At 48.3% G+C, this 57,491-nt stretch overlaps 1 protein-coding gene across 4 annotated transcripts; it reads right to left on the reverse strand.

Annotated features, from left to right (window-relative positions):
• Positions 1–11,398: 11,398 nt before the first annotated feature.
• SLC14A1 (solute carrier family 14 member 1 (Kidd blood group)) lies at positions 11,399–38,526 on the reverse strand. Of its 4 annotated transcripts, XM_089305197.1 has the most exons (11): positions 38,184–38,524; positions 37,943–38,074; positions 34,520–34,671; positions 31,322–31,478; positions 30,573–30,762; positions 27,845–27,973; positions 24,925–25,117; positions 21,791–21,938; positions 19,078–19,212; positions 13,115–13,164; positions 11,399–12,309 (listed from the first exon to the last, which is right to left on the reverse strand). In XM_089305197.1, the coding sequence occupies exons 4-11, from the start codon at positions 31,455–31,457 to the stop codon at positions 12,136–12,138; spliced, it is 1,155 nt and encodes a 384-aa protein (XP_089161323.1). In that variant the 5' UTR covers positions 31,458–31,478; positions 34,520–34,671; positions 37,943–38,074; positions 38,184–38,524; the 3' UTR covers positions 11,399–12,135. The 4 variants fall into 4 exon arrangements, with proteins under 4 accessions (XP_089161323.1, XP_089161324.1, XP_017199630.1 ...); XM_089305198.1 differs by lacking the exon at positions 34,520–34,671 and having other exon boundaries at positions 38,184–38,526; XM_017344141.4 differs by lacking the exon at positions 37,943–38,074.
• Between the last annotated feature and the right edge of the window lie 18,965 nt (positions 38,527–57,491).

Here is a 57,491-nt window from a genome sequence, read left to right on the forward strand (position 1 = left end):
GGGACTTGAACTGGCCCTCCAAGATGGGATGCCAGCATTGCAGATCTGAAGCCAAGAGCCAGGAGCTTCTTCTGGGTTTCCAAGTGCAGGAGCCCAAGCACTTGGGCCATCTTCCACTGCTTTCCCAGGTGATAGGCAGAGAGCTGGATTGGAAGAGGAGCAGTCAGGACTCGAACCAGCACCCATATGGGATGCTGGTGCCACAGGCAAAGGTTTAGTCCACTGTGCCACAGCACCAGCCCCTTGTTGAACTCTTTATTTAGTAGAGCATTAAGACTTTGACTATCAAGTAAGTTAAAAATATGTTATTGTAAAAATTAAAAAATAAAGGAAAGGGGAGGGAGGGAAGTATCATTATATTAGAATTTATTAACTACATGAAATCGGTTCTCTTTATATTAACCAATATAGGTAAATAAAAAATGAAAGTCAAATGACAGAAAAAGAGAGGGGAAAGGGAGCAGGAGTTGACGGCTCAGAGGGCAGCTCATCCTGCTTGTCGGGAGGAGGGAGTAAGCCAGCAGACTGTCTCGGGGTCTCGGGGCTCGCTGTCCTGGCTGTGTGCAGGGTCACCTGTCAGCCAGCAAGGTTTCCCTGCTGGCTGAGGTCTCTCATTCAGGGTTCACCTTGGCCATACCTGGGGAGTACTGGGGAGGATTTTGCTGCTGGGGCTACCCTGCCTTGAGGTCTACTCCCTCCTGGCACCAGCTCTGGGGCCTGGGTTTGCCTTAGGACTCACAATTGTAAGCTCTTGCGGTTCAGCCCAAACTTTCTGTGGCCGTATAGCCCCACAAAACCCTCCCTTAGTCTGTCTGAGGATGCTCTACTGGCAGATAAATCATGATGCTGGGACCTGCGCCCTGGTCTTGCTGCTATTTTTTTTTTAAGATTTATTTTATTTAAAGGCAGAGTGACAAAGGGCAGAGAGAGAGAGAGAGAGAGAGAGAGAGAGAGAGAGAGATCTTCATTGGCTGGTTTACTCCCCAAGTGGCCACAATGGCCAGGGCTGGGCCAGGCTGTAACCAGGAGCCAGGAACTCCACCTGGGTCTCTGATGTGGGTAGCAGGAGCTCAGGCACTTGGGCCATCTTTTGCTGCTTTCCTGGGTGCATCAGCAGGAGCTGGATCAGAAGCTGAGCAGCCTGAATTTGAAGCAGTGCTCTGGTATGGAATGCCGGTGTCACACATGGCAGCTTAACTCACCACACCACAGCGCTGGCCCCATGCCTTGCCGTCTCTCTCTTAGCTCATCCCCTAAATTGCTTAGCTTTCTTGGCCTTTGTTGTAGATCCAGAGACCAGGGTAGACTTACTTCCTATCAGGTCCTCCCCTAACATTTGTGGGGCTGGGACAAGAGTACATAAAATGAACACCTTGGTCCACGTCTCTGTCTCTTCCATTTAGTGTCCAATTTCTTTCTATCCTGGGATATCTACTTGAATTTCAAACTCAAGCAGGGCACAATCTGATTGGCTGTGTCTGGATCAGGTAGCTTTCCCCTGGGCCAATCCCTGTGGCGGGGGGATTGGAGTACTGTCACTGATGACTAGGTCTGAGTCAATTTACTCCACTGTCTGAGAGTATGATAGTGAGGCTTCCCGAGGGACCCCAGGGATGGACAAGGGGACAGGGACAGGGGAGTGCTATTACCGGAAGAAGATGGGGAGCAAGCTGGGAAGATGAAATGAACAAATGGCTGGGTAGAGAAGGTAGGCTGCTTTTTTTTTTTTTTTAAGATTTATTTATTTAAGAGGTAGAGTTACAGATAGAGAGGGAGAGACATAGAGAAAGGTCTTCCATCTACTGGTTCACTCTCCAAATGGCCTTGATGGCTGGAGTTGGACTGATCCAAAGCCAGGAGCCAGGAACTTCTTCTGGGTCTCCCATGTAGGTACCTTGGACCATCCTCCACTGTTTTCCCAGGCCATTAGCAGGGAGCTGGATTGGAAGAATAGCAGCCAGGACACAGACTGGTGCCCCTATGGGATGCTAGCACCGCAGGCAGGGGCTTAGCCCACCACATCAGAGCACAGGCCCTAGACTGGGATTTTGACTTTATACAAAGAGGGACCAGCGCTGTGGCGCAGCAGGTTAAGCCGCTGCCTGTGATGCCAGCATCCCATATGGGTGCTGGTTCCTGTCCTGGCTGCGCTGCTTCTGATCCAGCTCCCTGCGGTATTCCTGGGAAAGCAGGGAGGACGGCCCAAGCCCCTGGGCCCTGCACCCACGAGGGAGACCCTGATGAAGCTCCTGGCTTCCGTCTGGTGCATTACTGGCCATTGTGGTCATCTGGGGCATGAACCAACAGATGGAAGACCTTTCTCTCTCTCTCCTGCTCTCTCACTCTAACTCTGCCTTTCAAGTAAACAAATAAATCTTTTTGAAAAAAAAAAAAAAGACTATTCAAAGAGAAAGTAGCCACATTGTAAACGGCATGGAGGGGAAAACGTCTTCTCAACCCACAGGACTCCTGACCCCATAGCCATCCTGCTGGCTCTGGTGCACACCCGATCTGACTCTTTGATCCTTGCCTGCTGGCTTCTCTCTTCCTTGTACTGTGTTAGCCTGGGGCATGCCTGTGAATGGTACTTGTCCTTGGTGTCCTCTTGTGTGTCCGTCTCCCACTCCTCATTCCTCTCCTTTGTGACACTGCCCTGCCTCTGGATGACTGCATTCCTTGGGTTTTCCCATCAAACCTCATCCTGTTAGAATCCATTTCCTATGGTGTTTTTCTATGGCTATCAGGTGGGAAGAGAGCAGAGAGAGACACATTCAGTGGGCTTATGATATTTGAGACTGTCATGTGTTGATTTTCTTGTAACATGGCACCCTTTTTCTGAAAACTCAAGGGAATGCAGAGAAAGCTTGGTTCTCCAGGTGGGCTGCTGCGAAATGCATCTTAGGGAAAACAGTTTTGGTTCCTCTTGGGCCGCGCCGTGCAGGTGTCAATCTGACCCCTTGTGGGTGTGGCTGCACTGATTCTGGTGACATGGCACACGCACCCCTGTGTACATAATGCTGATTTTGCAAATCCTCAGACCCCATCTTGTAATCTCAAAATTCATGGTGCTTTGCATTAAACGACAAGAAACACTGGGCATATAATCTATTGGTAATGGATTGTTTGATCCAATAGATATCAGGGTGACATCTGAAGTCTCTAACAACTGGTCTGGCAAGGGTACTGCCCAGTGAGAACTATTACGAAACTCTCAGCTGTGCTGAGTATTAACCCTTTACTTGTTGGATTGCAGAGAAATTCCTTGAGATCTGAGAGAGAGAGCGAGCGAGCGAGTGAGCGAGTGAGCGAGCGCAGAGTGATGGGGCTTGGGGCAGTGGCTGCTCACCACAACACATGCAAGGATTTCAAAATAACTGGAGTGACCTTCCTTACATGGGTCAGCAGCATGTCAGTCCCAGATGTGAGATGCAGGGCAGAGTCACCTGGAGTCCTGATGGGTCCAAGTTTGGAAGATCCCAGAATGAGGTGCAGTGCTGGGCAATTTGGGATGCTGAGTAAGGGTCTTCTCAGGCTGCCATGAGCTTTGTAGCCGGGAGCCTTGAGGGGCCTGTGACAAGGCTGCCGGGACAGGGATGCCCATGAGAAATGAGAAGGTCACAAGGCCGAGCAAGTGGGGACAGGGGTGGCAGCTGAAGGAGGTGCCCGGGTGGAGGAGCGAGAAGCCCAGCTTCCCTCACTTGAGGAAGGGCCTGGAGAACCATAACCTCCGCCTCCTTCTTCATCATTTCTGCCTCTGTGTGGAGGTGAGAAAGGTATTTCTGGGTCATGTGAACAAGTGAAAGAGGAGAATCGCACAGCAGCTCATGAGGAGTGGTGAGGTGTGCCGTTGCCTTGGCTGTGAGGCGAGGTGGGAGTGAGGCGGGGAATAATAGTTACTGTGGGCTGACTTGGTCTTTGTGAGCTTCGGATATTTAAAGAAATTGATTCTCTGCCAAAGCCACTTCCCTGTGCCTCCCCCACCCCCTCTCTCTGCAGAAAATGGCACCTTGGTAAGAGCCTCATTTCTGTGGACCCTGGCAGTGCTTCCGAAGGGCAGTATCTGGGGGATGCAGGAGGAACCCAATGAGCTTCCAAAGCCAAGTGCTGGTGAGCCTGGGAGGGAATGTGGCCGCGTGAGGCAGCACCTTCTCCAGACACCACCTCAGTCACTGCAGTGTCCAGGGATCTCTGGACGTTCTAAGTCGCGGTCGTTTCATGTAGTAGAGCCCACCAGAGACATCTTAGTCCTCTAAGATTCACGAGACCCAGGATGGGATAGGAACAACTCTTTTGCATAATTCTGATAAACGCCCCTGGTTGAGAAGCATTTTAGAGCATTTATGAGAGGTACCTGAGGCTAGAACCTACAAAATGGAGCCATCAGAAGAAATCCAGATCTCAAATGTGTAGCCAGAGTAGTGGTCAACAAATCTGAGTGCTTTTAGGAGAGGATGTGTGTAACTTAGGCTTCGCTGCAGTCCCCACTATTCCCTATTGCCTTCTTCTTGGGAGCTTCCCTTTTTTTCATTGCTTATGACTGATGAGCACTTCTCCATCCATATGATGTGTATGAGGATCCTGCACATGAGGATGCTGGGAGGCAGCCCACTGGTGCCCATTGTGCTGCCCGCTGTGTTGCTCTGGGGCCCCTCTTTAGGTACTGCCTGCAGAATAGGTTTTTATATATACATGAAATCAGCCTCTTCCTTCTGTATCTGTGTTATGATTATTTTAAAAAGTGACATCCTTGTGGTCCACAGGTTGCAACATTCCCGGAAAGATGTAATCTGACATTTATAGTCTTTGAGCTGATGCATTTGAGAGAGAAGCTGCGGAAGCAGTGAGCTCTGCCTCCACAGGTAGCAGAGGAAAGTCTGCCCATGTGTTCTTCCCAAGGGAGGAATGGATTCTCCAACACTAGAGTTCCAGTAGCTGGTGCTAGCTGAGTTGCCCCGGAGACTTTGTAAACTGCTAAGAACCCAGGGCTGGGGCCCTGTCTAGCTCAGTGCTATCCAACAGAAATACAATGTGAGTCACAAATGCAGGTCATATATGTAATTTTACATGTTCTAGTGCCCACATTGAAAACAAACAAAAAACTAATTTTAATAATATGTACAAAGCATTGTTGTTTCAATACTTATTCAATAAAAAATTATTGAAATATTTAACATTTTTCTCTTTGGTCCTCATTGTTTGAAATCCAGTGTGTACTTTAGACGTAGAGTGTGTGTGTATTTGGCTTAGTTTCATTCCAGTGCTGCACGTGGCTCCTTGCTACCATGTTTGATAGGGTCTCCGTGAGAGGCCAGTATGAGGCTCTCAGCTTGAAGAAAGGCCTCCTTGTTGGGCTGGCAGGTTCTGTGGCTGCTGCTGTGTGTTTTGTTGTTCCAAGATGCACTTGCACTTGGGCCATTGACTCATGTCCTAGCTGCCATTTGTTTCCCATGGTCCAAGGGGCTTAATGTTACCCAAGTTTCCTGGCACAGTGCCAGCTCTTCTCTGCGCTTCATTTCTTCCCTTTCAAGTCTTTGCATGTCATTGCAACATAATTCAAAGCTTCCATGGGCTGGGAGCCAACAGACCCAACCCAAACAGGAAACTGGCTTTCTCATTGTTTATTTAGAAGCACGAACCAGAAAATGTTGAACACTTGTTTTCAGTGCTTCAATGAGCTGGAACTGAATAGAAACTCAACTGTTTCCAGTGGGGCCTTCCAACACGGAATGATTTAGAGGCTTGAACCGTTAGATCAAGAGAACTAATTAGAACGTGAATTGACCCTAAGCTTTGCTTGTCTGACCGTGATCATGTCTCATCGTCTACTTAGAATCTTGTGAGTCAAGGGCTACACAAACAACCTTGCATGAGGTTGGGGTATCCTACATAATCTGGGAAGATCCCAGCAAGTATTACACAGAGCATCTGGATGTAAAAGGCTTTGATCTAGATCTCTGTCCCAAATCCCTCTGTGAGTCCCATGACAGGAGTCTCGCCCATCACTGTAGCACTCCCCAGGGTGAGCACACAGGGACTGTATATTATATGGCAGTTTTACACACCACAGTGGCAGATGTGTTGGCTGCCTGTCCTCTGCTTTTCCTCCAGTATGGCAGAGTTTACCTGTTGTAATAGAAGCTGACAATATCAGATACATGCTTTTCTAGACTTGGTTGCAGCCAGGAATGGTCATGTGATGATGTGATGTGACAGAGTTCCTTTTTTTTTTTTTTTTTTTTTTTTGCAAATCTCCAGTAGTTCATTTCTGTTAAGATTTTTTCATGTATTTATTTGAGGGAGAGGGGGAAGAGAGAACATCTGCTGTTACACTCCCTAAATGCTCACAACAGCTGGGGCTGGACCAGGCTGATTTAGGAAGTGGGAACTCAGTCTGGGTCGTCACCCGCATGGGTGGCAGGGACCCAAGTACTTGAGCCATCATCTGCTGTCTGCTAACTTGCCAATTAGCAGGAAGCTGAAATTCAACATGGAGCCAGGACTTGAATCTAGGCATTGCAGTATGAGATGTGGGTATTTTAAGCAGTGTCTTAGCTGCTGTGACAAAGACCTGCCCCCCTTCTCCACCCCTCCCCATATGACTCGCTCTATCAGAAAGACTTAAGTGAAAGTATTTTGTGGGAGCTTTTGGGAAAGATTTCTCTTCTTCTTCTTCTTCTTCTTCTTCTTCTTCTTCTTCTTCTTCTTCTTCTTCTTCTTCTTCTTCTTCTTTTGACAGGCAGAGTTAGAGAGAGAGAGAGAGAGAGAGGGGTGTTCCTTCCATTGGTTCACCCCCCAGATGGTTGCTATGGCCGGCACGCTGCGCTGATCCAAAGCCAGGAGCCAGGTGCTTCCTCCTGGTCTCTCATGTGGGTGCAGGGCCCAAGAACTTGGGCCATCCTCCAGTGCCCTTCTGGGCCACAGCAGAGAGCTGGACTGGAAGAGGAGCAACCGGACTAGAACCCAGTGCCCATATGGGATGCCAGCACCGCAGGCGGAAGATTAGCCAAGTGAGCCACGGCGCCGGCCCCAAGATTTCCCTTCTTGATACAGAGAGACATGAGAGGCTGACTTCTTGCAACTCTGGTTGCCGCTCTCGTTCTTGATGCGGTTATGACATTTGCATCCAAGGAGGCCATTCTGGGACCACGAGGCAACAAACCAACAAACCAGGGATGAAGACAGACCCTTCTGGGGTGCTGAGAATGACGACGAGAATGAAAGATGATTGCACCCTTGATAGCATCGTTGGGCAGTGGACCAAACCTGGAACTTCCTGGGATTCCTATTGGTTAAATAAAGTTTAGTCAGGTATTCTCTTACCTGTAGACGAAAGCATCCTCCTGGTACAGATTCCTGGTGTTTAGTAACATATTCTTGTCTTTACTTTCTAGAAGGAAAAAGTCACTGAATACTCTTCCTGCAACCTTGTTGCCTGGCGATTTCTTACCCATATTGTTACATTTATTCAGCTACTTCTCAGTTCACCTCAAAAAATTCTCATGAAGGGAGAGACCGCGACTATCTGTTTCACTCTTTTGGTCGAATTTAATGTTGTATAACATTTAAACATTCAATAAATACCCATCACTTCATGAATGGGAGCTAAGAGGTGGAGTTCTCAGAATTTGGTTATTACGTAGAGGAGAGAGAATGAACAAGCCAGTTTTTGGCTTGTTTATTTGGGTAGAGAATGTTTCCTTTCCCTATGAACTGATATGAGAGAGACATAGACAGAGACAGGCAGAGAGAGAGAGGATAAGTGTTGAATATGAGTTTTGTCTTGGATATGTGGAGCTGGAGGAGGTGCTTTTGGACCAGCCCCTTTAGGCATTGAGGATCGGTTCTGGATTGAGGTACAAGAAGGATGGGTTGACAAGGAAGAGTGTATGTAGCAAAAGAAGTGACTTCAGTACTCAGGATGATGTGGGTCCACCACCCACTCTGCCCACGCTAGAAGTCAGGAAGTCATCCTGGACACCTCCCTTTTCTTCATCCCCCCATCCATCCTCTTGCCTCTCTTACCCATGAACATCCCTCCATCCTCCTTGTGGGAGGACCATTAGGGCTCAAGCCACCACCATGGCTTCCCCACATGGATGCAGTGGTCTCCTAATTGGCTTCCTCAGTCCACGTGTTGCTCCATTTGCTCACCATGCTACAGTCATGCAGATCTTCCTCAGTCCTTGAAAACACCAATCTTCTGCCTGGCTGAAGCCTTTATTCACAAGGTTTCCACTTCTAAGAAAACTCTGTTCACATTTTCCAGTTTCCTCCACCATCTCACCTCTTGCCTACGCTTTTGCTCTCTGCTCAACCACCACTTCCTCAGGGAAGCTCCCCTCGCTCCCCTCTAGCCCACTCAGCCTTGTGGCCTCAGAAGTTTAACTTTGTTGGAGCACCATGGGGAGTGATTTGGCTTTTGGTAGCATAAATAGGCAAATAAAACTTTAGAAGACATATATGTAAACAGCAGATGTATTAATTAAAATGAGAACTGTAACTACCAAGAATTAGAAGCTCATGAGTGTGGATAAGTTGTTGTTGTTTTTGTTGTTGTTTTTGTTGTTTTATCCTAAAAGGCAAATGTGCACAGGGAGCCAAATAGCTTGTGAGTGGAGGATCAGGATCAAAGAGCATATAAGACTAGGATCACATGGTTCAAATTACCAAACTGTGAGGCCCCAGTGCACCTGTGTCCATCACAGGGCTCTCCCTTGACACCTGCTCCTGTCCTTTCCATTCCAGTGATGAAGACTCCATGCCTGTTTGCCTCCATCCTCTGAACTCCAGTGGTTGGCTGACCTACCTGATGGACGCAATGGGCTTTCAGTGTGCTAGCATCTCCCTGGTTAACCCCAAATATGGTCTGATCAAGCTTGGGAGGGGTCTTCCCTTCTAGGTGACTTTGTATTTGCTGTGATCTCTTGTGTCTATCTTATAGTTCAAGAGCGTGAAGGCAGACTATACTTATATTTCTTCCTGTAAAAGTCTATTAATTACTGTATCCATTTATTAAGCCTTAGGTTCCTTCAGGATCTGTATTGATGATTATTTTAGCAAATGGAGCTGTAAGCCTTTCCAGTGGTCTGGGGGAGGAGCTCGGATGGAACTTGTTAGATGAGGGGGAAGGCTGAAAACAGTCCTGTGCATAAAGTCTCATCCTTTACGTGCTTGTCACAAACACCTTCTGTAGAAAGCCCCGGTCCCCTGGGAACCTGCACTTTCATCTGGACACGTTCCCTGCTAATCAGATATCACGGTAGCATGCAAATGGCCCTTGCCCTTGCAACTCATGGTAGATACTGTCCAGAGTCCATAGCATAAGAGCCTTAAAACCCATTGTCCTCCCTCAGGCAAAAGAGGATGCTTAGGGACCAGGTCTAGTAGATTTATTATCTTGAAGTGATAGACAGGAGAGGTTGTTATGACAGAAGGCACTTCCATTGGTGGTGGTGGTGGGGTACTCCATTGTATCTTCTCTTTGGGCTACTTTGGAACTCATCCTTGACATTTGAAGTAAATATCCAGTTTTATTGTGTGTTCTTTCAAATATCCTAACCATGGTAACCATGGTAAGAGGTAGAAGACTAGTGCTTCTAGTGGCCTTGGCAAGCAAGGCTGCGGCTTCACCCTCGGGGGATCACACTCTGAGAAGTGGCTTGTCCTAGACAGTCAACCCCTGAGGCGTGCCATGGCCCAGGATTGGTCCCAGAGGGGGTGCCCAGGACCTGTGTGACAAGGCATGGAATTAGCTCTGAGCAGAGGGAGCCCACGGTGTGAGGAGTGTGCCCCCAACACCTGTAATTGGCCTCTGTGTTTCTTCTCATCCCTGTCTTGGGAGAACAGTGGTGAGTTGAGAGGCTTCCCAAGGGCATGGGGTGGTTCAACCTGAAATTGAACAGGGATCGCTTAACAACACACATGGTGCTATTTCCGAGTGTGATAAAGGAATAAGGAACAGAAGCAATACATATATATGTAATGTGATTGTTCATATACATTATAGCTATAAAAGGCCCATTATACAAAACTGAGCTTCGAATATAATTTATTCATCTACTTACCTAGACATTTGTTATACAGACAATAGGATAAAAGACAAATGCTCCTTGAGAATCCTTAGTTAACTTTAGGATAACACTTAGTAACAAAAATAGCCTGAGAGAATTAATATCATTTAAATTAGACAATGTCCAAGGCTTTAAAATGTCCCTATTAACAATTGTGCATGAGCAGATGGGGAGAAGGTGCTGTCTCCGTCACACCAGAGCTCTTCTCTGAAGATCAACGTGGGTCCACGTTAGAGGACTGTGCTTCGCTGAGTCTTGGCCCAGATGCTTCTGCTCCTGAGGCTTGCTCTTTAGTTCCCCCAGCTCTTACTTCACAAACTCCCGAACAAGGAAGATTTCAGTTCAAACCCTGAAAATTTAGTTTTTCTGCAGGAATATCAATACATCTATGACAGTTTCAAACTCATGATTTCAAAAGATTTTGATCACAGGTTTTTAAAAATGTTTAAAAAATTATTTTATTATTTATTTGAAAAGGAGAGAGAAAGAGATCTCCCATTTGCTGGTTTCCTCCCTAAAGTCCCACAATAGCTAAGTCTCCCATGTGGGTGGCAGGCACCCAAGCACTGAGTCATTACTGCTTCCTCCCAGGCTGTGCCTTAGCAGGAAGGGGAGTCAGAAGCAGAGGCAGGACTCAAACCCTGCCCTGCACTAGCCCAAGTATCCCCGGGGGCATCTGCACAGCTGCACCAAATGCCTGGCCCTGCCCTCAGGGTTTCTTAGTTGGACCGGTGTTTGCTTGTCTGTTTGCCTGAGAAAAACAAGAAGTGACTTCCCTAAAATACTCACAGTTTACCACCCCACTGCTGTTTATCCCTTCAGAAAACTGTATATTGTGCATGGGGCGCTGCAGACCCGAAGAGGAAAAACCCTTGAGGATTCCAAAGTTTCACATTTCCAACCTGCAGAACACTGAACGGGTATGTACTGAAGTTTCACTGCCTTCATTAGCATGTTTGCTCGTAGAACATTTAGAGAACTTAGAACTCTATTAAATTAAAAAGAAAAGCAGGAGACTTCCTTAACTTTATCTATTTCTTTTAGGTGGTTCAAATACCATAGGTTTCTGAGAGAGAATATTGTAAGTATGCAGGAAATATTTTTTTTAACATCACAAATTCAACAATTTCTAAAAATAACACCTGTACACAATCTGACCTTAACCTCCAGTCATCCTTAAGTGAGTTAGAAATGTGACTTTTAAGGGCTCTTAGATGTTGATGATACTATGCCTTTGTGGCATTCGCAGAATCAACTAAGGGATTAGAGTAGAAATAGGTATGCTGAGTATTTTATAAACATGTCTAGGCATTGATTACACCAGGAACTTTTCCAACTCACTGAAAACATATATTTTCTCACAAGAAAAATTATAAACTCTACCTTTAAAAGTCCTTTGCCATCTCTGAGAAAAGTGACAGTTACAGAATAATGTTGATGGATAAAATCCCTTCCCTACTCCTGCAGCTCTGTGGGCCTGAAAAAAACCAATTATCTCCCTTAGAGAATGCCACACACACACACACACACACACACTCACATGGTGGAGCAGGGAGGCCACACTGCTGACGACCTGGGGAGCCAGCGCCCGGCCAGGCTGCACCTGCTGTGGTGACCACAGCTTTAATGTGTAACATGCATTGATTTGAAAAGAACAGCCTGTTTCTGTGAGAATTCCAGGCTTCATTGTTTTCACAGATCTTCATCTGTAATACTGTTAACATCTTCCAGCCAATAAAACACCGAGACATCAACAAATATAGATAATTAGCTCCTGGTTTACTTCCTCTTCCTGTTGGAGCGTTTTGACTTTATAAATACTTTACAGGCTTAGTGCCAACCCCTACAGGGGTTTCAACTTCTATATGAGAGCACATTAGCTGGATGTGGCTCTAATGTGCTTGAAGATATTCCTGGAGTCCAAATGAAAAATAGGAAATGAGCTTAAGAACACATCACCCATCGGTTAGTATCAACAACAACAGTTTGTTGGGACCTGGGGATGAAATGGAGAAGCAGGCAGGTGGAAATGACTCAGGACCATGGCTGTGGGTGGCGGTCGCTCTCACAGAGGGCTGTCCACCATCCTTTTCTTGGTTTGTCGGTAAAAGATGCGGTTTTCCTCCGAGTAAGTGACTTTACTGAGGGGCATCTTGTAGATGTTGGGGTTTTTGGTGGTCAGCAGGAGGAACAGTAGTGTGCTCAGGCAGAAGGGCCAGGTGCAGGCCGGCAGTCCAACCTGCGGAAGAGGAGACAAGCCGCAGAGTTCTTTGAGAGCCCATCTGAAAGCGAACTACACAAGCACTACCCTTTGCCCCATGCTCCTTCAACCTGGGCGGATGCGTCGCTGAGGACACGCCCCTGGATCTTGCTGATGTCCAGAGTGTACGACCTCAGAGCATTTAGCAGTGGGAATGTTTTGATCCATTCTCTAGGGTGGTCCATTGTGTTATGTCTCTATCCCGTATGTCTTTCCCTCCCTCTTCTACAGTCAGACTTCATGGACCAGAGGTCTACACTTAGCACAAGCAGATGCCATTGAGCAAACTGGTAATGACCCCTGACCCCTCATCACGTCCGCAAGGTCTTCTCTGGTGTGTCCAGCCTTCGTGACCTCTCTGACTACGACTTCCACCCAGTCTAGGCCTTGGGCATACTTGCTTTACTTATTTCCATTCTGTCTTCCAAATAGGCTGCAAGGTCCTGATTTCTCATTTACTGCATGGTCCTGTTTTTGTTGGTCTGTTTAAGTAAAAGACATTCTAATGTCAGGTTCTTGACACTCAAGAGTTAAGACTATGGACTTAATAACAGGTTTTCAAGCTATTGATAAAGTGTTGCTATTTTTTAAACCAGGAAACCTGCCATTTGCAACAAAGCCTGCTGCTTGGACTTCAGACTAAAGCTTGCTGGGAAGCCGGAGGGTGAGAGAGGACAGAAAACTCTGCAGAAGGGCGGGGCGTGGTTATCACCATGGATCCTGCCCTGCCCTGTGAACTTCTAGAGGGTTTTCCACTCAGCTGCTGAGATGAAAGCAAACTCACCCTGGCCATTAGGTTTGTCAGGCTTCCTCCGAGGTAGGCGGTGAACAGGGCTACAAAAGAAGAGAAAAGCACAATGGCTCATAGATATACTTTTAACCGCAGGAAAGACCGCCTTCCAATATTAATCGCTGGGAATGTACACTTCCACATTCCACCAGTGAGCCCAGCACCCTGGCTCGAAGTATGAGCTTTCAATCAGCAGCTCTGGGTTCAAGTTCTGGCTCCTACCCTTAGTAGCTCAGTGAGTTCTGTTCTAAGCCTCCATTTCCTCACCTGTGCATGAGGGTGATAAGAGTCTCTCTCTCCTGGGCTTGATGTAAACATCAAAGGGAATAAATAATGCTGGTGATTAGCACACAGTGAGTGCTTCATGAAAGTAAGATTTTGTGGTTACTGTTCTGTTGTTATTATTTGCTAATAGTTAAGAGAAAGGATTTTCTGGCAAATAAACGTCCCCCTGTTGCTTTGCCCAAGCGTAACTAAATCAAAACACAACTTACAAATGTTTCTTGGGTTCGCATGTTTTCTATACGCTCTCATTGCATCTAGGAATCCCATGTTAGTGGTTAGAATTCATAGTTGCCAAAAAAAAAAAAAAAAAATCATGCTCCATAAAAATAAGAAGACAATAATACCAAGTGCAGCAGAAAACAATGCAAACTTGGGACTCCTCTCCATAATGACTTTTTTTTCCACAAAAATACAAGGCTATTTCCCAACATTTGTGGACAATGGAATTAAAAGGCAACTTCATTTTGGTGCCAAAACATTTTGAAATCCGTGCATAGCTTTTTCATTATATGCACTTTCCACAAACTTTTTGAAGTATCATGTACCATTGAGGTTGGCATACCAGTCAATACATAAATATCCTACTTTGTATTTACTTTGGGTGAGTGGAGGAAGTGTGAACAGGTAGTTTTAGTGTATGTGTGATTTTTGACATAAAACACCAGGCACACAGGTCTCAAACAGCAGGTCATCAATCCCTGGTTCTGGGTGACGAGGAGACTCAGGGGCTCCGTCGGGGATGCCCTGAGATGTCATGGGGGCAGCCTGGAGAAGGATCTGCATATATTGACTGCATGGCCACCTGGGCCACCAGACCCCCTGCCAGACATCCTCACTATCCATCTAGACTTCACGTCTGGCGAAAGATCCTATCCGCTCTCTTGGAGGTTGGGGTGTGTCAGAGAATGGTGGGCAGCCTTCTGTGCGCCTCACTTACTGGACACCTGTGCTTTTACCAATATCATGTCTTTTTACCTGGAGTTTCTGATTCAGTAGGATACGGAATTCAGTGATAGCTGAATTGTTTCATACTCGAGGGAAGAGCCTGTCTTTGGAAATAAACAATGCTGGTTTCAAATCCCAGCTCTGCCATTGTATGTGTTGTCTGAAAATCATGACTATCTCAGAATCTAGTTCCATCATCTACAGAAAAACAGTACGGAGAATGTGCTTCACAGGGAGGGGATGGAATTGCAAACGAGATCCTGTATTTCCACAAACAGCAGCTGTAAACATGTCCCTTTCACCACGGGATTGAGACACTGTTCTGAACAGAAGAGTGCCTGTGGTGTGGGTTAGAAGGTTTCCACCCTAGGCCGGCACTGTGGCTCACTTGGCTAATCCTCCACCTGCGGCGCCAGCACACCTGGTTCTAGTCCCTGTTGGGGCACCGGATTCTGTCCCGGTTGCTCCTCTTCCAGTCCAGCTCTCTGCTGTGGCCCGGGAGTGCAGTGGAGGATGGCCCAGGTCCTTGGGCCCTGCACCCGCATGGGAGACCAGGAGAAGCACCTGGCTCCTGGAGATCGGCGGCTGCAGCACACCGGCCGTAGTGGCCATTTGGGGCGGGGGGGGGGGGGTGGTGGTGGTGGTGGTGAACCAACGGAAAGGAAGACCTTTCTCTCTGTCTCTCTCTCACTGTCTATAACTCTACTTGTCAAAATAAATAAGGCAAAAAAAAAAAAAGCAGGTTTCCACCCTTGGTTTAGCCAATCTCATTCATTCATTCCACAACTACTCAATGGCTCTCTGTTAAGCACCGGGGACACTGTCCCTGCTCTCTTGAGTACTCGCTCTGTCACAAGTTCTCCCCTGAAAATAGGAGTGCTTATTTTCATTTCTCTCCTTGTAACACTTGTTGTTCTTCTAAGGCTTCTGTCTCATACTGTTCTGCTGTCTGCAGTGATCTCCCATTCTTGGTTACTTTTTTTGTCCTGAATAATAAGTCAGACTTCAGGTGCCCATCAGTTAAGATTCAGAGTTGGGCTGGGAGAGCCTGCATTAGACAGGAAGTTCTGTATACCTTGGTCAGTTGTGTTCTGGCTAACTGAAGGAGAGGAGAGGCAAGACTGGATTTCAGCTCTTCATGGATAACGTCTCTTCCAATAGACTGCCATGTGTGAGTCCATTGGAAAGAAGTACAGGTGTGGGCATTATGGTATAATAGGTAAGCCACTGCTTGGGGCACCCATACCCCATACCACAGTACCTGGGTTTCAGTCCCAGCTTTGTTTCTGACCCAACTTCCTGCTAATGTGCACCATGGCGTGCAGCAGATGATGGCTCAAATACTTGGGCCCCTGCCACCCATGTGGGAGATGATGGAATTCTGGGCTCCTGGTTTTGATCTGGCAGAGCCTTGACTACTGGGGGCATTCGGGGAATGAACAAGCAGATGGAAGACTGATCTCTCTCTTTCTCTTGCTGTGCCTTTCACATAAATAAGAAAAAAAAAAAAGCTGTAAAAGAAAGAAATAAAGGAAATAGATACAAAATGTGTTTACAGTTCCACTGATCACATCACAGAGTTGAGAAATCCCATGACCAGGCAGTTAGGCAGTTCTGATTGGAGGCGGGGAAGGCAGCAGTGCCAGGTACTATCAGAATGTCCTAGGTTGTCTTCCTGATAAAGACGTTTGGATCGAACACAAGAGCAGCACTGTACTACATGTCCGTTATTTATTTACCTTGGCTGACAAGGCTGGTCTTTTGTCTGGCAGTATCAAGATGGTGAGGGCAAGCTGAAGCATTTCACTTGTGAGATTGGCTTTACCAGAGGGGCTGGAGGAAATTCATGTGCAGAGATGAAAAAAATCCGATAGGACCGACCAAGAGTGGACAAATGGGCACTTGGTAGCCATGGAAACTTACAGGCCCTATGGAACGGTGACTTGAGCACCTATTGAAATTAAAATTGCCGTTCTCTTTGAAGTACTAATTCAGCTTCTAGAAATGAATCTTCCATAAATAGTTGTAATAAATACACATGGATATTTTGTACCCAAAATGTTGATGATATAGCACTGCTTGAAATGACTCCAAGTAACAGGGTGCCTGTCCTGGGAAGCCTCTGCGTAGGGGCTTGCCTGCAAAGCAGAGGCTCTGTGCCCTGGGCCGTGGTGCCCCCTTCTCCTGACTCCTCAGATGCAACACAGAGAAGCCAGCTCAACCCTGGGCTCCCGCTCCCCGCTCAGACACTCTTCACCCAGTTAGCAACCCTAGGGCAACGCAAGCTCCCAGGACAGGGAAAGGCAACATCCAAGGACAGCAAACACCATAGAATAAGGATCACAGATTGAACAACTCACAAAGAATGAAGCTAATCGATGAACCAGCCAGGATGAGCTCAGTAGACAACATGATCAGCCACACATGGCCTGGGTGACCAACTACACTGCAGGTTCTTGTGAAGGGGTAGAGAGAGAAAATACCATGTCCGGTGATAAAAAAGTGAATATGGAAACATGTAGTCAAATACTAGAAATCCCAGGAGGAGGGTGAGCAAGGAGTGGAGGGAAAAGATTTGAAAAATTAAAAACTGATAACATCCCAGCAGTAAATTGAATCCCTGAAGGCTCACACTGAAAGGACCTGAGTATGTGGCAGCTTAGAAGTGGGAAGAGAGCCTCCACATCTAGAGAGACAATGGTGAAAAAAAATATATGAGGGATCTCCCAAAAATTTATGGAAAATGTACATTATGAAAAAGCTATGCATGGATTAGAATTTTTTGCACCAACGTAAACCTTTTTAGCATTTAATTTTTTTCACTTCTTTATTTTTATTTGAGAAGTAGAGAGAGACCTACTAGTAGATGGAGACCTCCCATCCCCTGGTTCACTCCCCAAATTCCCTTTATGACTGGGGTGAGGCCAGGTGACAGCAGTAAACAGGAACACAGTCTAGGTCTCCCAGGTGAGTGGCAGGGACCCAGCCACTTGATCCACCCTACATGAAGGTTTGAAACCCCAAACCAAGCTTAGAAGAGAACTTGGAAGATTGGAGGATAAAAGATTCTAACTCATTGAGCTCAGGTGGCCACAGAATCTGCCCTCTCTTTCTCTTTGCTTTGAGTAAAAAGCTTTGACAGGACTGTTAGGAGAAATAGTAGGGTTTCTGTAAAGACCAAATGATGTTTAAATAGTGATCCCACGGCAGTCTGAGTTTTGTGAATCTTACAGCATTGGAAAACTCAAAGTGAACAAGGAAACCCTTGGTCCCAAGTGGGTATGTGATGCAGTAGTTAAGTTGCGATTAGGGACATCCACATCTCGTATCAGAGCGCCTGGTTCGAATTCTGCCTCCTCTGTTTCTGATCCAGCTTCCTGCTAATGTGCACACTGGGTGGCAGCAAGTGATGGCTCAACACTGGGAATCCCTGCCACCCACATTGAGACGCGGATGGAGTTCCAGGCTCCTGGCTGCTGCATGGCCCAGCCCTGGCTGCTGCAGGTATTTGTGGAGTGAACTAACAAATGGAAGATCTCAGGGCATTGATGGTTCAGTGGTAGAATTCTCACCTCCCACAGATGGGAGATCTCTGTTAATAATAATAATAATAATAATAAAACACTTGGTTCTTCCCCTCCCTTTGCCAGTGCAGGAGTCCACTCTCCTGACACATGGTCCACATTGTAATAACTGCTTGGATTCCTTGGCCTGATTAGTCTGGTGATAAACTGAGTTTAGATGTATTTCTACTAGGCTAGATACCATTTTCCACATTACACTTCCCCTCCCCCACTCTAGAATATTTTCTTAAATGCTTTCACCTGTATTGAATTAGCAACACCAGACGCTGGGGGTGAATATGTCTCCCCTTAGAATCAGCCTGGGAAAGCCATTAGCTGTTCAGATCCAAATCACCTGAAGTCTGTTTCAACCCAGGGGGCTGCCCTGAGGGCCTGAGTGCTATAAAAGAGAAGCCGATTGGGGAGTGTGAGTGACTCTAAAAGTTGCTGGAAAATGTGGATTCTAGACTTGGATTTACCCCCACTGACCAATGCCCTGTAGCACGTCCCTGAACCTCTCTGGCCGCAGTACCCCAGCAGTTAAATGAGAGGGATACACTAAGTCTCCAAAACACCTCTGGCTCTGGCAGGCTGGGTGTGGGTAGGATCTTGGGGATCAGAAAGGATGAAAGGAGCCGCACTCAGAATGTGGCTCCCCGAGCAGCCGCTCGCTCGCTCAACTCGGACTCTGCCTGGAGCTTGTTGGAAATGCGGCTCCCCCCACCCTCCCATGGAACACTGAATCCGAGACCGAGCACAGGGCCTGACAGCCCGTATTTTCACAAGTCTGGATATATGCTCAAGTTTGTGAACAGCTGCATTACTGCGATTCTCAAAGGGCTTCACCAGGGGTCATGGCGCCGTGTCTAGCTTGAGCTATTTCCTTTCAGTTTCTTGCACCAAATGATCAAGTTTCTGCCTTGAAACATACACATTTTAGAATGGTTAAGACAACTCAGCAGACGCCACAGCCAGTTGGCAAGCAGAGCGGACTTTACTGCTCCCAGAGGGAGGCATCACTTGTCCTGGTCACTCGTGTAGGTAGTAGGGAGCCCAAATTAGAACTCCAGCCCTAATTTCTCATATAGTCCTTTTTATTGCTTCCTTAATTTTGACCCAATAGACATGAGCGACCCTTGTGCGTAGATGCATGATTATACTCACCGCAGGCAAGAGCCAGGAGGTGGGTCTGCCAGGTGAGTGCCAAGAACATCCCTCCAATTGCGATGCAGGCCAGAGAGCTGTTGAAACCCCAGAGTCCAAAATAGATGTCCTTAAATGGAGCTGCAAGGCTGAGTCCTGTTAGGCAAGACAGGGTTGGTCAGGGCTTTGGACTAAAGGCAGGATGCTCCAGTAGAGGTCTGGGGGGGTGGGATCATGGTAAGCAGCCCAGAAGCTCCAGTTGGACCCATGGAAGCAGAGACCTTAAGAAAGGTCTGGGGGGGCTGGCGCCGCAGCTCACTAGGCTAATCCTCTGCCTGCGGTGCTGGCACCCCGGGTTCTAGTCCTGGTTGGGGTGAAGGTTCTGTCTCGGTTGCTCCTCTTCCAGGCCAGCTCTCTGCTGTGGCCTGCGAGTGTAGTGGAGGATGGCCCAGTTGCTTGGGCCCTGCACCCGCATGGGAGACCAGGAGAAGCACCTGGGTCCTGGCTTTGGATCGGTGCAGCGCGCCAGCCGCAACCCGCTGGCCGCAGCAGCCACTTGGGGGTGAACCAATGGAAAAAGGAAGGCCTTTCTTTCTGTCTCTCTCTCTCTCTCTCTCTCACTGTCTAACTCTGCCTGTAAAAAAAAAAGAAAGAAAAAGAAAAAAAGAAAAAAAAGAAAGGTCTGGGGGAATCTACAAAGAGATCAAGAAACTCTACAACAACAAAATAAACAATCCACTTAAGAGATGGGCCAAGGACCTAAAAAGACATTTTTCAAAAGAGGAAATCCAAACGGCCAACAGACAGATGAAAAAATATTCAGGATTCACTAGCCATCAGGGAAATGCAAATCAAAACCACAATGAGCTTTCACCTCACCCCAGTTAGAATGGCTCACATACAGAAATCAACTAACAACAGACGCCGGCGAGGACGTGGGGAAAAAGGCACACTAATCCACTATTGGTGAGAATGCAAACTGGTAAAGCCACTATGGAAGACTGGAGATTGCTTAGAAACCTGAATATAGCCCTACCATGTGACCCAGCCATCCCACTCCTTGGAATTTACCCAAAGTAAATTAAGTTGGCAAATAAAAGAGCTGTCTGCACCTTAATGTTTATTGCAGCTCAATTCACAATAGCTAAGACATGGAATCAACCTACGTGCCCATCAACAGTAGACTGGATAAAGAAATTATGGGATATGTACTCTATAGAATACTATACAGCCATGAAAAAATGAAACCAGGTCATTTGCAACAAGATGGAGAAATCTGGAAAACATCATGCTGAGTGAAATAAGCCAGTCTCAAAGGGACAAATATCATATGTTCTCCCTGATCTGTGACAACTAACTGGGCACCTAAAAGGAAACCTGTAGAAGTGAAACGGACACTATGAGAAACAATGACTTGATCACCCTTGTCCTAAATGTCAAGGAACAACTTACTATTTTATTCCTTTTAGTATTTTTTTTTGTTCTACTTAATACCTTTGGTTGAACTCTTTTTAATTAACACACAATTATTCTTAGGTGTTTAAGTTTAACTGAAAAGTGATCTCTGTTAAATGTAAGAGTGGGAATAAGAGAGGGAGGAGATGTACAGTTTGGCACATGCTCAGTTGGACTTACCCCTAATGGTAGAGCTAGAAACGTGCCAGAGGATTCCAAATCAATCTCATCAAGGTGGCATGTACCAATGCCATCTTACTAGTCAAAGTGATCAGTTTCAGTTCATAATTGATCCTAATGATGGGATTAAGAGTCAAAGGGATCACATAAACAAGACTAGTGTCTGCTAATAATAATTGATATAATTAAAAATGAAAGAACGATTCAACATGGGAAGCAGGATACTCATAGAATGAGAAGCAGACTCATAGAATGGCAGATGCCCTAAATAGCACTCTGGCCTCAGAATCAGCCCTTAAGGCATTCTGATCCAGCTAAAAAGCCCATGAGAGTTTCTCAGGCATGGAAAGCCAAGACACTGTGGCAAAAAAACAAAACAAAACAAAACAAAACAAAAAAACACCTGACCTAAATGAAAGATCTCTGTGAGTGAGATCCCAGCAGAAAGAACAGGCCATCAAAGGAGGCACCTCTCTCTGAAGGGAGGTGAGAACTTCCACTTTGATTATGGCCTTGTCTAAATAAGGTCGGAGTTTGTGAACTCAAGAGGCTTCCATAGCTTTGGCAGCTCACGACAAGAGCTTTGGGTGATTACTGACGTCATAAATAAGAGTGTCAATTGTTAAATTAACAACGGGAGTCACTGTACACTTGTACATGTAGGATCTCTGTCCTTGTGTTGTACTATGTGTTGTACTATGCAAATTAATGGTATAACTACTACTCAAACAGTACTTTAGGGCTGGCTTTAGCTCAGCGGTTCCTTTGTCTACTGAATCAAACAGTACTTTATACTTTGTGTATCTGTTTGTGTGCAAACTGTTGAAATCTTAGTATATACCAAGTTGATATTCTGTATATAAAGATAATTGAAAATGATGAAGAATGGGATGGGAGAGGGAGTATGAGTTATAGTTGCGGATGGGAGGGAGGTTACGGGGGGGGAGGCAGCCACTATAATCCAAAAGCTGTACCTTTGAAATTTGTATTTATTAAATAAAAGTTTAAAAAAAAGAGAAAGGTCTGGGGTATAGAATATGTCCACAGTGATGTGGGATGGAGCAGGTGCTCAAGAGTTGGTGATGGGTCTTAGGCTTACCAGCTACTATGCCCAGCAAAGATCCGATGGCAGCATGTATGCACATGAGCGGGGAGGAGAGGAGGATGGCGAACAGGAAAATACCCCCAGTCCACGGGTTGTCACAGCCGTATATCTGTCCGACTCCCGCTGGCAGAGCCTTCAGTAACTGCAAAAGGAATCACAGAAATGAGGCCACACAACAGAAGTCCACAGGACACTCACACACTAATACAACGTGATTTTAGACTTGGCGTGCCTTCTCTCTCTCTCTCTCTCTCTCTCTTTTTCTTTTTTTTTGACAGGCAGAGTGGACAGTGAGAGAGAGAGACAGAGAGTAAGGTCATCCTTTGCCGTTGGTTCACCCTCCAATGGCCGCCATGGCCGGATCTGAAGGCAGGAGCCAGGTACTTATCCTGGTCTCCCATGGGGTGCAGGACCCAAGCACTTGGGCCATCCTCCACTGCCTTCCCGGGCCACAGCAGAGAGCTGGCCTGGAAGAGGGGCAACCGGGACAGAATCCGGCTCCTGGACCGGGACTAGAACCTGGTGTGCCGGCGCCGCAAGGTGGAGGATTAGCCTATTGAGCCGCGGCGGCAGCCTGTGCCTTCTCTTTCAGATGAGTGGTATCAAGTGCTCAAATTTCCTCTCTGTTTGATTACAGGAGACTCCCAGTCCCGGCCATTCTTTTGCTTTATCAACAGGGATATCCTAGTCCTTTCCTGCTGCCTGCTGAGCCCACCTTCTCCAAACTGCCCCTGCACTCACTGGCTCTGCTTCTCACCCCGACACTTGGTCCTGGTTGCTGACTAGCTCCCAGTGTGGCCTCACCGCTCCTGGCTCCGAGGGTGCCAAGCCTTTCTCTGAGGATGGCAGGGGACACAATATACACTTGTTGGACTTTGGGCTATCACCAATGCTTCCCCGTGACTAACAGGAACACTGTGGCTACCACGTCCTTCAGTTCCTTGTGCTCAGGCCAAAGCCCTGAAGCCAAGTTGAATCTTGTTCACAATTTAGAAGCAATGACAGGTAAGCTCATGCATCAGAACTGTATTCGCCCTTTGTTGTTGACTAGAACATGTATTAATTTAAATCAAGACATCTTTAGCTTATTGCAGTTACGGACAATTATCAATCCAGCTTCAAAACCTAAAAACTCATGCAAATGTCACAATTCCACTTGGTGGTTGAGGCCTGAATTTGGCTATGTGTTCACACTATGGTATTTCTCAGGAAAGCACAGGATTGACTCAAATGAACACATGCGGATTCCTTATAACAGGACCAGATTAGGCGTAATGACCTGTGAAATTTCCCTCTGGAGCAAGGTCATTGACTTACTGAAAGCCGCCTTCCTCACCCCTTCCTCTCACCCCTCCACCCTTTCTAGCTCATGGGGTTCCCCTGGGCAAGAACCTTCCAAAGGAAGTAGCCCCAGTGTTAGAATGGGAGGCACTGCTCTCTTCCTTCTTACATTAGTCTGGATATAATGTTGGCTTCTCCGTGCTGGTTTGGTCCTTTCTCAGGGCACAGGACCAGGCTGTGAGTTTGAATCTACCCTAAGATGGGCAGTGGATTCTTCCAGCCCCTGCTCCACAAGGTCATTTCCTGTTTCTTCTAATCAATGCGGACTGCATAGGCTTTACCTCAGAACTTGGCAGTAGAGCTGTCTTTCAGGTAGCAGGAGGGGGGAATTAAGAGGGGGGAGGAAGGGGTAGAGGGCTGGGTGAGGCGGGAAACAGTGTGCTGATGGTTCCGTCAGAGGAGAGGACAAGTCTAGCCCTACCCCAGACCAGCTCCGTCCCATAGAACTTTCTGTGATGGTGGAATAGTCTACATCTGCGCTGTCCAGTAGGCATTAGCCTCGTGTGGCTACTGAGCACCTGGAATGTGACTAGAGAGGTTCAGGAACTAACATTTTAATTACTCTACATCCAAATCTAAACAGCCACATGGAGCTAATTATTGTAAGAGGCAGGGCAGTTCTAGATAGACACTATTTTATAATTTATTTAAGCTTATTTTTTGTTTGAAAATTTAACAATTTTTAACATTTTGCCATGTACACATATACTATTTTTTTCTTGAAAACAGAGACACTAATATCATAAAGTAAGGGATTCAAGGCAATGATCATCACATGGGGAAAGTAGAATATTGTTTTTCATGGGGAATTCTAATAAGTCTTTGATTTTCCTTCCAAGTTATTTCTAAAATGCTCCCATTCATTTTCTGAGCAGGACGCTCAAGGAAAGGCCAGCTGAGCTCCCCGGGAGTTTCTGAACACTCAGAAAAGAGCAGAGCAAAGCGTGCAGCATAATCTGTAGTGGGAGAGCTACTCTTGCACACTAAAGAAGGTAACTTCTTTGGTTTTCTTCTGATTTCAAGTGTTCGCTTGTTCCCAACAAGGGAAAGCTTAAACAGATTTATTCAATAAACACCAACAGAAAGAGCTGCGATTTGGTTTGGGTTCGCTATGTTTTTAAAAATGCGTGCTCCCTCTGCCAGTCTGTCAAGAGGTACACAACGCCGTGTACATCCAGTGACACAATGGTTCTCACAGTCGGTCAGGATTTGGGAAGTTTGTGAGTGCAGGTGCGCAAGCCCTTCCCCTCGGGGTGGTGACTTAGAGGGTCTGAGAGGCAGCCGGTTCTGGAATTTAAAAACTCTGCAGGTGGTTCTGGTGCCTTCCGAAGCTTGAGAACCCTCAGTGGTCATCCATGCGCTCTGAGATATCATAAGAACAAGCCCGACAGAGCTCTAAGAGTCAGCATTTGGTTCCTTTGCATGGAGGAAACACATTATGGTAGCTTTAACTCAGGCCCAGGGCTGCCTGCCTCAAGGGCTGGTCCTCGTCATACTGTCCCAACAGAGGCTGAGCTCCCAGAAGCTCTGACTTGCAGCGAGCTACACTCTGGAGTTAGTGCTGTGGATTTTTAGGAACAGGGAAGGGGGCGCATTAGCTCTGACAAAAGTAATTTTCAAAGTAATCCCTTAGACCCCAGAACTCTGCAGTAGAACAAATGCTTTAGGTGGCAAAAGGAAGGCAGAGAGTCCACCCAAGAGCTGAGTATCTGGAAGATTCTGATGCCCACACATAATTAACCAGGAGGACACTGGGTGTCTTCAGGGAGCAAGACAGTGTTTCTTACCTCCAGGGCACTGAGGTTAGGCCAGGTGATATTGGGAACGGAGGCTACAGGTATGATCAGCGTGCTTGGAAAGAACGCATTGTAGTGTCCTGTGGCTGACAGGTACATTGATAAGGCCATGTTGAAAGGGAAGGTGAAGACAGGCAGGTCCCATTTGCAGAACACAGAGTTCAATGCACTTGAGAAGACTGGGCTGGAAAAGAACAGAACAGAAGAATCTGCATATGTCTAAAGTGCTGTGTTGGCAGACTTGCCACAGAAGGAAGCTGGGGTGAACCCTATCAGAGACAAACCCTAAATGAAGGCAAAAGTCATCCCGTGGAGTGAGTTATAGATCAAGGAACATTTTTGAAATACTTTAGACATTTAATGTTATCACACAGTGAAGGCCCCTGTATAACACCTCTCGATCACGTGGCTGGTGCTTCCCTGAAGGGCACGACCACCATCTGACTGGGTGTGTGTGATTTCAGGTGTGTTTCCATGGATCTATGTGAGGAAAAGAGAGATAATTGTTCAAGGAAGGATGCAGGTGGAGTGTGTGTCAGAGGAAAAAAGATCTTACAGGCAGGGGGACAGAGTTTATGTCCTTGAGCTATTGTGAGCACAGGCAAACATTTCCCTCAATTCCCATGCCTATAAACTTTGGATTATATTGAATGATCTTCAGGCTCTTTATGCCTCTCTCACTTGTTGATTCAATCAGAAAGCATTGCTTTAAGATGAGAACTGCAGATTTCCTGGGTTGTGGGAGGAAGTGTGGGTAGGCACCTGCATACCAGGTCTCCTACCCTCAGCCTGTTCTAAACAGGTGCCAGGACACTTCCTGGAGAGTTTGGCTCTGCCCACAGGTCCTCTGCACACCTGTGGGTGCAGTCAGGATAATGGCCCTCCCTTAGACACTGTCCCTAGAGGGTTGGACATCTCCTATGTGCATAGTAGTATTTTGCATTCTAAATATGCTATGTTAAGAAGGAAATGTTTGCTTCCAGAAAAAGATTCAGATAATATCCACCTAGACACTAGTTTGGAGGATTCAGGCTTTTACTTTCTTCATTCCTTTTTTTTTTTTTTTAAGATTTTTATTTATTTATTTGACAGGTAGAATTATAGACTGAGAGAGAGAGACAGAGAGAAAGGTCTTCCTTCTGTTGGTTCACCCCCCAAATGACTACTACAGCCGGCACTGTGCCGATCCGAAGCCAGGAACCAGGTGCTTCCTCCTGGTCTCTCATGCGGGTGCAGGGCCCAAGCACTTGGGCCATCCTCCACTGCTTTCCTGGGCCACAGCAGAGAGCTGGACTGGAAGAGGAGCAACTGGGACTAGAACCGGCGCCCATATGGGATGCTGGTGCCTCAGGCAGAGGATTAACCTAGTGTGACGGGGCGCCGGCCCCTCTTTCTTTCTTTTTTTCTTTCTTTTTTTAAAGAAGGGATTGAATTCAGTAAAACATTTTCTTGAAGAGGGCCCATGCAGGGTGTCAGCAGAGTTCATGTAAGCATAGTCATTCTCAAAGTGGGGCCCTTTCCCAGCCACATCAGTGTCACCTGGGAACTCCTTAGAAAGGCACATTCTCAAGCTCCATCCACATGGCCTGAAGCAGAAGCCACGGGAAGAAGGAGCAGCCATCTGTGTTCAACAAAGTCTCCAGCTGATTCTGTCTTTTTTTTTTTTTTTTTTTTGACAGGCAGAGTGGACAGTGAGAGAGAGACAGACAGAAAGGTCTTCCTTTGCCGTTGGTTCACCCTCTAATGGCCACCACAGCCGGCGCGCTGCGCTGATCCGAAGCCAGGAGCCAGGTGCTTCTCCTGGTTTCCCATGGGGTGCAGGGCCCAAGCACTTGGGCCATCCTCCACTGCCCTCCCGGGCCACAGCAGAGAGCTGTCCTGGAAGAGGGGCAACTGGGACAGAATCCGGCGCCCCGACCGGGCCTAGGACCCGGTGTGCTGGTGCCCCAAGGATTAGCCTACTGAGCTGCGGGTGCCGGCCTTTTTTTTTTTTTCCCCAGATGATTCTGAAAGCATCCAGGTTGGAGAACCACCGGTGTAGGGAGTGGGTCTCAGCCTCAGCTGCACTTTAAAGTAATCTGGGGGGCACCGCAGACCCGTCACATTGGAATGTTGAGTGGGGGTGAGGTGTGTGTGGGGGCCACCAGCACCACTGTCTTCTGGTGCTCCCAGGGCTGCAGTGTCATTGTGCATCCAGAGCTGAGAACCTCTGGATGAAGGAAGGGATTGGTGGCCACGCAGGGTGCTCAGACATAAGGCCAAACAACTGGTTCTAAAAAAACATGCATCTTTGCAAGTAGTTGTTTCTGTTGTCAGTGGACATAATCTGAATCTATGTTTTTTGAAAACTTTGTATTTGAAAAATTTGTGGCAAAATACACAAAACATTTAGCATTTTAACCAATTTTTAGCTATGTATGACATTAAGCACAGTCACATTGTTCTCCAACCACCCCTGCTACCCATTCACAAAATATTGTTCACCTTGAAAAACTGAACTCTAGGGGCCGGTGCTGTGGTGCAGCAGATTAACACCCTGGCCTGAAGCGCTGGCATCCCATATGGGTGCTGGTTTGAGACCCGGCTGCTCCACTTCTGATCTAGCTCTCTGCTATGGCCTGGGAAAGCAGTAGAAGATGGCCCAAGCCCAACATGGGAGACCCAGAAGAAGCTCCTGGCTCCTGGCTTCGGATTGGCGCAGCTCTGGCCGTTGTGCCCAATTGGGGAGTGAACTACCGGATGGAAGACCTTTCTCTCTCTGCCTCTCTTCTCTCTGTGTAACTCTGACTTTTGAATAAATAAATAAATCTTAAAAAAAAACCCTGAACTCTATACTTAATAATAATAACTTCCTATCCCATCTCCCTGTACAAGTTTTTCAAAGCTGCTTTAAAAACCAAGTGTCACTTACCACGTCATGGACACAGCAGATACAGGGAATAACAGCCACCAGAAATAGTTTCCTTTCTCTGAAAAGACAGCCATGAGTATTCCCACCAGCGTGGCATTGTAGCCCTGGAGCCCCGCTGCTATGGCCGACCTGGGGACAAGAGCATGGACGTCTCCTTGGTGGACTTCAACTGGACTTGCACAGAAACAACACTTGTAACCTCCAGATCACACTCACGTTAGAAAAGGAGGCTACGTATGGAAATCTATTTCAAAGTCTGTGTAAGCATCATATAGATAGTAATAAAAACATGAAGATGTAATACATGTTAACCCAGATGGAAACAAGAATGCATGTGCAGAGCCACCCTCCACAGGTTGTCACAGCTAAAGACAGGTCGCAGTGTCTGAGGGAGGGAGGGGATCGGTAAGGCAATCTGCCCTGTTGCTTGTAACCTTTCCTCTAGAAATGTATTATTATTTCCTTTAAATCATTAAGGGCCTCTTTATTGGATTGGGCTTTTAGCATGTGAAACTATTTCCTATGTCTGCTTTCTTGGTGATTCCTGGACTGTAACTTCACCTTCATAGAGTCTTTGATCTTCCAACTTAGCGTGCATTTCCATGTTCCTGTGCATCTAGTTTGTTGTCCAAATATATATTTTTCCAAATTACTGCAAAAACATTACTATTTTTTTTAACTTGGCAAAGTACTCCATTTAATGGTGTACATGTTTAGCCTTTCTCTTTCTGAGGTCTGTTTTTCTGCTCAGTATTCCAGCTCACTTTTAAAGGGTAGCCAATGGGTACATTTCTACTCTGGCTCAAATTGTTCCCATTTCATAATTGGGAACTAGAAGTTCTGCATGAGAAATGGGACAATTTCTATAGAATTAGCCCCAAGGCAGACGAGCCAGGTCTCTCCTGCCCCAGGGAGCTCTGAGAGCTGGCAACATTGGGCATGATGGAGCACAGAGAGTCCCAAGAGCCCCGAGCTCCAGGGCAAAGTCTGCAGTGGGCACGGGGCAGTGAAGATGGGGAAGTGAGTGGGCGAGGCTGAATACAGGGCCTGAGGGGAGGGACTGCAGACAGTCAGCTCACTGCAGGGGCTTGGAGGGCTTCTTCCTACAAGGCCAGGAGGCACCAGTGGAACAGGCATGATAATGTCACACATCCATCTGGGCCAGAGAATTAGAGGTGGGACTTCCTGTTCAAGAGTCCTTTGTATCCTTAAATAATCCTTCAGGGCAGTTGAGAGGTGGTGCAATTTGCCTTGGTGTGACCCCGAAGTTGGCACTCCACATGATGACAGTGGAGAGCTCTGCAAAGACTTGTCCTTTCAATAAATGACTTGGAGGTTTAATGCTTGGGTTTGATCAGTGGAAAATTAATGGCAACATCTACATGTTGTGTAATGCTATAGTCAAAGCAATGGGAAGACATATATTCACTTAAAATAGGATTGACATTTTAATGTGGTATTTTAGGGACAAAGAAATAGATTTGAAAACACACACACATAAATACAGGTTGAGGATGCCTTATTTAAAATATTAGGAACCAAAAGGGTTTTGATTCAGTTTTTTTTAAAGTTTGTAATAGTTGCATATGCATACTCATAATGAGACATCTTGGGGATGGGACTTGAGTCTAAATAGGAAATTCATTTATATCTCAAATGTACTTAAACATATGGCCTGAAGGTAATTGTGAAAAATATTGTGGAATTTTCCACTTGTGGTGTCATGTTGGTGCTCAAAATGTTTAAGATTCTGGAGCACTCGATTTCAGATTTTTGGATTAGGGATGCTCAACCTGAATGACCTGACTTCTAAATAATACTTGACAAGGAAAATGGGGCAGGCCCTGTTTCCCTGGAACAAAACAATGGAGGTATATTCACTGTGGCACAGTCCTAGACCACATTCCCAAATGGAGAAGACTCTCTTGGCCCTCATTTTTGGATAGGCTTTAACCCAAGATAGAGCCTCGCCCTCCCCAGGGAGCAGATTGGGCCCTGGAATTGATGGGAAAGTGAAGTATTTGCGGACTTCCACCAAGAGCCTCCCTAGGTGATTTGCAGCAAGTAGGACAAGAGCGTAGCTCTGCAGTGGCCATCCACTGGGCATTTAGGCACTGATCCTGGACACCTGGAAGCCTGGCACCCTCCCTGAAGGAACCAGTGGTCAGGAGCTGCCTACTCCTCTGCTGGGAGTTAGCACATCCGTTCTTCAATGACGAATCAATTTATAAAGTACATGATATTTTTACCCAACATATACATCAGAAGACTCAGGAATGCTTACCAAGACAGATGTGTAAGCTTGCAATTTATTTGGATATTCATCTCTCTGGGAACTAGGCTGACCTTTGCTCTCTCTCTTTGAAAACAAGTTTGCTGGGGTAACCATGGAAATAAGACAATAAAGGCGTTATTAAGCCACTAAGACTTTTCATGAACTCAAATGAAACGATGATGACAAACAACTTTATCAATCATTGAAGAAGGTCCCCTTTAGAATCTCTCCTGGTCATCACTGCCATGAGAATGTGGCATCATTCAGACTGGCCTCTGATTCAGAATAAGACTCTCAGTGCTTCCCTGACCTCTGACAAAAGGCAAATACAGAGTGCTGTGGAATAAAGGTTGTTTCTCTCAGGAAGGGCGTGGCTTTGTCACTGCTGCCCAGTCACTCGTTGGCTCCCGTGTCCCAGAAGTGAGCTGAGTAGGCTTGGATAGCTGTGCCTACCTGTCCTGGCTGAGCAAGAGGGCAGTCAGGGTGGAGACCACTGCACCCACACAGCCTGTGAGAGCCCACCAGGGGTTCTGGACCAGGAGCCCCACCACGATCAGGATGCCACTGATGGGGTTGCTGACGAACACCACTTGGGATATGCCCCGGAGAACCCAGCTGATGAACTGGAGTCCCACAGGTTTGTCTGGAAGAGATGACATGAGCAGAGCTGAGAATGCAAGACGAGCCATGCTCCCGTGCAATGCCAGGGCCCACCCTGAGCAAAACCGTCAACATCCCTGGAGGTGAAACCTACTTTTGCTGTTTCTTTAAGCCTTTTCTCTCTGAGCCCTTTGACCCTCCAGTGGCACCCAGATCCCTGAGCACATCGATTCTTTGTGCTCAACATAGCTCCTGCTGGTATCTAAGCTCCAGAAAGCATCTAAGGTACTTACCACACTTACATGGTCAGATGCTTAAGCCAAAGGAATGAGTTACCAATAGCAAAGTTTTAGCTTTAAGTAAGGAAATTCAGGATGAAGCCAAAAAGCCTTCCTGTCATATGAGTTAGACTCTGGCTCTGACCACTGTTGCCATAAAAAGAGGTGTGAAGAGGGTTGCAGGTTAGAAGATTGCAAGTAGAAGACTGCAGAGTAAAGAAACAGACAAAAGGTTGGGAAATATAACTAAAGATAGAAGTAGAAGTAAACCATTTTCCCGAGTTCCACCCATCTCATCTCTACAAGAGTTGAAAGCATAAATACCTTTAAGCCATTCAGCGAATTCTTTCATGTCGCCGGTGACATAGCCAAGTGCCTTGGGGATGCATCTTCTGCCTCGAGATGGTGAAATCTGGTTTTCACTGTGGTCCAGTTTAACCATAGTGGGGAGATCCTCCATGGCAAGCTGTTCTTCTGTCTCCTTGGGGGAAGGACAGAACTCATGAATACCTCTCAGTGGGGATATTTATCGGCACCAGCTTTGGGCCAGTAGCCACAGAAGATGAGTTAAAAGGCATTCACCTGGACCAGGATGTCCCATGGGACAAAGAAAGCACCGTTTTCCTCCTAAAATATCCCCATGGGAATTATAACCCAACCCCTACCCTGCCTTTGTCATCAATGCCCCTCATGCTACCATGAGAAGGTTCTGGCCCTGCACCCCTCCCCTTTATTAATGTGTAGCTATTTTGATTTTATTTGAAAGGCATAGTGACAGTGAGAGTGAATGAGCTGTCTTTCACTTCCCAAATGCTTGCAATAGTTGGAGTTGGGCCAGGCTGAAGGCAAGAGTCATGAACTTCTTCTGAGTTTCCCACAGGGAAGGCAGGGGCCCATGTAGTTGAATCATCACCTGCTCCCTCCCAGGGTGTGTACCAGCAGAGGTGGGACTCAAACCCAGGTACTCTGATAGGGCACATGGGCATCCCGCATGGTGACTTAACGGCTGCACTACAATAGCAGCCCTAGTTCTGGTCTTTTAATTTCCTAAGGATCAGTTTTTGTGGAACAAGCAATTGTTCCGCATCTACTTCCTGCATTCAAGGAGCTCTGTCTGGTTAGCAATTCTGAAAACTGTTGATTTCAACATAATGAGTCAGATAATAATATAGAAAGAGCTAAGATTAGGGTCTTCCACTTCATGCTGTCAATTCAAGAAGGAAGCCATCAGGTTACAAAATGGCCTGCTTCCTAATACAGACCGATCAGTCACTTTCCTTTATTTATTTATTTTTATTTATTTTTTGACAGGCAGAGTGGACAGTGAGAGAGAGAGACAGAGAGAAAGGTCTTCCTTTGTCGTTGGTTCACTCTCCAATGGCCGCCGCGGCACCGCGCTGATCAGATGGCAGGAGCCAGGTACTTATCCTGGTCTCCCATAGGGTGCAGGGCCCAAGTACTTGGGCCATCCTCCACTGCACTCCCGGGCCACAGCAGAGAGCTGGCCTGGAAGAGGAGCAACCGGGACAGAATCCGGCGCCTGGACCGGGACTAGAACCCGGTGTGCCGGCGCCGCAAGGCAGAGGATTAGCCTAGTGAGCCGCGGCGCTGGCTCAGTCACTTTCCAAGACAAGCAGCCTTGTCTTGGAAATTTAAAAAAAATGATGTAGAGTTTTGAAAGGGAGGTTCAAAAGGCAAGACATTTAAAAAGCAGTCAGTGTGTGTTGACATAGTTTAAGGTACTTGCCCCTTCCAAGTTCAAGATTGCTTGAATTTAGTCTACACGCAACTGCCTCAGATATTTTTTACATTTGGAATTTATTATTTAAATATCTTAAAATAGGTAAGCATGATGTTTGACAAAGGGAGGGAAACTAGGACAGGTGGATGTAGACAAAGCTGCCAAAGCCAGGGTTGTAACCTCAGGGTTGTATGGTGTAAGAATGTCCAGGGCATGATACAGGTAAGCAGGTTCTAGGAAAACACCCAAGATATACCATGACTTGGGTTTACTACAGGACTGTGCATTTCTCATGGTAAAATGAGAGTTTCATGGTGCCGATGGCAGATACCAAAAATCCCAGTGACGTAATCCCAGAGGTAGGCAGAGGGGAAAAGACAGTGGCCAGACCACCTGGAGTGTGCAGAAAAGCCCATAGCACAGCCAGCTCTGTGGGAAGCAGGGGAACCCATCAGCCATCAGGCCCCAGAAGGTGTAACTGCGGAGTGTTGAAGCCACAGTCATAGAAGACTGTGACACCCAAAGAGACACCCAAAAACCACACAGATAAACTAGCTCATCCTCTCCTCGTGGCCAGGCTGTGAACAAGGGGTCCTCGGGGCTGTTTTGGGCTTCATCTATGATAAATTGTTCCATTTACCATAGTCATCAAGTACCTATTAGCAGATAACACATTTCTTTCTCTTTGTTTTAATCCTGATGCTAGTTTTGGCATCTGTTAATTCTAGCACAGAAATCAATGTAGGTAACTGATTTATTACTGAATAACAATTGCATTTCCGCTACATGACTTCACTGCCCAACTTGCCATCCTGCTTTTTTAAACAATGGGGAACCATTAATCACTGCCCAAAGTAGAAGCTGTTTATACAAAGCATTCCAGACCCGGGTCATTTTGTCTTGGCAGAACAATGTTAGAAGCCAACATGTGTGAGACTTCCAATGAATCTTTGCATTAAGACATTCTGAAATTGAAAACTGCTGGAAGTCAGGAACCAAACCAAGGCCATATGGAGCTCAGCTGGTTTCGTAGTTAAAGCTGTAAATTGTTCAGATAATTAAGCATTTACAAAGAGTTGCCTTTGATTTCATAAGCCAAGCAATAGCTATCATGTTTTTCCAGTTATCTTCCTCTTTAAATCTCAGGAGCTTGCTAAGCTCCTTCCTCAGCTACAATGGCCTGTTTTCAAAGCCACCCCAGCGTCTGAGAGGCATGGAGCTTCAGCCCAGCAACAAGCCCTGAGACAACCGCCTTGAATCTCTGGAGCTGAACGCAGCAGGTCTTAAACGTGGCAGGGTCCAGGGAAGACCTGAAAGTGGCACTTTCCATCAGCTACAGGAACAAACCCCAGAATAAACAAGGTCATGTTTGTATTTACTTTAGAGGGCTTTTAATACCCCACCACCTCAGAGATTCCAGAGACACAGATCCGAAACCCGATAATGTAACTGGCTGGACGTGATCGAGAGCCTGAATGGCATGAGTCCTCCGATGAGCCGCCCGAGGTTAGGTAAAGGTTAAACCGTCCGACTCCACAGCCCAGCCTAGAGAAGGCTGGTTGCAGCGTGCGTCTCCAACATGCACAGAGCGGGATGGGCTGGAGGGCTGGCAGGGCACAGACAGAGGGTCGCCTCCTCGCTTGAGTAGAGAGCAGTTGCAGTTCCAGAGTCTCAGGAGCTATCGACTCTGCACTGCTGAGTTCGCATGGAGCCTCTGGGAGCCCCGATTACTTGCTCCAGAATGCAGGCATGAGACTGATGAGGAGAAATCAATAACTTACACTTGGGGTTCACTCTAGTAGAATTTTATCCTGCTAGAGCATTTGCGTGTCTTCAGGGAGCTTCAAGAAGTCACACATCCTATGTGAGAAGGCAATGCAAGGCTGCTGCTGCTCAAGTCTCAATCCCGACCGAGTAGGCTATTGCATTTCAACTAAGAGAGGGCAAGGAAAGAAAAGGAACTCGAATAAAATAGAAGCAGGAGAAATCTAAAAAACCCCAGACTGTGTTTTCCCAGCCTTTCCAGGGGGTGTCAGAACTCCCCAGTTCAAAGTTCCAGACCCGAAACTAAGGTGACTGCCACGTGCCCCTGGCTCAGCCCGGGGCTGCATGGCTCAGAAGAGCTTGCTGACTCTGCTCCCCAGGTCTGCTCCAAAAAGACACAGCAGAGCTTGCAGCAGGTACCCCAGTCTGTTGAGATGGAGGCTGCACAAAGGAGACGCACCCGGCCTTGGGGTGCATTTTCAGGCTCAAGCTTAGCCTGGAGATGAAGTCTCTGCACCTGGCCTCACCAACTTCACTTCCAAACAGGGTCTTCCAAAAAGGACCTCCACCGGTGTTACCAGAGCCACCAAAGATCACCCTTTATCCTTGCTTTTTCTCCATGCATAATGAAGGACGAAAATATGTGACTCAGCAGGATGCATATCTTGGCTCCACTGAGCACGGGGAGGCAGGAAGGCACACAATGGGTTCCTGGAGAGGAAAGATGTGGCCCCACAAGTCCTTCCGCATGGGTGAAGAATTTGCAGGTGGAAGGGAGACAAGGAGTTGACTGCAGAAACGGAGTGCTCATCTTGCTGAAGCAAACAGAAAGCCGTGCTCAACCACCCTAGCAGAGCCCATTGCGTGGATTTCGTACTGCTCCGCTTGTTTCTGCACTGGGAGGAGGCTGGCCGGTCTGAGACTGGTTCTGGAGGGCCAGGATGCGGCTTCGAAAGCGAGGGGACAAACTGTAAGGGTTCCATGGGGACCAGCAGCACCGAGGCAACGGGTGGCCTCAGCTTGTTCCTTCTTAAAAGTGAGACGGAAGCATGGTGCAGGTTGTTTTCTATCGTGACAACAGCCATACCTGTTATGGTGCAGCAAAAGCCCAGCCCCAGAGATGGATAAATGGCTTTTCCCTGCTTGTATTTAAACATGAATTTAGGGGGCCAGTGCTGTGATGCAGCAGGTAAAGCCGCTGCCTACAGTGCCGGTGGGAGCCTTTAAATACTGAACAACATGTTGTTACTAACAAGTCTTAATTGGATATATTAAAGATAGCTGTTCTTTTTAAATAAATTTCCCATTTTAAAATGTCTTCCACTGCATCCAAGGATATCATTCTTCCTTAAGAAGTTCCAGAGAACGTATCTGTGGCATTTCTGTGTTTCTCTCCATTGTATTCATTTTTACTTTCTTATATTGGCTTGGTTTGAGACCTGAAAATGTTACCAGAGTGACTTGGAAAAATTCACAATTGTGGAAAATATTTCAGACATGTCTTAGGAAAAACGTGAGTGTGTGTGTGATTGTGTCTGTGTGTGTGAACAAACTGATGTGTCTGAGGGTTGCATAATAGTAAATATTTTTGTTTGGTAAAAAAACACCATGAAGAAACCCAAGGGTAGAACTCATATTAGGTTATCAAAAAAAAAAAAAAAAAAAAAAAAGAAAGAAAGAAAGAAAGAAAGAAAAAGAATGAAGAATGAGGGAAGAAAGGAAAGAAAAAGGCCAGTAGGGGCTGTCACTCTCTCCTTGTGTAGATGCCTGCCCTTAGCCCATCTTTCCCTTCACCAAAATCACACACAAATCAGAGAACACAACTTGAGCTCAACAATCACTCAGTGCATTTTTCAGAGCCAAGAGACCAATTTGAGAACAAGCTGGTCTGATTTTAGAGACCACATGGTTCAAGCCTTCAGAGGAAACAGAGGTTCCGAGTGGGGCCCCCGCAAGTTCCCCGGGCAAGCAGCCGGCAGAGGCAGCCCCTGCAGAACAGGTGAGCCCTGCTAGTTCTTTGTTTTCCAGTCTGGGGCCAGGAACGTTCCATCCAAGTCACAGTGAAGGCACAACTTCTATGTGCCAGGGTCTGTAGCAAGTGCCAGAGCTCAGTGAGGGAGGAGACACAGCCTCGCTTCACCATGGCTTTGGAACAACCGTAGGGTTGGGGTTGAACAACAGTAGTGGGCCCTGCTGTCCCATTGCACCTGATGCACTGGCTGGAAGCAGTTGCTCTCTGATACACAAACATCTCCCTGTGCCTCCGAGGGAGCCTGCCTCACCTGCCTGCATGCCTGCGCCTGTGCTGAACTTAACATCCCCCGGATATTCAGGAAGCTGCACCTGGAGAGCTTTCCAGCAGGACTTGGCAATCACTTTGCAGAGCGCAGACCATTACTGATTTTAGTACAAGGCGATATCAGGATGTCAATCAACTGATATGCTCTCTTTTATTGTAAGATTTTTATTTATTTGAAAGTCAGAGTTATACAGCGAGAGAGAGAGAGAGAGAGAGAGAGAAGTCTTCCATCCACTGATTCACTCCCCAAAAGGCCACAACGGCTGGGGCTGGGCCAGGCTGAAGCCAGGAGCCAGGAGCTTTTCCAGGTCTCCCATGTGGGTGCAGAGGCTCAATGACTTGACCATGCTTTGCTGCTTTCCCAGGCACATTAGCAGGGAGCTGGATGGGAAGTGGGGCAGCTGGTAGGTGACCTGATGCCCATATGGGATGCTGGTGCTGCAGACAATGGCTTAAACTGCTACACCATAGTGCTGGCCCCGATACGCCCTGGCAACACAAACTCATTCTCTTGTCAACACATATTAGAAATTTGTACAACTAGAGGGGCCTGAAAATATTCAATTTTCCATGCCTCAGGGATCAGTTTAAAAACAGCAGAGTTTTGGGTATGGATATGGAAGAAAGAGTTTGAACATGCAAGGAGACTCAGCACTGACATTTGTTCAGCATTTAGTCTTTATTTCAGAGGGGGGAGGATTGAGTTTAAATGCCAGGAGTTGCTCAATTTCCTTTAAAGGTGTAATCGGAGACGAGGAACATGCTGTCGGGTTTTCCTGCCTCCCAAGTGGAGCACTTCCCTGCATGGAACACACTGCCTCTAGAATCCACATGCTGGAAGGTGCAGCGGTGGGAGCTGCCCAGTTCCACTGACTAGTTCCCCCCGGGGGCCCCTCGGCGCCCTCCCTTGAACAAGACAGCACATGCAGAAAGGTCCATAATAAACCCAGGCTTCGGAAGGGCCATGCCCAGTTCCCCTGCTTTCCCCTTTGAGTCATACAGGTGCTTGTCTCCAGCCCAGCTGTCCCCAGGACGCAGCCTGGAACTTTAACAGCACTGAAGGGCTCAGAGCCATTCAGCTCATCCAATGGACACCCTGCCGAAACCCCCCCTTGCACCTCGGTTCAGGTACGGCTCCCACCTTGCTGCTGACATCAGGGGTCAAGCCATTGCTCCTAAGCTGCCAGAAAGGAGGCTGTGGCTGTGGGAAATTGCTCTGCAGTCTATCAGAACCAACCTGCTGCTTCTACACCTTCCCAACAACGTGAGAGCTCTTTGTCCATGAAAAAGAGAAAAAGGGACAAAGAGCAAAAATTAGGATGTAGAAGACAAGCCCCAAACAGAGCGATCCGTTGGAATTTCTTAGAAAAGAGGGCACTTACACTGCAGCTGGCTCCCCCCGGCAGAAGGCGGTGGCTGATACAGGCCTGCTGGGCTCTATGAGAAGGCGAGTGTCTCAGAAAAGATAGTGCCAGGGGCCGGCACCCAGCGGCTTTATACCCACAGCCCCACTCTGCACATCCGTGCACTTGGCTTTCTCCTCCCACTTCGGGCTCTGGTGCCAAAGCAATGCTGGGGAACTGGTCCCCTGGCTGCAGGACCTGCTGCCTCTCTCTCTCCTCTGTTCTTGATCAGGTGCCAAGTGCCTTGCCATCGCTTCCACGGCGTTGTGAGGTCTTTGGCCAGTGAGGATCCTACTCACAGTCATCTTTTCCTTGTCCACGCTGTTTCCTCCCGCCCCCTCCCTCACCCTGATGTGACTTTGGGAGATCTGTAACCAAAAGGGATCCACACGGTGTCACTCAGTAAAAGCCGCGGGTCAGGCAGAGTGGGAGCAGGTGAAGGCTCCTCAGGTGGAATTTTCTTGCACCAGACACAGTTTCTGCACAGGTGTGAGGCCTGAGGGAATGGTGGGAGGACAGGTGTCTACCAGCAGTTTTCTGTAAACCAGTCGCCCCCTTGCTCTTCTTTCCCTGGAATGTCTCTCTTCCCAGGTGAGAATCCCAGGACAGCCGCTCCTGCAAACAATGCATAGCAAGGGAACCTCACACTGAATTTGAAAATGCTCTTTCCCCATTCTTTGTCAATTTCAGTTTTTTGTGGCTTGTTCTGTTAGGGCATAAATCTAACTAATTCAGGTGCACGTCCGCAAACACAGAATTAAAAAAATAAAAAATCCCACAGCAAGCACGCAGATGGCATTGGTCCTCCTTTCAATACCACCCCCCCACCCCCCGACTTGCGGCTCCACCTCCTGGATGTGCGGCTCCACCCCCCCACCCCCCACCCCCCGCCCCGGGACATTCAGCTCCGCCCCACCCCCTGGACCTGTGGCTCTCCCTTATCGGCCTCCAGCCAGGCGGCAGGGAATTCGCGGGGCTCCACATCCTGGACGCTCGCCAGACCACGGCGGTCCTGGTTCCCTTGGGGCTCCGACCCTCAAGGTGGCTCGCAGGGTTCAGGCCCTGTGTGTCTGGGGCCTGGGAGGAAGTCCACGGGTCCAGGTTCATGATAGGGTTTGAGGTGCAGGCAAATCTCCCTCCAACATTTTTTCCTGGTCAAGTTAGGAGAAAATGAACTTCTAGGGATAGCATGAAGGAGGCAAATGAAATGCAAGCCAAGGGTGGGAGGGCCTGCTCTGGGGATGAAAGGAATTATGCTGGTGGATCATGATGAGTAATGCCACCCGGGGCTCCGAGTACTCTTCTGTCTGCTGGCTTGTACTAAGTGCTTTGCAGGCATTAACCTTGTAGCCATCACAAAGTTTCCTGGTTTTGTCCCTTACTAGCTGTGTGACTTTAGGTATGTTACTCACCCTCTCTGAATCTCAGATGCAACCCTGTGAATTGGGGTATTGTTTGCATTTTGCAGCCTTTGCAAGGTAGTACTGAAGATTGACATGGCCTGGCATGTGGAGTTGCCACCTTTCTGATGTCTGTCTCTCTCAGTCAGCATCTGTTTGCCCTGAGAAACCTTTCTTCCGGGCCTTGACCTCAGAAGGGGGAAGCAGGTAGGTGGCTAGTGCAGGACTTGCCATGTCCTCATGCTGAAGGTCCTTGGATGCCGGGGCCTGGGGCCACCTGGCTACTGTGGCTTTGGAGAGGACTCTGGGCTGGAGATCGGAGCTGAGCACCCAATACTGAGAGCGTATGCGCGTCCTCTACTCTCTTTTTATAAAAACATTTTTGTCCATTTATTTTATTTATTTGAGAGGCAAAGGGACAGAGAAACAGAAAGTCAAACAGAAGATCTCCTGTTTGCTGGTTTACAGCCCAAATGCCTGCGGTGGCCAGGGCTGGGCCAGACAGAAGCTGGGGGCTGGGAACTCAATCCAGGTCTCCCTGTGGGGGCGGGGGCCTCACTGCTTGAGCAGGGTGTGCATTAGCAGAGACTCAGGGGCAGGTGAACCAAGTGGCCTCTTAACTGCTGCGCCCAACACCTGCTTTTGGGCTTAGTATTTTTAAACAATCCTAACTGCACAGCCCAGTGCCTTTTTCTCGGTTCTTTTTCCAGTACCTTCTGGTGTCACTTGCTGAGTGCCAAGGCCATACCTTGTTCTTGTCATGCCTTTCCTGAATCTGTCCTGCCACATCTTATCTTTGTGTGAAGCCTCCTCCCCATCCCTTACTCAGTGATGACACCTTGCAGCTCCCAGTCTGGCAACAATCACAAGTGAACATACAAAGAGCCTCCCTCCTCTTTGACTTACTCCATGGAGTTTCTGCCCATAGGAAGTCCTTTCTCCCCCACACTCTGCCTAAATCCATTTGGATTTCCAAGTGGACTCTGGATGTAAAGTGATTTATGTCTAATTCCTCAATGGACACATAGTGCAGTCCCCCAGTTCTGCACCACTCTGGTCTTGTCTTTTATTTTCTGAAAATATTTCTTGCTGGAAGGTACTGAACATGAAGGTCAGAACCCAATAGCTCTCCTCATTCATCCTGGATGTCTTTCTTTCCAGAGAGATTTTGAGGAAGTTATCAAATGCATGTGAGAGGAAATAGGACTAGAGAGAGAAGTGAAGAAGATGAAAGAATACAGCTACAGAGAATGATGATTTTTTAAAAAATATTTATTTATTTATTTGAAAGGCAGAGTTACAGAAAGGCAGGGGGTGGGGAGAGAGAGAGAGAGAGAGAGAGAGAGAGTCAGACAGAGAGATCTTCCATCCACTGGTTCACTCCCAAATGGCTGCAATGGCTGGAGCTGCGCCAATCTGAATCCAGGAGCCAGGAGCTTCTTCCAGGTTTCCCATGCAGATGCAGGGGCACAAGGACTTGAGTCATTTTCTACTGCTTTCCCAGGCCACAGCAGAGAACTGGATTGGATGTGAAGCAGCCAGGACTCGAACTGGCGCCCAAATGGGATGCTGGCACTGCAGGCAACAGCTTTACCTGCTATGCCACAGTGCTGGCCAGAGAATGACAATTCTAATATTTGTCCTAGAATGTTTTGCATTTGTAGATCTTTCTAAATATGTGTTCTTTGCCTCAGATGTTATGACAGCACTTTAGCTTTGATTACTGCTCAGTATTGTTCCATTTGTAGGCAGTTTAACCTTATGAATAATTTGCAAGCATGTGTGACTAGGCAGCGCTCGCACTCAGGAATTCTGTGAGAGAATGCCAAGGAGGCCTCTTCTGCAGCCTGGGCACGGCTTTTCTGAGTGGAAGAGAGAGTGCGAGAGGAAGAGCTTTCTCATGCTTCCCACCCCTGCCCCCAGGAAGAGACCAGCACCGACCACAGCCTGGAACAGAGCATTCTCCTGCAATGTGTTCGGAGTCCACGGACAATTTGGTTTGGTAAACAAACAGGCGCCAGATGAGAGTCCAAACTCCCACTGACCCAGGACGCTCCGGGAGATGGGTACCCTGTGCGTTAAGCATGTCATAGACGTGAAGCTGCGGGACAAGCAGGTGTAGTGCACGAATCTCACGGCAGCCTTGACTGCCTGCTTCTTGCCGGGGAAGTGTGGGGCTGGAGGACGGCACGAGACACAATGCACCTGCGTTTTGAGCCCTTCAGTGCAGTCCAGGAGTGAGTCCAGGGGCTCAGCAGCTGGGAGCACCAAACAGAGGCTCTTCCTCCTGCCCAAAGCAGAAGGGCAGGGGGATCTCTACCCCCAACGACCGCCTTCATCAGGTGCCCACATGCATCACCTTTTCAGCTTTGAAATAAAAGCCAGGCCAGTGTGAGGCTCATGATGGGGATCTTGATGTCCTTGGCCAGTGCCTAAGTGTGTTCGTGTTGTGCCTTACACAGATGCACCATGTCTGAGGGATCACCCTTAACATTCCAGACATCGATGCATTTATCACAGTGCAATTCCTGCAGATGGCACTGAAATATCTTGGGAAGAGGGTGCTTGCACAGAGGGGCTGTACTGGCTTACAATGTCCTGGGCTGCCTTTTTTTTTTTCTCTTGTGTTAAAAAAAATTGTTTCTCGGGGCTGGTGCTGTGGCACAGCAGGTTAACTCCCTGGCCTGAAGTGCCGACATCCCATATGGGCACCAGTTCAAGACCTGGCTGCTCCACTTCCCATCCAGCTCTCTGCTATGTCCTGGGAAAGCAGTGGAAGATGGCCCAAGTCCTTGGAACCCTGAACCCATGTGGGAGACCCGGAAGAAGCTCCTGGCTCCTGGCTTTGGATAGGCGCAGCTCTAGCCATTGCGGCCAATTGGGGAGTGAACCAGTGGATAGAAGAGCGCTCTCTCTCTCTCTCTCTCTCTCTCCCTCCCTCTCTGCCTTTCCTTCTCTGTGTAACTCTGACTTTCAAATAAATAAATCTTAAAAAAGAAAAAAAGAAAAAAAAACTGTTTCTCAATGAGGAGCAAAAGGGATAGAGTTGGGAGAAGAGGAGAATCATCTCAATCTCTTTGGGTTATGGTAAGAAAGGGATTAAAGTGTTGGGGAAAATGAGGGAGGGAGACTAGCATGGCCACATTGCCCTGGGCCCTCTCCCAAGGGTAACTCAGCTTATTGGATTGCTTCCTTACTGCAAAACATATTATGATATTGGCTGCAAGCTTAGAAGGCTGAGCTTTATGATTGGGCCAAGGAAAACAGAAAAGATGTAGTGGCCTGGCATTGCCATTGCTGGTGGGGCTCTTTGGGCACCAGGGGCCCACTGGGATACCAGCAATGTGTTAAAATGAGGCTGCTCTCTGGAGCTGGGGCAGCAGCAAGGGGTGGGTTGGGGTGGGAGTCGGGGTGGCAGCCGCTCAGTCTCCTGACAGTTGTCCAAACTGGAGGCTTGCTATCTGCTGCCTGCACAGTTTTGTCAGCTCAGTCTAATTTAAAGGGCTCTTAACGGTGTTTAGCAATGCTCCATCACCATTCTCCTGTCTTATGCCAGCTGGCAGCCAAGAGCTAGAGAGGGATTCAGGCTCCTGGCGCTCCCCACTCCTCCAGTCCCCCCTTGGCTCCTCTTTCCTTACTGTTGGCATCTCCTGAGGTTGGGGTTAAGGCCAAAGGCAGGAGGAACTTAGGGCAAACTGTTCAGGGATCTGTCCCAGTGGCTGGCTTGAAACCAAGCCATATTGCACCCTTAACTTCTTGAGCTGATAAGTTGAGGGCCTAGGATTTAACTGACCACAGATTCCTAGCAGAGCCTTGGCAACCCTCACCATAATAGCACTGATCTAAGACACAAGTTGTGCAGGGAAACCACAACACACACAAGAGAGTTCCTAGGCATCTCTGACAATGGCATCTTGTTCTTAAAGAATAAACTTGACTCTGCTTTATTCAAAACCTAAATTGAACCCAGTGAAGAAGCTTTTGAGATTATTTTTTGATGCAATGTCTCTTAGGAAAACATAATAAAAACCAACTAGGCATTCTAATACCACTGTCCTTTCTATATAACTGGTGAAAATACAAAAATTTCAGCTTCTCATTTAAAATTCAGATATACAAGTGGCAACACAACTAGAAGAAGGGTTATCCATGCATTGCAAGCCCTTGTGTTTTTTAGTAAGAGGGGGTAATTCTCAACACTGTTGTAATTCTAGGAGAGTGCTCATGTTGATTTTTTTTTCCAGGAGTGAGAAAAAGGCAAATAGAACTCAGCTTCCTGGGACCTGAGGTGACTTCTCCCAGCTGAGTTCTGGGTTGTGGAGAAATAGGAATGTGGGAAGAAGTAGGAGAGGACAGATTTCCCACTGCTTCGTCCCAACCTGCACTCTTTTCCTCACTCCGCAGAGGCTGTTGTTAATTTTCTCCCAACTCCTGGAAAAAGGGACATATTTAAAGGGGTGGGGGCTGATATTTGGTCATTTCATGTGGCCTGTGATATTGAGATGTGTCAGTGTGAGTGAGGTCAAAGAGTTTACCCCTGGCTAGTCCATTAGCTCTCTAGCCCCCAAATCCATGACACACTGAGCCATCAGCCACCCGTCCCCAGTGTGCCAGGTGAGATCATAAGGTGGCCAAGAGAGCACAGATGGGTGAGAAAAGTCCTTTTTCTATACAGAAGAACACCTAAGATGTGGCTCAGGAGATGTCATCTTGGAAGTAAGACAAAGGACTGTGGTCTCCTAATGAAACCCACACAGACAGGCCCAATGAATTAAATATTGTTGAGGGAAGAAACATGATCAGAAAAACGACATCTGTTGTTGCTTGGATGTGATATGTCCTTCTAAGCTTCTCATGGCTTGGTCCCCAGAGTGACAATGTTAAGAGGTGGTGGAATCTTTAGGAAGTTGGGGATCCAGTGGGAGGTGGTTTGGTTCCTGGGGTGACTGCTCTCAGAAGGGATTAATGTAGTTATCATGGGCCTCAGTTGGTTTCATGAAAGTGAGTTGCTATAAAAGAGTGAGCCTGACCCCCCCCACTCCCCACTTCCTGTCTCACCAGCTGGCTCCTCTCTCGGGTGCTCCCACATTGTGGTGCCATCTACCACGAGGCAATCAATGGGGCTACGCGAACTTGACCTTCCAGCCTCCAAAGCTATGAGCTAAATAAACCTCCTTTCTTTATAAAGTACACACACAGCCTCAGGAATTTTGTGGTAGTAATGGAAAACTGACTAATACAGTTGTCCTGTGTAGCTTTTGCCGCTCAGCATCACCTAGAACTTTGGCTCCTTCCGACTCAGAGTTTTGCAGGATCACTTGACTGCCATAGAAGCGGACAACCGATTGCTCAATAGCTTCTTTTTTTTTTTTTTTTTTTTTTTTTTTTTTTTTTTTTTGACAGGCAGAGTGGACAGTGAGAGAGAGAGAGACAGAGAGAAAGGTCTTCCTTTGCCGTTGGTTCACCCTCCAATGGCCGCCGCGGCCGGCGCGCTGTGGCCGGCGCACTGCGCTGATCCGATGGCAGGAGCCAGGTACTTATCCTGGTCTCCCATGGGGTGCAGGGCCCAAGCACCTGGGCCATCCTCCACTGCACTCCCTGGCCACAGCAGAGAGCTGGCCTGGAAGAGGGGCAACCGGGACAGAATCTGGCTCCCCGACCGGGACTAGAACCCAGTGTGCCGGCGCCGCAAGGTGGAGGATTAGCCTAGTGAGCCGCGACGCCAGCTTAAATAGCTTCTTATCCCCCACACTGGAAAGAGAGAAACTTGCCTTAAATGAGTACTTGGGACAGCATTGAAGGGTGAAGAAAAGTTATTCATGGGCAGCCTGGTGCAGTGTTGCGTCATGCTTTTGGGTTTAATGTCCTTGACTGTGGTTAATGTTCTTAAGTCCCATCACTTAAGGAGCGGCCTACAGACCACCAGCATGGACATCTGCTGACCTTGTTCAGAAGTGAGGAGTCACAGCCCTGCCCAGGGCTTCTGTATGTGAACCTGAATTTTAGCCAGATCCCCAGGGCTGGTGTGCACATCACAGTTGGAAAGCGCTGCTCTAGAGCATCCTTGACCTGACACTTGCTGAAAAGGGATGAATTCAGGCCCCTGGAGTGGTGACAGCTTACAGATTCCAACGTCTTTGCTGGAGATGCCATGGTGACCCCAAGTGAGTCACGGTTGTAGTCCAGCCAGAAGCATGGAACACGCTGCCACATGCTGGGCCGTGTCTGCCCAACATCCCATTAGAGTACATTAGGCCTCGCCCTCTTTCTGGTGTGGTTGCTTCACACAGGTCATCAGTCACCATGAGAGATTGTCATAGGTCACAGGAGGAGGATGCTTGTACGTGTAGGGACAGGTCTTTCAGCCAAGGCAGCCTGACAGTGCTCCCATGGTCCAGACAGAGGCCTCTGCGCCTGGCCACCCACAGGACTGACACCTCCTGCCCTTCAGGAGAACCCAGGGTCTCAGGGATCTATCCTAAATATTTTTCTGATGTCCCTCCATACCTCCTAGATCTTCGTTCTGCATCTTGGATTCCTTGACAATTTTTTAAAAAGATTTACTTATTTATTTGAAAGGCAGTGAGAGAGAGAGAGAGAGAGAGAGAGAGAGAGGGAAATCTTCCATCTGCAGGTTCACTACCCAGATGGTCACAATGGCCAGGGATAGGCCAGGCCAAAGCCAGGAACTAGAAGCTTCATCTGGGTCTCTCACATGGGTGGCAAGATCCCAAGCAATTGGGCCATATTCTGCCACTTTTCCCAAGCCACAAGCAGCGAGCTGGATGGGAAGTGGAGCAGCCAGGACTCAAACTAGTGCCCATATAGGATGCTGGCATCACAGGCAGTGGCCTTACCTGCTACATCACAACACCAGCCTCTTCCTTGACCTTTTAAACCTAGGACCCCTTCAAAGACTCCCTCCTACCATATCCCAGTTTATAACTTCTTTGGCCCAGAGTCCCCCAAAACTATGGAGCTGTTCTTTCCACAGCTCATACCACAATAAACATGTTAAGAACATTGTTCCAAGCTCTACCTGCCTTCCCATTTACTATCACTCCAAGCTAAAGGCAAAGGTGGACCTGTGCTTCCCATTAGGGGCCACTGGGAAAGGGGAAGCTTCAGGCTCTGGCGTGCATCTCCCAGAGTATTTCTCTTGCCTCTCACTGTGCTTGTCACTGCTTGCAGTACATAATTGGAGAGTCTTTGCTTTACTGAGAATGCCCACTAGTCTGGAAGCTTCCTGAAGGTGGAATCTAGGCTAGTCTCGTTCACTGCTCTAGCCCCAGCTTCAGGCTCACTCTGTGGCTTGTGGTGATTCTCAGGAGTTATTTGTTGAGTCTATAGTTGAATAACTTGGAGTCTTGCAGGGACAAGCTCTTCCACAGAGTCAGGAGTGTGTGTCATTGGGGTGGCAAGGAGGTGGCGGGGTAGGTTTCCCCCAGATATAGCCCTCAGGGAGGGTCCAGCATTATAATGTGGACATGCAGTCAAAGTGGCCATGCCCCTGCCATGTGGGGCACCTGCAGATGGCCCTTGCTCATTTGCTTTTGCTGTAGGATAACCAATCCAGTCACCAAGCACCCAGCACACCAGCCTTGCACATGTACACCAAGGTGAGAGGTTTTCTCTTACCTCTAGAACTTTCCTGAAATTGGGGAGGGCTGAGCCCCCTGCAGCAATTGTATAGACTGGCCAGTTCTGGGGATGCATGAGCCATCCTGAGGGTGGCAAGCAAAAAGGAATCCTAAATCCCCAGGGCTTCCTTGGTGGAGATCAATGTGGATAACACAGGGTGGTTCCAACCCCTGCTTGCCGGACCCTGGCTCAACCAAGCTCAAGAGGCCTGGGGTTCCAAGCATTGGGTGTGGGGCATGGCTGGTGTGTCCGTCTTCTACATCCGGGTCATAGGCTGTAGGCGTGTGATGCCTTGGGCAGTTCTCTGCCCTCCTACTACCCAGGACTCAGCATTTTTCCTCAGGCCACGGGCCACAGCCCTTTCCAGCTAGCCACCATTTTCCAGTCCTCTGTGCACCCAGGTGAGTCTATAGGATGCTAGGAACCGGCATGAGGTATCAGAGAATTCTCACATTCTACGGCAGCAGCAAGATTCAGGAATGACTGATGTCAGCGTCAGGGCCGTATATGATCAGTGGTTATGCTGTGGGAAGAATTGTGCTTTATCCTTAGCACAAAAGAGATTCATAATATCCTCAGCCCAAGAGGCACAGGTGCTTCCCTTGCAGCAAGGGACTGGTGCCTGTCCAGTTTAATAAAGAATCGTCAGATTTTAAGGCTTGCCTAAGTGACACCAGGTGATGTACAATTAATGCTAAATTGCAGACTTCAGTGTTCTGAGGGTTTGGATAATATCCGCCGTGTCTAGAGAAGCTGGAGCCAGCCTTACTGCAGAAGGCTCTTCCCATTTGAGCAGCATTTGGTGAATACAGAAAAAGGGGGAACAGCCTCCCAGGCGGAGATCTGTGTATCCACTGAGAGCAGTGGGGCCCGTGTGCGGTGCCTTGTCCTCAGACTGAGGGCGTTTGCTGTGAGTCATGGCCCACAAATGCAGCCCCAGCTTGTGACCACGAGGAAAGCCATGCTTCTTCATGTTCGTGGAAGGCACCAGAACTGAGGGTGCACTCTGACCGTCACCTCCTCCGGGGATGCCATGACCAGGCATTGAGCCCCTGCTGCCTGTACCTGGGTGAGGAACAGACCTCACCCTACAGATGCAATATGACCTCTAGAAACCCCAAGTTCCATCATATGGACTCTGTAAACTAGAAGGTACTGGGTCCCTTGTACAAGATACACATTCAAGTGATAACCATGCAGCATATCCGTTGCCCCTGGCAGGGGACTTCTGGGTGCTGATGGTGTTCTGTTGGCTGAGCTGGGGGCTGGCCCCCTGGGTGTCCTTTGTGATAAGTAGTAAGCTGTCCACCTGTGATCCGGACGCTGTCCTGTAAGTCTACTACACTTCATGAAGACGCTAAGTGGGGCAAAGGCCGCCGGGAGCTGAATCTGAGAAGTCTAGACCGACAGGAGGAAATGCCCTGGAAGTGAATGCTGATGTGGGGCCAGGGGATTCCGGTCTGGGTAGAACTCAGGGCTGGAGACGTTGACCTTGGGGGTCAATTACGCGGAAGCAACAGGGAGGGTGAGCCCAGGGTGTGTCTCTCCCGGGACTCTGGGGAGCCGACAGAACCAGTTAGCAGGGGGAGGATCCTCGCCAGGGGCCCTCTACTTGGCCCCGCCAGCCACTGGCTTATCCCAAGAATGCATTCTGATGGCGTGGGGGCCGACGCTCCTTCACACCTTCAGGTGCCATCGTCGTCCTTTGCAGAGCTGAGGAACCAGAGGCTTGGTGGAGTGCACCAGGGCTGTGAATGGGGGCGCCCAGCCAAGGCTTCCTTCTCCAGGCCCCCGCACTCCCAGCCCTGCCGACCTGCCTCGGAGGGCAGCCCGAAGGGCACGGCACTGCCCCTCGGGACACAGGGGCTTCTCCAGATAAAGGAGGAGTGTGCTGGAATGGGCGTGCGCACACGGCGGCGACGCGGGTTTGCTGTTGCTGTCGCACTGCCTCCCGTGCGGCTGCAGGGCTTGTGCTCTTCCTGTCCGCATGGCAGGGCTGGAGGTCAGGGTGCCATCCCAGACTCCGGCATGCTGCGGGGCGGGGGCGGGGCGGGGTGATGCGCCAGGAGCAGGACCAGTGCATTTCCCCTAATGGAAAATACCAGGGCAGGGGGGAAGCCTCAGGCACGTGCGGAAACGCAGAAGGAAAATTACTACCAAGGGGTCACCCCTCCCCCCGCCACGCCGAGCGAGGACCCCACCGGGAACTCCTCACCGTCGCTCAGGGAAGGGCAGGCAGGGCACTGTAGCTGCTTGGGCCGGTGGGAGAAGTTCTGCGTTTGCTCTCTGCCTCCTCCGTGGGCTGCTGCCCCACCCTCCCTCCTTAACGCTCCTTGCTCTCGCCTGGGACATCACACAGGGTGTCTGCTCTCACAGGGGCAGGGTCCTGGGACAAGCTGGCCCTATTCCTACCCAGCTGCCTTTGCTTTTGCTGTTCCTTCTTGAAAGATGCACTTGGGAGCGGGAGAGTTGAAATCCTAGTTCCGAGTGTAAGAACGTGTCAATTTGAGACAAGTCTTGTGCTCTGTCCTTGGCTTGCCTTTCTGTAAAATGGGCATAGCCCTTTCAGTGTTGTCACAGAATGGCATATATGACATCCCTAGTGGAGAGGACGGCACAGAGTTGGCGAGTAACCAATTACAGTTGCTCTCTATCTCCCTTTCTGCCTGTGAGTCCACATCGTGTTCTCCAAACGCTGCTATGATTTCACTCAATTGGACAGTGCACCTGCCTCCCTCTGAGGCCCAGGCGTGTCCACTGTGGGGCCCTGGCCAGCCCAGGGCTTGGGTTTTGCTTTGGAAAAGGAACAAGCACAGTGCCTTCGGATCCCCAGAGGCCTTTCTGCTTCTGTAGGGTCTAACGTGTTTTGGGAAGGCTAGTAACTGCACGTGTACTTGAAGTCCGGTGGTGCTTGGATTCTGCAGGAAGCTCCACTTGGCCTTGAGAACCAGAGCAGAGCTCGCAGAAGACACTCGTGGCATTCGAACTGGGTGCTGCAGACTGAAAGGAGTGTTTCTGGTGGAAAATGGAAGAAAGAGATAGACAAGAATAGCATGAAACAAAGCAGAAAGCCGGTGCCCTGGCTCTGAGGCTCTGCTGAAAGGGAGAATAAGGAGAGCAGCGGACGGATGGTGAAGCCCCGTGGCTGGGAAGCTCAGGAGTTAGGGCTTTGTCCTTGGAAGGATGCTAAGGAGGAGTCCGTTGCCACCTCAATCACTACCAAGTCTACCGCCACCAAGTTCACCCCCATCATCCCTCCCCCCTCCCTTCCACCATCATTCTGTGTTACGAGAATTGTCTCTCCGGAGTGAATTATCATCATGACAATTAAAGCATAATTAAGTAGGGAAAAACATTTAAAGCACACCTAGTTTTTATTTTTTTAAAGATTCATTTATTTATTTGAAAGTCAGAGTTACACAGAAAGAAGGAGAGAAGGGGGAGGGGGAGGGGGAGAGAGAGAAAGAGAGAGAGAGAGGGTCTTCCATCCACTCGTTCACTCCCCAATTGGCTGCAACAGCCGGAGCTGCACCGATCCAAAGCCAGGAGCCAGGAGCTTCCTCTGGATCTCCCACATGGACGCAGGGGTCCAAGGAGTTAGACCAGTGACCACTGCTTCCAGTGGTCACAGCAGAGAGCTGGATCGGAAGTGGTGCAGCCGGCACTTGGACTCAAACCGGCGTTCATATGAGATGCTGACACAGCAGGTAGCCTTTACCCGCTATGCCACAGCACTGGCCCCCATCACAACTAGTTGTTAAATAACTAGCACAGTCCAGAGAGAGCTGAGGGAAGCATGTGAGGCACAGGGCTGAACTGATCAGCCTGAGCAAGACACCTGCCTTCTACCCGGTGCTCTTCAGCTCACTGACAGCACCATGAGTGGAGCTGCAAACCGCACTTCAAGGTCAGGACCCCAAGTCACAGAGGCTATGGAAAATTTTCTGAGTATAATGCAAGAAAGACAGCCATGACTGAAATTAGATTTGTTAGCAATTTCTTCACAAAAAACCTGAAAATACCACTCAACTTACAAGCAGTGCCAATCAGTGCCTTATGGTGGATTGGTAGCCAGGAGCTAACTAAACCTTACCTCCCTTATCTCATTTAATAGTGAAAAGACCTCCAATTACAGATCCATATTAACTCTTGGTTCAGATGAGAAGCTCAGACTAGGAGGCATTCTCAGGTTCCCCAGGCCTCACAGCTTACAAGTGCTTTTCTTAGCAGATGTGTGCTCTTACGCACTGTAATGTCCTCGATCAGGGACAGATGGGGAGAGCAGGTGCTGAGCTGGCCAAACCTGTATACGGGAGCGCTGACTGCTAGAGAAACCTTGGACGGCTTTTGGAGGTGCTTTGGCGCCCTCTTGTGCCCATTTTTAGGTGTCACAAGCCAGGGCTCAGCGTGCCTGCGTTCAGCAATCAAGGTGAACTCGGGATGAACAAAGAGGAAATGGGACAAGAAGTGGGCGGTGCTGCTGGGGAGGGGAAGAAAGTTCTGGAAGAGCTGTCTTGGTCTTGGACACTGCTTATCTTGTTTCTCATCTCTCTATGGGTGGCCACGCTCTTTCTTAATTCAGGGGTGAGTGTGGTTCTCATACTTTGGCGTGCACAGGAGTCGCAGGCGAGCTTGAGGGTACAAAGCCTGGGTTCCAACTGCAGAGTGTCTGATGTGAGGTCTGACAGGGCCCTAGAGGTCTGCATTTTCTAACCCCTCTGTAGAGTAGCCGGAAGGTCAACTCACGATCTTTCTAATTTAGGATAAACTTCCCCTGTGTGCAAGTCTTTTTACCAAATCGTGCTAGCACAACTGGATATCTGCTTGCCAAAGAGTGAGCACTCTGCTCACACCATGGGCACAAGTGGACTCAGAAAGGGTGGACGACCTGGGTGTAAGAGCTAAGACTATGAAACCTCAGGAGAGTTGTTGTGATTCCCCCAGACTGAGCCGCTGGACATTCAGGCATCTTGCTTCTCTCCATGGATGCCCACCCGGCACCCCCACCCCCACTGCCCCCTGGGCCCAGGAGTCCAAACACACACAGAGCCCGGCCATAAGGACATCTCGCGCTCCTGATGTGTTTGTCCCCAAAGTCTGTTGTGCCTCAGTAATGATAAGATGAGGGCCCCAGGCTCAGAATTTGCCAAACAGGAACTGCTCAGGTGGCAAGTAATATCAGACAACATAAAGTTAGTGCTAAATTGTTAACCAAAGTTGCATTTCCGGTGAAAATTATACTTTTTTTTTTTAAGAATAAAGAAACTACCAGGACATTCATGGAAGTGAAACACATGGACATTTATACCTGAGGACTTCAAAAAGTTCATGAAAAATGGAATTAAAAGAGAAATTTGTTTCTGTGAGCTTCATTTTTTTTTTTTTGAAAGGTAGTTACAGAGAGAAAGGGAGAGACATAGAGAGAGACAGATCTTTCATCCCCTGGTTCACTCCCCGTATGGCCACAACTGCTGAGGCTGGGCCAGGTTGAAGCCACTCTGGTTTCCCATGTAAGTGCAGGGGCCCAAGTACATAGGTCTTCTTCTTCTGCTTTTCCAGGCACATTAGCAAGGAGCTGGATTGGAAGTGGAACAGCTGGAACTTAAACTGGTACCTTTATGGGATGCCAGTGTCACGTGGGGGCTTAACATGCTATGCCACAATACCAGCCCCATCCATGAACTTTTTGGACTCCTTGTATGTTTCTCAAGTTATGCTAAACCGTACTCATATTTTGATGCTTCCCCCAGTGTTAGCAAGAAACTGTGGCCCCAACAAGCTCTCTCTGGGTCATCTGGGGACTGATGTGTTAGTGGGTGTGGGGCATGGAACCACCTAAGGTCTGCTATGGCTCTGGCAGATGGCAGCCACGGCTCAGGCCCCTGGTCAGACATCTCCAGGCGAAGACTTTGCCCCCCAGTGACGAGCAAGCTGCCCCCCTGACCTGCAGCCACTCACACCACTGGGTGACCCCTGACCTGGTCTTTTGCTCTCTTCTTATTCTCGCAGCCCCAGACCCATCAGCACTATTCCCCGGGGACTCTGTGGTGCATTTCACCTATCCTTTACCACTTAGCTAGATGTTACCTGCTCAGGGTTACCTGCATGCAGAGGTCTCCATGGAGCCCCTTCTCTGTTGACATCACCTGCCTACATGTCCGCTCACAGAAGCTTCTGCTGTCAACACCTCCCTCTCCCTCCACCTTTTTCTTCTTCTTCCTCCTCTTTTTCTTATTTTTTATTTATTTGAAAGGCAGAGTTAGAGAAAGAGGGGGAGAGAAGATCTTCCATCTGCTGGTTCACTCCCCAGGTGGCCGCAATAGCCAGAGCTGGACCGATCTGAAGCCAGGAGCCGGGAGCTTATTCTGGGTCTGCCATGTATGTGCAGAAGCCCAAGGACTTGGGCCATCTTCTACTACTTTCCCGGGGGCATCAGCAGGGTGCTGGATTGAAAGTGGAGCAGCTGGGACTCAAACTGGTACCCATATGGGATACAGGTGCTGCAAAGGATGGCTTTACCTGCTATGCCACAGTGCCGGCCCCAACCCCTCCACCTTCTAACCCCATCCCCTGGGCATCACTCTACCCCACCCCACACCTGCACCTGCTCACATGGCAACCTGCTGCCTCTCACCTGCAGCACTCCTCTGGAACAGGCCAACTCTCAGAGAGGTGGCAAGGCTAGTGGGCAGCTGGCAGCTCCATTACATTACTTTTCCTTTCTGGGGCCAAGATGCTCACTCAGCAGGCTTCCAGGGCCCATGGGAAATGCTGTTGCTTTGTCAGCTCAGCTTTCTGGGCTAGATGTTTCTGGTTAGTGGCTTCATTTGTGTGTGTGTGTGTGTGTGTTTTGTTTGTTTGTTTACCCAATCTCCATTGGGGTGTAGGTTGGCCTTACCAATACTTGGAAAAAGACTTCATTTTTTTAAAAAAAAGATTTATTTATTTATTTGAAAGTCAGAGTTATACAGAGAGAGGAGAGGTAGAGAGAGAGAGAGAGAGAGAGAGAGAGAGAGAGAGAGAGAGTCTTCCATCTGCTGGTTCACTCCCCAATTGGCCACATGGCTAGAGCTGCATCTGTCTGAAGCCAGGAGCTAGGAGCTTCTTCCGGCTCTTCCACATGGGTGCAGGGTTCCAAGGACTTGGGCCATCTTCCATTGCTTTTCCAGACCACAGCAGAGAACTGGATCAGAAGTGGAGCAGCTGGGACTCAAACCAGCACCTATATGGGTTGCCAGCACTGCAGGTGGCTCTATTCGCTACGACACAGTGCCAGCCCCAAGACTTCATTTTTGAGGATTCTCCGTGCTAGGCAGGTCCTGCCTGCCTTCAGGTGTCCAGTGCTTCTCTCTGCCCTCCAGGGGTCTTCTGCACTTATCAACCCCCTCCCCAGTCAGGGACAGGGGCTGAGAATAGGTACTGAGGGCTTAACAGCCTCCAGGAGCATCTCTGATTGGACACAAGTTGGGACCCAGGAAACAGACATTATAGGTTGTCAACCTTGGCTGCACATTAAAATCACATCCAGAACTTGAAGTGCTCAGGCCCACTGTTGACTTGATGATCTGGAACAGGGCCTGGGCATCAGAATCAGGAGGTTCTAATCCAGCCAGGACTAACATCCTGTCATCCTATGCAATGATCTCGAAGTCTGGATCTTGATCCAGTAGAATCTGTATGTAGTCCAAGAGTTTGTGGGAGGTTCAGATCCTGGCTCTACCCAGATCTATTGTATCCAAGTCTAAGCCCCATAGATTGGGGTGGTTTTGTGGCACAGCTGGTTAAGCCCCTGCCTGTGTCACCAGTATCCCACATCAGAGTGTCAGCATGAGTCTTGGCTGCTCCACTTCCAATCCATCTCTCTACTAATGCACCTGGGAAGGCAGCGGAAGATGCCCCAAGTGCTTGGGCCCCTTCCACTCATGTGGAAGACATGAGAGGAGTTTCTGGTTCTTGGCTTCAGCCTGCCCCAGCCTGGGCTGTTACAGCCATTTGGAGAGTAAACCAGCAGGTAGAAGATCTCTCTCTCTCTCTCTCTCTCTCTCTCTCTGTCTCTCCCTTTCTCTGTCATTCTGCCTTTCTTAAAAATTTATTTTATTTATTTGAAAGGCAGAGTAATGGAGAGAGAGAGAGAGAGAGAGAGAGAGAGAGAGAGAGTTAGAGAGAGGAGAGAACAGAGAGAGATCTTCCATCTGAGGATTCATTCCCCAAATGGCCATAATGCTGATCTGAAGCCAGGAGCCAGGGACTTCTTCTGGGTCTCCTATGTTGGTGCAGAGACCCAGGGACTTGGGCCGTCTTCTGCTGCTTTCCCAGGAGTATTAGCAGGGAGCTGGAATTGGAAGTGGAGCAGCTGGGACTTGAACAGGAACCCATATGGGATGCTAGCACTGTAGGCAGCAGCTTTGCCTGCTATACCACAACGCCAGCCCCAAAATAAATCTCTCTTAAAAAAGCCCCATAGATGCGGCCTACACATTGCAATGTGCAATGAAGGGGGAAGGAATGCTTGGAGGTGGTATCCTAGTTTTAAGTCTACACCAGTGGTTCTCAGGGTATAGACTCCCAGACCCAGGCATCAGCATCATCTGAGAACTAGTTAGACTCAAGTTCTCTGCTCTAGATCGATGGAATCACACCCTGGGAATGGGGCCCATTTATCTGAGATAAACTCCTGGGGGATTCTGCTACACCCCCTACCATCTACCTGTGTCACCTGAGACTATTTCACAGATGGTCTGGGGTCCAAACTCAAGAGGTTGTGTAAGGAAGGAACCGCTTGTCACAAAGGACTGCTGGCAGAGTTCTGGAGTGGCTGCCCAAAAGACGACGAAATGCTTGGCGTTGGAGGGTGTGCTCCATTCTGAAGAGTTCTGTCCCTGAACACTGTTCACGGGCATTGGGAGGAGGCTGTGAGCAGCAGATTTTGGAGCAAGATTCAGTCAATTGGCTTGAGAGGTTGTGTGTCTGCTGTAAGTCTGTTGTTGGGTGAAACAGATTTCAAATTCTAGCCAGTGGAAGTGAGTGGGAAGCCATCAACTATTTCTTGGCCAACTGTGTGCCACCAATGAGCTAGTTCTAGGAGAAAAAGAGACAAAAACAGCTGTGTGTGCATGTGTGTGTATGATATATGTGTGTGTATGTACACGTTTCTTTATTTATTTGAAAGTCAGAGTTACACAGAGAGAGAAAGAGAGGCAGAGAGAGAGAGAGAGAGAGAGAGAGGTCTTCCATCTGCTGGTTCACTCCCCAATTGGCCGCAATGGCCAAAGCTGGGCTGATCCAAAGCCAGGAGCCAGGAGCTTCTTCTGGGTCTCCCACATGGGTGCAGGGGCCCAAGGACGTGGGCCATCTTCCACTGCTTTCCCAGGCCATAGCAGAGAGCTGAATCAGAAGTAGAACAGCCAGGACTTGAACTGGCGCCCATATGGGATGCCAGCACTGCAGGTGGTGGCTTTTCCCACTATGCCACAGCACCGGCCCCCACATTTCTACATAGTACACACCTCATGCCATTAAAAGCATTTCTTTTTCTAACAAAGTTAATTTTATGCCTTACCCCCTGGCGGTTTATCTCTGTTGGCCTTCTCTTGGATGTGTGAAGGCACATATGTCCTTTCATTTTTCTACTCCATTCGCTTTTCTCCCTCACGTCCTAACATACCTTTTGGCTTGTATGTGTGCCTGTAAAATGTATTATTGTTCTGTGTGCATGCCCAGGTGTGTAGACTTTGCTGACTTCTGTGCTGTGAGGTCTCCCACCATGGCTTGATCCATGCTATCGATATGATGTCAAAGAATGGCATGGGAGGAATATGCTCATTTGCACTGTCGGCTCCCAGAGTCGCAGCAGCTGGCTCCAGCTCTATACTGTTGGTACTTAATTGAACTGCTGGTCTACACTGACTCCTTCAGTATCCTGTAGACACCGAGTGTTTTCACAGGTTGAATTCTTTTATGCCATCACTTTCCATCTTGCTTGCCATCCTGGATCAACTCAGGTTGCTTTATGGCGATAATACTGCACACTTAGAATGGCTGACAGGTTTTTTCAGTAGTCAGTAATTAGAATGGCATGCTCAGAGAGGGCTTCTCGCTCTTAATACAACCAGATCATAATGCTTTGGTGGGAAAATGTATGACAGTTGATACTTTAACAATTCTCTGTCATCACTTGGAGATTTTGGAGCTGCTGAGTGAGCTGCGTGCGTCAACCGCCTGCTGGTGAAACTCCTGGATACTCACT

The sequence above is a fragment of the Oryctolagus cuniculus genome, chromosome 10 (assembly GCF_051225735.1).
Source record: "Oryctolagus cuniculus isolate XC-2025 breed Fujian yellow rabbit chromosome 10, ASM5122573v1, whole genome shotgun sequence".
In the NCBI taxonomy this organism is placed as follows: Eukaryota; Metazoa; Chordata; class Mammalia; order Lagomorpha; family Leporidae; genus Oryctolagus; species Oryctolagus cuniculus.

Coding starts and splice junctions, on each gene's coding strand:
- SLC14A1 (XM_089305198.1), bottom strand. CDS start 31,457: ATGGAGGATCTCCCCACTATGGTTAAACTGGACCACAGTGAAAACCAG. Junction 30,763..31,321: donor ATTCGCTGAATGGCTTAAAG/GTATTTATGCTT, acceptor CATCTCTTCCAG/ACAAACCTGTGGGACTCCAG. Junction 27,974..30,572: donor CTCTTGCTCAGCCAGGACAG/GTAGGCACAGCT, acceptor TCTTGTCCCCAG/GTCGGCCATAGCAGCGGGGC.